Source organism: Vigna unguiculata, chromosome 10 (assembly GCF_037176805.1).
Source record: "Vigna unguiculata cultivar grain cowpea cultivar isolate G323 ecotype 2 chromosome 10, ASM3717680v1, whole genome shotgun sequence".
Lineage (NCBI taxonomy): Eukaryota > Viridiplantae > Streptophyta > Magnoliopsida > Fabales > Fabaceae > Vigna > Vigna unguiculata.
The window spans coordinates 32,075,157-32,147,245 of NC_140801.1; the positions used below are offsets into that span (position 1 = coordinate 32,075,157).

The following is a 72,089-nucleotide window of genomic DNA, read 5'->3' on the forward strand; positions in this document are numbered from 1 at the left end:
CTACTAATTCAGATGGGCTATCACACAAAATCCAAGATGTTTGTGGCCAAAAGCATTGGAAACAGAGGTGATTTTTTTAGTTGCCTTAATGTGAATCTTGAGTTATAAGGTGGTCATTCTTTGACCAAGACTTTTTTTCTATTCATTTTTTTAATATTAAAACATCATATTTTAGACCTCAAGAAGAAACAAGAAAGCCATGTGCAACTCTTGAAGCAAAAAGAGAAAAGTGAAGAAGCTGCAAAAAGACTACAGGCTGAGATACAATATACCAAGCTCAGAAGGCCGATTTTGATTTGTGCACGCCTCTGTGGTTTGTCTCGATGTGGCACGCCATATTTTTGTTAAATGTTGCAATATTCTTATGCTTCTTAATGTCACCCCATCTAATTATTGAATCCATGAGCATATACAAATAATTGGGCTAAAGATGAGCATGAACCAACTCATCCCACCAATCTGGGCTGGCTCGAGGTTTGTTTTGATGGGTTTGAGTTTTGAAATTAGACATTTTAAGGATGAGTTGGGGTTACGTTTGGAGTCATTTTAACTTAATTTGATGTATTGTTTTCTCTCACACAATATAAGTTTCTTAAACAATCATGTACTGATTTTCTTTTTTATGAGATAATATTAAATTTACAATGCAATATTTATTTTAAAAAATATAATATTACATACTTTAATTCAAGCTTTATACCTTTTAAGTTTTGGTTCAAACTAATGACTCGGTGGAACTTTCAGGTTGGGTAGGGACATAAGTAAACTTGTCTCAACTTATTCCTTGTTCACCCTTGAATTAAGTAAGAAAAAACTATTTTTTTAGTATCTTTTTAGTGGAAACCCCTTAACTTTGGAATTACGATAGTCTAGCACATTTAACACTGATCATAGGATCCCAGCCTAGGCAACCCTAATTTTTCATAATCACTTGATGTTACAGTATTAGTCATACCATATAACGTGTTATTTCATGTCTATGGAGGCCCAATATTAAATTCATATTAGTAACCCTAATATCAAATTCATCCTCAACATACTTAGCCAATGCCAATATGATATCGTTAATGAACATTTTTGATTGAAACGTGGAACCTAGCCCACAAGTCCATTATGCAATTAGTTGTTTATTTAGGAAGGTTCAGAGCAGCTATATGTGTTGTTATGTCCATATGGTTTACAACCCAAATTTGGGAACATAATGATGAAAATGTAGGACATTAAAATGATAGTCATGGACTTGGCTTCAAACATGTGTTGTTTAAAATTCAAACAATGTTTCAATGTTAAATGCTTAATTGTAAACCAAGACATATTATTAGAGTCTACCTTCAATAATTTAAATAAGTAGTATTTAAATATATTTTAAGTTTTTCAATATTTTTTTAATTTTAAAAAAGTCATAACTTTACCAGCGATTACAACTATCATTAAATTTTTTAATTTCTAGACTCATTGATTGTTGTACTTGTTATTATATATATATATATATATATATATATATATATATATATATATATATATATATATATATATATATATATATATATATATATATATATATATATATATTTTAAACCTATTAGTGGTTAAAATTGCCATTAAATTTTACAAACGTCATAAAGATTTTGAAATTTCTAAATTGCCATTAAATTTCTAATTTTTTCTAAAATTATTTTAGAGGCAATTAAAATTGACTTTAACAATCTTAGTGACGGTTGTTCCGGTAGTTATAATAATTTGATGTTATTATGATTTTGTGACGCTAAATTCTGTGATAGTTAATTAATTGACGATAGAGAAAATAGTGGCGGTTATAATCGTCACTAAATGATACAATAAACTTACACTAAAATTCAAAATTTTAGAAGTAATTATTATATTAAATGTATTTTCTTATAACTTTTATTATGTATATCATATGGAATTATAGATGTTAATCTCTTTTAGACTCTGTTCGCATGCAGCGATTATCGTAGAGCACCGATTGTCGAGGATAGATTTGAAGAATCAATTGCGTTCGTATACACAAATTTGTAGAAGATGAAATGCAAAAATTTGAAGAATGCATTACTTTTTTTACCTCATCACAACTGTGCAGATTTGAAGGGATGCACAACAACTTACAATAATATCCTTCTAAATTATATATATATATATATATATATATATATATATATATATATATATAATAATTATTAAAATTAATAATATATATTTGTAATAATAATATATAATAATAAAAAATAAAAAATAATATATATAGTAATTAATAATAATAATAATAAATAATGTATGTGTACAGTAATTAAATATAATACAAATAAAATATATAATAATTATTATTATTACTATTATTAATAGTTTTAAATAATGGTAATTATTATGAAAATAATAATAATAATAATAATAATTTAGTGTAATTTACTTTTTATTGATTTTTTTAATAAAATTTGTTAAATAATAGATTTAAAAATTTAATATTTTTAACTAATCTAAAAATTATTTTATATATTTTTCCATCAAGGACATTTTAGTAATCTTTAAAATTTTATCTATTATAACTTTTTATTTAAATCTATCAATCATTTACTAACTTTTATAAAATTTATCTTCAAATCTACTCACTTTATCCTCTAAATCCAGACAAAAAAATGTAAGCCTTTTTTTTTCAGTGTCTTAAAGTGTTGGGCCTGGCCTTTTCGGAGGCCCAAGGCCAGCCCTTCAGTAGGACCCCTAACCCCTTCATTTCTGTTCCATTTTCAGAAACCAGCTTCTGTTCCCTCTCTTCATCTCAAGTCAAGTTCTCTGCTAGGGCTCTCCATCCTCACGTCTCTGAGCTAGCAAAACTCTCCCCTTTTCCAGGTAAGCTGACCTTTAGAGCTGAGGGTTCGCTCCTTCTCCTCTTTACTCTGTTTAAAACGCGTGGGTCAAGTTAGGGTTAAGACTCTTAACTTCGTTTTGTCCTCTTTTTCCAGTTTCAACTCATTGTCATAGTTCTTGGAGCTGTTGTGCTACATAGTTAGGGTCTGGTTGTTTTTGGTGCTCAAACGAAGGTAAGGGAAGCTAGCCTCTTTTCGTTTTATAATATGTTGCTTGTTTTGTCACTGGTTTGTGTTTAAAATGATTTGGGGATGCTTGTGCTCGTGTGAAGTTGAACTGAGATGCTTGGTTGGTTTGTTTCTGGGGTTTGCATGCGTGGAACAGTGAGGGAGATCTGATATTCTCGCCCAAGCGAGCTTGTCTCGCCTAGGCGAGAATATCAGAGGCTCGCCTAAGGTTCTGCCTCGAACGCTCGCCTAGGCGACCAGTCCACGTTTTGAGCGACGCCCTGTCTCGCTCAGGCGAGGAGGTCTCGCCTGAGCGAGAGTTCGTGAAGACCCCTTGTTGCATGTCTCGCCTGGGCGAGAGCTCGCTGTTTGAGTGAGGCCCGCCCCTCGCCTGAGCGAGTTCGTGAGTGCGTGCACTGTTTTATTGACTGTTGGATGATTTGTTGCATGTATTGTCTGGAGTATTTTTCCTAAATATAATGTACGTGAATATGCTTGGGTGTTTGGATTTTATGAATGAAATTGGTATGTTTGGTATGAGTGATGGCATTGAATTGTACATGATGATGGGGTGAAATGAGAATTGGATGTATGAGATGAAAGTGGTGGTTGTGGGATGAGAGACATGAAATCTGTATGTGATAGGCGTAATTCCATGAGTCTCATGGGGAGACCTCATGGTGGTGTGTAGTGTATATATTAAGATATGGATTCAAGTAAGGATCGCATCCCGAAACTCTAAAGGGTCAGTGAGTCTCAGGTAGAGCAAACTGACCCAAGTGGTGAGAGTAGCGGGAGGCCTTAGTCTTTGGCAGGATAATGGCCTTAGATGTTTGAAGGTTAACCTTGTGCGTGGTAGGGTGAAACCCATTGGCAATGGCTCTGCAGAGCAGTAGAGGCCACCACAAGTGCAAGCGTCCAGTGAATCCGATCTTACTATATATATCCGGATAATTGAGTCATAGTGTCCTGTTTGTTTGCTATAACATGATGATCTATGCCTCCTGCGTTGCATGTTTGGGCTGTTTAAGTACTTGTTCTTTTATACCATGATGAGTTCTAAACTTCACTAGCTTACCCTTGTATTGTTTTATGTATGTTCTGTTATATTTCCTCTCTTGCGGTGATCACCTCCTGGTGGGAGCAGATGGGAGAGGTGCTGGTGGTGGATCTGGGAATAATAGCGGTGCGGCTTAGATTTCTTTGCTTGTCTTTGTGGCGTTAGAATCAGTTTCTTGGCCATGGGGCCTTTTGTAATGGTTGTTTAGGGGCAACCCCTTTTGCTAAACTGTTAACCTCATCCTATGTTTTGTTATGGGATGGTGGCATGCCTAAGTTGTTTCTTTTCAGCACCCTCGTGGATGACTGTAATTGTTACTCTTCTCATATTCCATATTCATCAGATTGCTTCTCACTATTATGATCATGTGATATTCCGTTTCTAGTTTATTCTATTTAAATGGGATGTTACATTTTTATGGTATCAGAGCCTTCGTTCCTAAGTGTCTGTGGGCTGTGTGTTTGCTTAGCTTTCGTTGTGTCTTTCTTGACATGTTAGATGAGTTTCCAATCTAACCGAGATCTGATGGTGCTTTCTGTGTGTCCAGTGATATGGCACCCCCGCGCATAGCCCCTCCACCCCCTCAGGGTGACGGACAAGATCTGGCTAGGGCGATCGAGGCCATGGCTGCGGCTTTGACTCAGCAAAGCAATGCCATGATGCAACAGCATGAGGCGGCGATGCAGCGCCAGGAAGCCTCTCTTGAGCAACAAAACTTCATGATGCAGCAGATGGAAGCTGCTAGGCAGGCTGCTGAGGACGCTCAAAGGCAGCATGTGGATGCTCTCCGCTAGTTAGGGGAGAATGCTGCTGGTGCACCGATGTATGGTCCTCATCCCCAACCTCCACCCCCTGAATGGAGTTTGGAAGACTTTTTGAAGCACCAACCCGCCAAGTTTGATGGCAAGTCGAGTCCCGATCAGGCGGACCAGTGGATGAAGGATATGGAGCGCATCTTTGATGCCAAGAGGTGCCCCGATGAGAGCAGGCTTGCTTTCACTGTCTACATGCTCACAGGGGAGGCTGAGCATTGGTGGGCCAGTATGAGGCTAGTGATGGAGGAGAGGCATGAGGATATCACATGGGAAGCCTTCAAGAGGAGGTTTCTTTCAGAGTATTTCCCTGATAGCGTGAGGTACGCTAAGGAGGTGGAGTTCCTTCAGCTGACGCAGGGGAACAAATCAGTAGCAGAGTACGCCGAGAGGTTCAAGCATCTGGGGCGTTTCTACACCATGCCGCTCGATGAGGAGTGGCGCTGCAGAAAGTTTGAGAATGGTCTCAGAGGAGACATTCGACTGATGGTGGCCCCGCTGTCCATCAAGGACTTTGCGGCCTTGGTGGAAAAGGCCAGGGTCATGGAGCGTATGAAGGTAGAGGTGGAAGCCCAGCAGCCACCACAGAGAGTTAGCGGACCATCCGGGTCCAGGCCGAGAGTTGATGAGAAGAAGAAGCCGTATGCTAGGCCTCATCCACAACCACAGGGGTCTAGAGGCTTTCCTTCCCCACCCAGCAGGATCCAGTGCCACCATTGCGGAGGACCACACGTGAAGAGTTTCTGCCCGCAGCTATCTGGGTTCCGCAGGTGCAACCACTGTGGCAGGGAGGGTCACTTTGGTAGGGATTGTCCTACTCTGAGGAGGACAGTGGCACGACCCTCACCACAGACTCCGAGTCAAAGTTCAGGCCAGACTCAGCAGAGGAGAGGAGGCAGCAGGCCTCAGGCTACAGGCAGGGTTTTTGCGATGACCGGGTCAGAGGCAGCGGGTTCAGGTAACCTTGTGATTGGTTGTTGTGTGATATCTGGCAAATCTTGTTGCGTGCTTTTTGATTCTGGGGCGACACACTCATTTGTGTCAGAGTCTTGTGTGTGGGAGTTGGGTCTGCCGGTGTGTGAGCTACCGTTTGACCTCGTGGTATCTACCCCGGCATCTGGGTTGGTTAGGACTTCCTCTGTGTGTGCTAGATGTCCAGTTGAGGTAGAGGGACGCGTATACAAAGTCAACCTCATATGTCTCCCTCTGCAAGGACTAGATGTGATCTTGGGAATGGATTGGCTCTCTGCCAACCATGTTCTCATAGACTGTCGAGAGAAGAAGCTATTGTGCTCCAACTCAGAGGAGCCCGAGTTGTTGTCTTTCCATGGGGTAATGAAGGAAATTCAGAGCGGCGCGCAGTGTTTTATGATCCTTGCCAGGATAGAGGTTGAGAAGGAGGAAAGGATCACCGTGATACCAATGGTCAGGGAATTTGAGGATGTGTTCCCCGAAGAGGTACCAGGTTTGCCTCCGAGGAGAGAAGTGGAGTTCTCCATAGACTTGGTACCAGGAGCCGGACCTGTATCGATAGCTCCTTACCGCATGGCCCCAGTAGAGTTGGTGGAGTTAAAGAAGCAGATAGAGGAATTGCTTGAGAAACAGTTTATACGGCCGAGTGCTTCGCCGTGGGGAGCGCCTGTTTTGCTTGTGAAGAAGAAGGACGGTGGCTCCAGGTTGTGTGTGGATTATAGGCAGCTGAACAAACTGACTATCAAGAATAAGTACCCCTTGCCGAGAATAGATGATTTGATGGATCAGCTTCATGGGGCGTCACTGTTCTCCAAGATTGATCTCCGGTCAGGTTATCATCAGATTTTGGTGAAGGCAGAAGACGTTGAGAAGACTGCTTTCAGATCCAGATATGGGCACTATGAGTATGTTGTCATGCCATTCGGTGTGACTAATGCTCCAGCTTTGTTCATGGACTACATGAACCGGATCTTCCGCCCATTTCTAGATAAGTTTGTCGTGGTCTTCATAGACGACATTCTCATCTACTCCAGGACGCTTGAGGAACATGCCGAGCATCTGAGGATAGTGCTTGGTATCTTGAGGGAGAAACAACTGTTTGCCAAGTTGTCAAAGTGTGACTTCTGGATGAGAGAGGTGCAGTTCTTGGGGCACGTGATATCAGCTCAGGGTATAGCTGTGGATCCAGCTAAGGTGGAGGCCGTGATACAGTGGGAATGTCCCAAGTCAGTGACGGAGATTCGGAGCTTCGTGGGCTTAGCTGGCTATTACAGGAGGTTTATAGAGGGGTTCTCTAAGATAGTAGCACCCCTGACACAGCTAACCAGGAAAGACCAACCGTTTGCATGGACTGATAGGTGTGAAGAGAGCTTCAGGGAGCTTAAGCAGAGGCTGACGAGTGCTCCAGTGTTGGTAATCCCAGATGTGAGTAAACCCTTTGAGGTTTATTGTGATGCCTCTCATCAGGGCCTTGGGTGTGTCTTCATGCAAGAGAGGAAGGTGGTGGCCTATGCTTCGAGGCAGTTGAAGGTTCATGAGAAGAACTACCCTACTCATGATCTCGAGTTGGCAGCATTGGTTTTTGCTTTGAAAATTTGGAGGCACTACCTGTATGGTGCGCAGTTCCGTGTGTTTAGTGACCACAAGAGCTTGAAGTACCTTTTTGATCAAAAAGAGCTGAATATGAGGCAGAGGCGGTGGATAGAGTTTTTGAAGGACTACGACTTTGAGCTTCTCTACCACCCAGGGAAGGCGAATGTGGTAGCAGACGCACTGAGTAGGAAGACAGTGCATGTGGCACACTTGATGATAAAAGAGATGGAGTTGCTAGAGAGCTTTAGAGACATGAAGCTACAGTTTGAGTTGGAGCCGGAATTCATTAGGTGTAGCACCTTGGTCATATCTAGTGACTTTCTGAGTTTAATCAGAGAGAGGCAAGCAAGGGATGTTAGTCTACAGAAGGTAAAAGAACTACTAGGATCGGATCAGGCAAAGGGATTTGCCTTGGGTAGGGATGGAGTGTTGAGGTTCAGAGGTAGGGTTTGTGTGCTAGAGGATGTTGAGTTGAGGAAGTTAATCCTTGAGGAGGGACACAAGAGTCGTCTTAGTCTGCACCCTGGCATGACTAAGATGTACCAAGACCTTAAGGAGAACTTTTGGTGGCAGGGCATGAAAAAGGAAGTTGCACAGTTCGTGTCGGCCTGTTTGACTTGTCAAAAGGCTAAGGTGGAGCATCAAAAACCTGGTGGAACGCTCCAGCCCTTAGATATTCCAGTGTGGAAGTGGGATAGCATAGCCATGGATTTTGTTACCCACTTGCCTTGCACCGTGAGAGGACATGATGCTATATGGGTGGTGGTGGATTGCTTGACGAAGAGTGCTCACTTTTTGGCCGTGAATCTCAGAATGTCTATGGCCAAGTTGGCCCAGCTTTACATCCGAGAGATAGTAAGACTTCATGGAATGCCTAGTAGCATAGTGTCTGACAGAGACCCTCGGTTCACTTCAAGGTTCTGGCAGACGTTACAGGAGGCTATGGGTAGCAGGCTGAGGATGAGTTCTGCTTATCATCCTCAGACGGATGGCCAGTCAGAGAGAGTGATTCAGTCCTTGGAGGACTTGCTGAGGACTTGTATCTTGGATCACCTTGGCAGTTGGGACGAGGTGTTACCGCTGGTGGAGTTTACCTATAACAACAGTTACCAAGCAAGTATAGGGATGGCGCCTTATGAGGCTTTGTATGGGAGGAGGTGTAGGACTCCCTTATGTTGGTACCAGGATGGTGAGTCAGTTTTGGTAGGACCTGAGTTGTTGCAACAAACCATAGAGAAGGTGCAGTTGGTGAGGGATAGGTTGCAAGCATCTCAGAGTCGTCAGAAAGCATATGCAGACCGAAGGAGGAGGCCCCTAGAGTTTGAGGCTGGGGATCACGTGTTCTTGAGGGTGACCCGAACCACTGGTGTGTGGAGGGTTATCCGCTCAAGGAAGCTGTCACCTAAGTTCTTGGGTCCGTACCAAATCTTGAGGAGGATAGGGCCCGTGGCTTATGAGATTGCATTACCACCTTAGTTGGCTAATCTACACCCAGTCTTCCATGTGTCGCAGCTACGGAAGTACGTGTTTGACCCATCGCATGTCTTGGAGGCAGAGGATGTGCAAGTCAGGGAAGATCTCAGAATAGTGGTACAGCCTGTGGCTATAGAGGATCGCCAAGTGAAGGAGCGCAGGGGAAGAGCCACTAGTCTTGTGAAGGTCATCTGGGACCAAAGGACAGGTGACTCGACTTGGGAGCTTGAGGAGGACATGAGGAGTTCATACCCACATCTGTTCTGGTAAGTCTAATTTTTCGAGGACGAAAAATTTTTGTTGTTGGGGAGATATTGTAAGCCTTTTTTTTTCAGTGTCTTAAAGTGTTGGGCCTGGCCTTTTCGGAGGCCCAAGGCCAGCCCTTTAGTAGGACCCCTAACCCCTTCCTTTCTGTTCCATTTTCAGAAACCAGCTTCTGTTCCCTCTCTTCATCTCAAGTCAAGTTCTCTGCTAGGGCTCTCCATCCTCACGTCTCTAAGCTAGCAAAACTCTCCCCTTTTTCCAGGTAAGCTGACCTTTAGAGCTGAGGGTTCGCTCCTTCTTCTCTTTACTCTGTTTAAAACGCGTGGGTCAAGTTAGGGTTAAGACTCTTAACTTCGTTTTGTCCTCTTTTTCCAGTTTCAACTCATTGTCATAGTTCTTGGAGCTGTTGTGCTACATAGTTAGGGTCTGGTTGTTTTTGGTGCTCAAACGAAGGTAAGGGAAGCTAGCCTCTTTTCGTTTTAGAATATGTTGCTTGTTTTGTCACTGGTTTGTGTTTAAAATGATTTGGGGATGCTTGTGCTCGTGTGAAGTTGAACTGAGATGCTTGGTTGGTTTGTTTCTGGGGTTTGCATGCATGGAACAGTGGGGGAGATCTGATATTCTCGCCCAAGCGAGAATATCAGAGGCTCGCCTAAGGTTCTGCCTCGAACGCTCGCCTAGGCGACCAGTCCACGTTTTGAGCGACGCCCTGTCTCGCTCAGGTGAGGAGGTCTCGCTTGAGCGAAAGTTCGTGAAGACCCCTTGTTGCATGTCTCGCCTGGGCGAGAGCCCGCTGTTTGAGTGAGGCCCGCCCCTCGCCTGAGCGAGTTCGTGAGTGCGTGCACTGTTTTATTGACTGTTGGATGATTTGTTGCATGTATTGTCTGGAGTATTTTTCCTAAATATAATGTACGTGAATATGCTTGGGTGTTTGGATTTTATGAATGAAATTGGTATGTTTGGTATGAGTGATGGCATTGAATTGTACATGATGATGGGGTGAAATGAGAATAGGATGTATGAGATGAAAGTGGTGGTTGTGGGATGAGAGACATGAAATCTGTATGTGATAGGCGTAATTCCATGAGTCTCATGGGGAGACCTCATGGTGGTGTGTAGTGTATATATTAAGATATGGATTCAAGTAAGGATCGCATCCCGAAACTCTAAAGGGTCAGTGAGTCTCAGGTAGAGCAAACTGACCCAAGTGGTGAGAGTAGCGGGAGGCCTTAGTCTTTGGCAGGATAATGGCCTTAGATGTTTGAAGGTTAACCTTGTGCGTGGTAGGGTGAAACCCATTGGCAATGGCTCTGCAGAGCAGTAGAGGCCACCACAAGTGCAAGCGTCCAGTGAATCCGATCTTAGTATATGTATCCGGATAATTGAGTCATAGTGTCCTGTTTGTTTGCTATAACATGATGATCTATGCCTCCTGCGTTGCATGTTTGGGCTGTTTAAGTACTTGTTCTTTTATACCATGATGAGTTCTAAACTTCACTAGCTTACCCTTGTATTGTTTTATGTATGTTCTGTTATACAAATCCACACAAATCTACACAAATCCATCTTTACACTCTCTCCCAAATCCATCTTTTCATGTGAACATAGTCTTAAGCTTTTAATCAATAATGTTAAATTAAGTACCTTTTAATAACTTCTTTTTTTATTTAAGAGCTTAATAATTCAAATATGGTGTGATTTAACTCAGTTATATAGGATAACTAATGTTGATTGTAAGAAAGCTTTGGTTAATCTCTTTTCAGCTTTTAATCAATAATGTTAAATTAAGTACCTTTTAATAAGTTAAAAAATTATAATATAACTTTTTTTTTATTTAAGACCTTAATAATTTAAATATGGTGTGATTTAACTCAACCTGCCTTATAGGCTAACTAATATTGATTGTAAGAAAGCTTTGGTTACGTTTTGATGTAGGAATACATTTTAATTATTTCCTTTTTTTTCTTTGTTTAAAATAGAAATTTATCTTTCCCATCTTTTCCTTTAATCCAGAGATATTAATAACCTTGAGGAGCAATAAAGAACCGTCCAGATAGCTCACTAAAGCCAGAGCAACAGCATGAGTGTTTTTGGAAATTCATCATGACAATGTCAATACATATAATGGATAATAAATAATGGTATATGATCAACGTTACACTCTACGTCTGGAAATTTATTGATAAACGTTATTTAATTAAAGGAAAATTAAGTTGTTTTGAGAATAGTTTAAAAAAAGTAATTTCTTGTTTTTTATTTTTTAGTTTAACAAAGTTAAGTTATCAGTTAAAATTTGGTTAAATTACCTTTTTGGTCCCTCTATTGGTCATGAAATTTCAGTTTGGTCTTCAAGTTTTTCGTTGTTTTAATTTGGTCCTCATTTTCTTAAAGATGACTCAATTGGTCCTCACCGTTAACTTTGACCAGACGGTGTTAAAGTCAATGTCACGTGTCAATTTCTAGTTTTTTTTATTTTTTTAATATTTTTTTGATTTTTTTTTGATTTTTTTAATTTTTTTTTAAGTTTTTTTCTTTTTAACATGTGTCACTTCACAGTTGTGCCACGTGTCAAAGTGACTCAATTTGATTCTTATATTTGTTTTTAGTTTCAATTTAGTCCCAATTTTTGTAAAAATGAAGCAATATTGTTCTTCCTCAAATTGACACTAAATTTACTTTTTTATAAATTTTATGGTGATATTCTTACTAAAATTAACGTTTTTTATTAAATATTTTAAATTAACTAAATTATACAATAAACATTAGACTTTGATTTTGTTTTGAAGTTGAAATTTAGTTCCTAAACTTAATTATGTCTGACAAGTTATTTGATTTTTAATCTTTACTAAGTTTGTATAATATGATACGCTTGATGCCTTTATATATGATGACAAAGTTGTTAATTTTTGAAATTAAGTTTGGGGTTTAACTTTGTTTAATAATAAAACTAAAAAAAACTTATTTAAAAATATTTCTACAAATATTTAATAAAAATGTCAATTTTATTAAGAATATCATCATAAGTTGTATACAAAGATTAAATTGAGTCTCAATCTAAGGAGGGACAATATTGCTTCATTTTTTAAAAAATTGGGACTAAATTGAAACTAAAAACAAATATAGGGACCAAATTGAGTCACTTTGACACGTGGCACAACGATGAAGTGACACGTGTCAAAAATAAAAAATAAAAAAAATTTAAAAAAAATTTAAAAAAAATCAAAAAACAAATAAAAAAAATTTAAAAAATTTAAAAAAACCAGAAATTAACATGTGACATTGACTTTAACACCATTTGGTCAAAGTCAACGGTGAGAACCAAATTAAGTCATTTTTAAAAAAAATGAGGACCAAATTGAGACAAGGAAAAAATATGAGGATCAAATTGAAATTTCATGACAAATAGAGGGACTAAAAGGGTAATTTAACCTTAAAATTTATAAATTTAAATTTTAAAAAAGATCGTTCAAAATTATTTTTAAAGTGAATTAACCCATCTCCTCTAATTATGTGGTTGCCAACTTTATCATGCCTCTCTCCTTATAATTCCCTTTTCAGTCTTTTGAGTCTTCTCGTTGCTGAAGTTCTGCCTGGACACTTAAGGCAAACTCTAATTTACGGAAGTCACTATTATATTTGGAGAAAAATGATTAAACATTTTTGAGAATTATAATTTAACCAAAATACAATGATAATTATAAAAGTTATACTTTCTGCCAATGAATCACCTATCTTTTAAGAAGATTTTAATTATATACTAATTACCTAAACAATCATTTCAAAACTAAATTTTGATTGGTTGCATGTCTATAAAGGTATTAAAAAATATTAAAAAATAATAAAAAATAATTTGTCTATAATTAATTATTTTATGATATACAGACAAAGGATACAGTAAGTAGAAATTAATAAAGTTAGATAATAAAGCTAATGACTCTAGACTGTGGTCCATTTGCTTCAGGAAGTGGAAATCAAGTATATAATCAGTTACAGAAGAAGTTTAGATTCCTAAAATTCAAGAGCAATGGAAAACAAGCCAGGATGGAGGGCAATTTCTTACATCTTAGGTCTCTGTCTAAACAAAAAATGCTCATGCATACCATTAAAATGTGCATTTGCTATGATCAAATTGAGCTAACTAAGCTTTTGTATGGTGTGGTTTTGCAGGAAATCAAATAGTTGAGAGGATTGCAACATTAGGAATGATGGGAAATTTCATGGTGTTTTTGTTGCAATTCTTCAACTTGGGTCAGGTTGCTGCAGCAAATCTTCTTGGCGCATGGACAGGAGTTAGCAATTTAATACCAATTATTGGTGCCTGTGTTGCTGATGCTTATCTAGGGAAATTCAAAACCATTGCTATTTCATCATTTGGAACACTATTGGTATATGCTCTCCTCCATTTGTAAAACACCTACCCATAAATTTGATTCTAAAGTTTCAATTTATCAGTTTAAAGGTTTTTTTTTTACTCTAAGGAATATTTTTCTCCAATGTTTGTTTGGAGTTAATGGCATGACGGTTACCATTTTCCTAAAAACATATATGCTTTGTTGGTAATCGCAATGTAAATTGGATGTATAGGTATAAACTTGTTGGTCCAAATATAAATTAAAGTAGAGCAAACTGATATAGATGATAGGGGTAAACTTCATTTCCCTATAGTTGTTCAGATAAAATGAATTTGAAATCATTCAAGGTTCTTCAAAATTAATTTTAATCTTTATATTTTATAAACAGTGATGTTAGTCGTCTTATTTTTTAATTGTAGTAAATTTTGTCTCTAATTATAGACAAATTTCAAACATAGACTAATCCTAGTTCTAGTAACATGTTAACTGACATAAAGCACAATTTTATTGTTGTTAATATCTTTTTTGTTATCTTTTATAATTCTATGTCGGTGATTGATAGGGAATGGTGGTACTAACATTAACAGCGTGGGTGCCACAACTTCATCCTCCAAGTTGCACTTCAACTGAGCACTGTGTTCCTCCGACGAGTTCACAACTTGGGTTCTTGATTTTAGGCCTTGCTTGGTTGGCTCTGGGCACAGGAGGGATTGGACCATGCACTATTCCCTTTGCCATTGATCAGTTTGACACAACTTCCTCCGAGGGAAAGAAAGGAGTGAACAGATTCTTTAATTGGTACTACATTTCACAGACAATTGTCACGTTGATCAGTCTCACTGCAATAGTTTACCTCGAGAACAAAAGCTGGGTCTTGGCTTTTGGAATACTCAGTCTTCTAATGTCATTTTCAATTATCATATTTTTTGTTGGAGCTAGCGTTTATGTTTATATACCACCAGAGGGGACCATATTTTCTGGTATTGCTCAGGTGTTTGTTGCAGCTTACAAGAAACATCACCTAAAAATTCCAGTAATAGAAGATGAGGGTCTTTACTATGATCCCCCGGTGGATGCAAAAACACTACTAAAAATGCCCTTAACGAAACAACTCAGGTAATGTGTTACTCCTCTGGTAATTAGAATAATGTTTCTTGGTACTGAAGAAGCTGTTTGATTTTTGAACAGGTGTTTAAACAAAGCTGCCCTGATAGGAGACAATGAAGTTAACGCAAGAGGTAGTGTCAAGAATCCATGGAGACTTTGCAGCATTCAGCAAGTGGAAGAAGTAAAATGTTTGATAAAAATGCTTCCAATTTGGGCTTCTGGTATTCTTTGCTTGATTCCTATAGTACAACAAGGCACCTTCCCAGTATCGCAGGCATTGAAAATGGACCGTCACCTTGGAGCACACTTCAAACTTCCTGCAGCAACGTATAACGCGGTATCCTTAATCACAATTGGCATATTCCTCCCATGCTTTGACATCTTTATCCAACCAGCATTAGCAAAAGTGACAAAAAACGAGGAGGGTCTCACGAGCCTTCAGAAGATAGTGATCGGTGGTATATGCTCGGTTCTCACAATGCTGTGTGCTGGCTTGGTGGAGTGGCGAAGAAGGGGTGTGGCAATCTCACATGGTGCACCTGATGGGGTGGCCCCCATGAATGCAATGTGGTTAGCACCACAATTTGTGTTCTTGGGATTGTGTGAGATATTTACCCTTATTGGACACTTTCAGTTCTACAGCACTGAATCACCAGAGAAAATGAAAAGCATAGGAAATTCGTTGCAGTATCTTGTGATGGCATTTTCAATTTACGTTGGCACGTTGATGGTGAATGTGGTGAACCAAGTAACTCGAAAGCGTGGTGGAATCGGTTGGCTCAACAATGACATCAACGCTGGCAGATTGGACTACTATTACTTCCTCGTAGCAGGATTTGCTGCAATGAATCTTGTCTACATCTTGCTCTGTGTTAAACGCTACCATTACAAGGTGGTCATTGTCAAAGCAGAAGTTAAAGACAGACCTTGATTGAGCGCTTTAGGTGTGTTGTAATGTAAACGGTTCTGGTCTAAAGTTCAAATGACTCTAAGGTTTGAGATATTTAGATTATGAGAAAGGTGGTGGGAGAATGAAAGTTCAAAAATAACATTTTACATCGGTTGTTTATGGTTGGGGTTAGATCCGATGTAGACGTTGTTTATAATAAATTAAACACTTTTTACCCCGGTTGTTCAATAAAAGATGCAATGTGTATCGGGATAATGAAAAAAATACATATACTACAAGAATACATCATACTCAAATCCTCATTTCTTCATGTCCTTCATGTTTCCTGTCATTATTAAAGTCGCTTGCTTTGGACCACCCAAGCGTCAACACTCTGCAAGAAGAACTCAAAGGAATCATACACTTAAACTCCAAGACAACCTTTTGGGCATGTTCAATAGTATCTTTTTTCACCAACGCATCCATGAGAACATTCAACGCTACATATCATTCTGAACACAAAAAGCTCCCCCGTTCTACAAAAAACGCATGTAGGATCTAAATTTTTTTATTTTAAATTTAATATAATTTACAAAATATATTTTAAAATATGGAAAACCCACAAACTTGGTCCTACAACCCGCGTCGCCGAAGGGTTCCAGAAATCGCAATTCAAAGTGGAGGTAGACGGCGACGGCAACAAGCTTGGAAGACTTCCCTACACCAGTGCCAAGGCACGTTGGTAGGCACTCAACATGGTTGTAGGTTGAGGTCATCAAGCCCGTTGTGGCACTGTGTGAGGTGTCACGAGCAGAGGTACTAAAGTATAATGCAAATTCTAAAACAATCTAGAACAATCTAGAAAAATTTAAGATAGAGTTATTGAAATATAATGAAACTTATAGACTATTGGAGAAAAGCTTAGGATAGAAAGAAAAGTCAAGAACATTCTACTATGTAGAAAACTCTAGAAGTATTTGCACAAGTTCTAGCTAGGAGTTTCTAGAATAATCTATGATTCTATAAATACCTATGTATCCTACCATTTGTAACATCAAGAACAACTAACACAACATCCAATACAACTACTCCAACCAGTACTTTCACACTCTACTATGTACATATTTTCTCTATCCCTTCAACTATCCCTTTAACAACCTTAAAATATTAACAGTGGTATCAGAGCTACGTTCGATCATTTATTGGACGTAGAAAAATTATTCTATTACTTCCAAAACCTTCCTTCTATACTTCCAAAAGAAGAGAGTTTTTTCTCTTAATCCATGGCTTCTAACAATGTTCACTTTTCTTCAGTCCCTCTACCAGTTTTTACTGGTGAAAATTTTGACTTTTGGAAACTCAAACTAAAGACATATTTTATCCCATAAAAATTTGTGGGATATTGTTCAATCTGGTTATACAAAACCAGATACTATTGAGACTCTATCTGAGGAGAAACAGAAAAAGCTAGAAGATTCTGAACAAAAGGATGCCCAAGCATTGTTTGTTCTTCAACAAGCTGTGGGAGAAACTATTGCCAGGAGGATCATGGACGCAGAAACTGCAAAAAGGGCATGAGATATTTTGGAAGAAGAATTTGAAGGCAATGAACAGGTACGCTCCGTTAAACTACACTATTTAAGAAGAGAACTTGAGACCATCAGAATGAAGGAATCTGAGACCATTGAAGAATACTATGGAAGAATAAAAGAAATAGTGAATAAAATGAAGTTATATGGAAAAGAAATTAAGGAAAAAAGAGTGGTAGAAAAAATTCTTATCACTCTCACAGAGAAATATGATTCCATAGTAGCTTCCATAGAAACTTCCTCGGATCCATCTTCTCTATCATAAGTAAATTAATTGGTCTCCTCGGAGCGCATGAAGCAAGATTAAATAATCGTGCTGATACAAATTCAGTCGAAAATGCCTTCCAATCAAAGCTCAAATTACAACCCAAAAGGAGAGAAGAAAGAGAAAAAAAAATATTGAAGAATATTTTAGAAGCAAAGATTTTAGAAATTTCTCTGGAAGCGAGAAAGATAAATATCCTCCATGTGGCATTTGCAATAAGTCAAGTCATGCAGAAAAAGATTGTTGGCATGTGGGAAGCCAATATGTCATTATTGCAAGAAGCCAGGTCACATGGAGAAGTATTGCCGTAATAAAAATAAGCATCAAACAAACTTTGTTGAAGAACATAATCAGAAGCAACGTTTATTCTATGCTAATCAAGAATCTCATAGTGGAGAAGGAAATTGGTACTTGGACAGTGGATGTAGCAATCACATGGCCAAAGATCAAAGCATCTTCAAAGACATTGATAAATTTGTCAATGTCAAAGCTCGACTTGGAAATGGCATCACAGTGGAGTCTCAAGGCAAAGGAACTGTCATGGTGGAGACAAAGAAAGGTACAAAATTCATCAAGGACGTTTTACTAGTTCCCAATCTTAAAGAATCTTTTAAGTATTGGCCAAATGATGGAGAATGGGTATTTTCTTCACTTTGAGAAAGATACATGCAAAATTTATGACAGTAGAAGGTTAGAAATTGGTGAAGTAAAAATGGAGAAGAGAAATAGAAGCTTTCCAATAAGCTTCAAACCTGAAACTAATGTTGCCATGAAGGCGGAAGTTGATGACTCATGCATTTGGCATAGGAGATTTGGCCACTTCAACACACATGCCTTAAAGCTCTATATTAGAAAAACATGATGAGGGATCTTCCTTACTTGAAGGAGAATAATGAATCATGCGAAGGATGTATCCTTGGCAAGCAACATCGATTACCATTCTCAACAGACAAAGCATGGAGAGCAAAAGACTTACTAGAATTGATCCACACCGATGTTTGTGGACCGATTAGGACGCCTTCACATCACAACAACAGGTACTTCATCCTCTTCATTGATGACTTCTCTAGAATGACATGGGTCTATTTCTTAAAGGCAAAGTCAAAAGTCTTCGAAATACTCAAGAAATTCAAGGCTTTTGTCGAGAAACAAAGTGGAAAATAGATATAAGTACTTAGAAGTGATCATGGAAAGGAGTACACATCTCGTGAGTTTGACAAATTCTACGAAGATGAGGGCATAGAACGACAACTTACAATCGCATATACTCTACAACAAAATGGTGTTTCGGATAGAAAGAATCGCACAGTCATAGAGATGGCGAGATCAATGTTGAAGGAGAAAGGACTACCAAATACATTCTGGGCAGAAGCAGTCTACACTGCTTTCTACCTACTCAATAGATGTCCTACTAAAATAGTTCAAGACAAAACTCCAATCGAAGCCTGGAGCGGTAAGAAACCATCAGCTAAACATCTAAGAGTATTTGGATCTGTTTGCTATATTCATGTTCCAGACCAAAAGAGACACAAACTAGAAGACAAGACCGTACGAGGCATCTTCTTGGGATATAGTACACAATCCAAAGGCTATAGAGTCTATAATCTTCAAACAAAGAAGCTAACTATCAGCAAAGACATTAAAGTAGATGAAGTGCTAATTGGAACTGGAAGAAGAACAAATTGAAAGGAAGAAAATATACATGCCCAATAATCAACCAACTACAAGCCAAGAAGATAACGATCAAGGTACCATTATAACTCCAGAATCTCCTGCAAGTCCACATCAATTCAAGATCAAGAAGAATCATCGCCTGAATCCACTTCGAGACGAATTAGATCTCTAACAGACCTCTATTGCAACTTGGCTATACTAGAGCCTAGAACCTTTCAAGAGGCCGCAAAACAAGAAGAATGGGTCAAGGCAATGAAAGAAGAGATAAAGACAATAGAGAAAAACAACACTTAGGAGGTAGCAGATTGTCCAAAAGATAAAGATATCATCGGAGTTAAGTGGGTCTTCAAGACAAAGTTAAACCCCGATGGTACCATACACAAACACAAGGCAAGGTTGGTAGCTAAGGGTTATTCACAACAACTTGGAGTAGACTACAATAAGACATTTGCTCCAGTTGCTCGACTAGACACAATAAGAACTCTAATAGCCCTTGCAACACAAAAAGGATGGAGCATATACCAATTAGATGTCAAGTCTGCATTCCTCAATGGTGTTCTTGAAGAAGAGATCTATATAGAGCAACCACCAGGATTTGTGGTTAAAGGCCAAGAAGCCAAAGTGTTGAGATTGAAGAAAGCTTTATATGGTCTGAAACAATATTTCACCAATCAAGGATTCAGGAGGAGCAAGAGTGAGCCTACACTATACATCAAGACCCAAGGTCAGCATACTCTTTTACTCTCTCTATATGTAGATGATCTTATTTATACTTGAACCAATACAAAGATGTTGATGGAGTTTAAAGAAGATATGATGAAGACCTTTGAGATGAATGATCTTGGCTTTATGAGTTATTTCCTCAGCATAGAGGTAAGTCAAAGAAATGATGGAATATTCATCTCACAAAAGAAATATATAGAAGATTTGCTGAAGAAATTTAAGATGTACGGGTGCAAACCTGTAAGCACACCACTAGTGACGAATGAAAAACTACAAAAGGTGGATGAAGCACCAGAAACCGATGCATCTCGAAACATGAGTCTAGTTGGAAGCCTACTTTATTTGACGACTACACGACCAAATATCATGTTCGCTACAAGTCTTTTATCAAGATTCATGCAAAAACCAAGCCAAATACATCTTGGCGTAGGCAAAAGAATTTTAAGATATCTACAAGGGACTAAAGAGTATGGTATATGGTACAAATCCATAGGCAATCCAACATTGATTGGTTATACTGATAGTGATTGGGCAGGGTCAGTGGACGACATGAAGAGCACCTCAGGCTATGCTTTCTCACTTGGATTAGGAATATTCTCTTGTGCGTCAAAGAAGCAAGCCACAATTGCATAATGAACCGCTGAAGCAGAATATGTGCCATCCGTTGAAGCAACAAGTTAGGCTATATGGCTTTGAAGAATACTCAAAGATATAGGAGAAAACAAAGTGGCCATACTAAATTAATTGTGACAATAAATCAACTATTGCAACGACAAAGAACCCAATGCATCATAGCCGAACAAAACATATAGCAATTAAATACCACTTCATCAGAGAAGCGGAGACAAATATGAAGATTCGACTTGAGTACTGCCCGACAGAAGATCAAATTGCATATATTTTCACAAAGGCCTTACCAAGATCAAAATTTGAACTACTACGCGCTATGCTTGGACTCACCGAATTTGCATCAAGGAGGAGTATTAAAGTATAATGCAAATTCTATAACAATCTAGAAAACTCTAAGATAGAGTTATTGAAATGTAATGAAACTTATAGACTATTGGAGAAAAGCTTAGGATAGGAAGAAAAGTCAAGAACATTCTACTATGTAGAAAACTCTAGAAGTATTTGCACAAGTTCTAGCTAGGAGTTTCTAGAATAATCTATGGGTCTATAAATATTTTTATTTATATTTGTTTTTTATAGGAGTAATTGATGGATACAGGTTTGAGTCTTAAACATGGTCTTGAATTTGATAACTTAGAAGATGCATGGAAGTTTTGGGTTAATTATGGTGGTAGTAAAGTTTTTGGAGTTAGAAAACACTACCCTAGCAAGAATAAAAAAGATGGGTGTATTACTTCTTACATATATGTTTGTTGCAAGGAAGGTATGCGAAAACCAGATAAAAGAAACTTTAAGACTAATAATCCTCGACCTGAGACAAGAACAAGATGTGCTGTAAGAATGAAAGTTAAAAGAGTTGTTGAAAGATATAGAGAAGTTGATTTTATTGATGATCATAACCACCCACTTCATCCACCAGAAATAGTTCATCTATTACCTTGTCAACGAAAAATAACAGATTGTCAAGCATATGATCTTGAAATGGCAGAACAGGTAGGGATTCAACAAAAGGCTTCATTTGATTTAATGAGTAAATATGTAGGAGGTAGAGAGAATTTGGGCTATACAAGAGAAGATGCAAAGAACTATCTGAACTCATAGAGGCGGAGAGATATGACATATGGTGAAGCTGGAATATTGTTACAATATTTCCAACAACAACTAACAGATAATCCTTCATTTTTCCATGCCTACCAAATGGATTTGGAAGAACAAATAACAAACATATTTTGGGCTGATGCAAGAATGTTATTTGATTATCATTGTTTTAGAGATGTCATTTCATTGGATACAACATATTGTACAAATGGAGATCATAGGCCTCTTGCAATTTTCTCGGGATTTAATCATTATAGAGGAGGGGTGATATTTGGGACAACCTTATTGTATGATGAGACCATTGAGTCCTTCAAATGGTTATTTCAAACATTTTTGCAATCACACAATCAAAAAAAATCCACAAACTGTTTTTACTGATCAAGACCAAGCCATGAAAAGAGCATTGAAGGAGATTATGCCTTGACAAAGCATGGTTTGTCCACATGGCATATAATGAGGAATGGAGTCAAGCATCTTGGAAATTTAATGAAGGATGGATCACATTTCTTACGAGATTTCAAGAAGTGTATGTATGATTATTAAGAAGAAATAGATTTTGAAAACTCATGGAGAGATTTATTGGTGAAATACAATGTTGAAGAAAACACATGGTTGAATTCAATATATCAGAGAAAAGAGAAATGGGCAACATGTTATATGAAGAATGCTTTTACGCTAGGCATGAAGAGCACACAACTAAGTGAAAGCATTAATTCATATATAAAGAATTGCACAAGACCTAATTTGAATATCAACCAATTTTTAAGCAAATTGAACGGATTGTTCAAGAAAAAAGATACAATGAGTTACAACATGATTATGTGATGCGCCAAAAGATACCAAGAATGATAGTACAAAGTTCATCATTAATTCGACAACTTTCACAGATATACACTACTCCTATGTTCAACTTGTTCCAATAAGAATGTGATCTTGTATCTGCAACAAACATAATTGAAAGGAATGAAACCAATGTATGTTGCAACTATGTCATAACAGTGGTGGATGAAAAAGGAGAATGGAATGTTTTATATGAGTCATACTTGGAGAATGGAGAGTGGGCAATTACTTGTAGTTGTAAAAAATTTGAACAATGGGGAATATTGTGTTGTCATTCATTAAGAATACTATTTTGTAAGGATATCAAGCTTCTCATAGAAAAATATATATTGAAGTTACTAACATACATATTATTTTATTGAACAAAAATAACGAATATCGGGACTAAATTGAACAAAAAGAAACAATACAACCACAAACTGACACGTGGCACAATTGTGACCTGACACGTGGACATTTTTTTTGAAATTTAAAAAAATTTTAAAAAAATTTTAAAATTAAAATTAAAAAAAAAACAGGAACTGACACGTGGCATGTACTATTCAAAAACTGTAACTATTTAAACACCGTTAGTGAAAATGATCAAATTGACCACAATTTGACGAAAACGAGGACTTAATTGAACACAAAACGAAAATAAAGACCAAATTGAAAAAACAACAAAAATAGGGACTAAATGTATATTTAAGTCCTTTTATAAAATTTTCTAAAAAGAACGTTTTGTACAAAATATTTTGAAAAAAAATTGGTAACAAATTTTGATAAACTATTATTCATAACAAAATGAGCAAGTATTTTTTAAGAAAAAAAATTAAAAAAAATTGATAGAAAATACGTGATTTTTAATAATAAAAACATACAAATAAAGGTCGAGTGAGACTGAGAACAAAGTTGACAGAAAAATAAATAATTGCCACTCCAACACCACTTGGTGGTAAGCCTTATTCAACCAAAAACGACAATATTGAACTTGAGCAGTTAGCGTGTTCATTCCAGAAGCAATATCTCTGCCCAAAAAACCAGGCATAATATGGATATGAGAATTCTTACCTTGTCAAGGAAAAATAAACTTTACCATGCAAATCAATGGATCTCTAATACCCTTTAACTAAGCATAATTGCGGCTTGTGTGAAAAGAGCACACATCTTTATCATGTAATATGAAACCCACCCACCATGAGAAGGGAGAGCAACATAAATTTAAATAAAATCCCATTGGCCATTGGCCAATCATTAGGGGAGCACGTGATTTCTAAATGACAGCAAAAATCAGAAATTTGCTCCAAGGCTTTAATTATAAAAAAAATAAATAAAGTAGGGTCTCCTCTCAAACGAGAAAGAAAAAATCACAGTACCACCATGAAATTTCTAAATCATCTCCCATCGCTACAAAAAGGAACATTTCTTACTTAAATGTTTGTATTTATATAATTTTATTGTATAAAATTATTATTATTTTCTTTTTTGTTATTAGTATAAATTAATATTAATTAATAAATTATATTAGTTGTTAGTATTTGTTACGGTATTGACATGCTACAAATCGTACAAGAAATAAAGTGGAAAGTTCAAGTATCATTTCCAAGAAACTTGTGAAACACTTACAACTCTTATAATTCATAACTCAATTAGACAACAAATTTCTATTTTTCTTTGAATTGGATCATGAAACACAATGATGAAGATAAATTCCTCCAGCCTTCAAAATACGCCTCTACCTGTTGACAAAAAGAAGAAGATGGGCATCTTCCTTCAATAAGGAGTTTTTACGATGATGATGACTTACGAAGAAGTATGGAAGACTTAATAATGATGCATGAAAAAATGTTGAAGACTTAAAATAATGCTTGGATGCAAGAGATATATTGAAGACTTAGGGATTTAGTTGTTTGGGTCTTGTAATCTATGTATGTTATTTAAAATAGTTAAATTAGTATGTCAAAAGTCCAAAAGCAAAACCCAAGCAGTAGACCACTAAGATAATTTTATTTATTAACAATCACTAGAATAATCGATTATTCTTAGTGATAATCGCTATCTCGGTTAAAAGTGATTTTTGAGAAAAACACTGTGATAATCAATTATCACTCTTGATAATCGATTATCACCTGCTAATAATCGATTATCCCCTACTGATAATACATTATCCTGACTAATAATAGATTATCACAATGAGAAAAATGTTTTCAGAGAAGTTTCTGTGATAATCAACTATCACTTATGATAATTGATTATTTATAGCAGTTGTAACTTAAATTATTATATTCTTAACTTATTTCTAAATAGGTTTCTATAAATAAGGTGTAGGCTTTCATTTCAATATACAGAAGTTAGAGAAGTCTCAGTATTTAAGAACTCTTTGTGGGAAGACTTTGAAAAACCTAGTGTGGGTAGAGCGATAAGTTTCATCAGGTGGGATCTTAGGTGATTGAGTGTTGTTGATGTTGCTAGGAGAAGTTAGTCATCCTTTGTGTGATTCAAAGGAGGTGTTCATCCCTTGTGGATTTAAAGGGTGGTGTCTTCATCTCTTGTGTGATTCAAGAGAAGTGTTTTCTAAACCTAAACTTTCTTATTTGTAATTGTATTTATGATTTATTTTAGTGATTGAGTTAATCTTATTTTTTGAGAGATTACCAATTGGACGTAAGGTCTTTTGATCCGAACCAATGTAAATATCTTGTGCAACAACATCACTAATTAGTGAGTTAATCTTATTTGTAGCTGTTATCATGGCCTCCTCCTAATTTGTAATTTCATCCTAAACTATTGAGATGGTTCTTTTGGTGTTGGTAGTGGTACTGCTTGACTCTCCACTTCATTCCTTGGTGGTTGAGTTGTTTGAGTTTCAACAGTTGGTGCATTCTCAGAAATTTCAGCAGTTTGGGCATCTGGTGCAGTCTTAGCAGGTGTTGCAGTCTGCTCATCCACAGGCTTATCTGGGCAATTGTTCCAGTTATGTCCAATCTGATGGCATATGCTACATTTTTTTCTTCCCATTTGTAATCTGCCATACTTTTTGGCATTACGAATGTATGGAATGGACCACATTTTGTCCTTTCATCATTATTTTCTTCATCCTCAACTGTTTAATTCTCGCTATCTGGCCCACTAAGTAATTCTTCTGAATGCTATTCATCATCAAATGACAAGTATTAGTTGTTTCCTCCGCAAATCTGAGCTCAAGAAAGATGAAGATGAAGATGAAGAAATTTCCCTAATTGCAAAATTTCCCCTAAATTGAAAAATTAACGTTAATTAGTCATATGTATAGTACACGTAACATACCCTAATACAAACCGTGCCACCTGTACAATGCTTCGTTAATGATTTAAACGACGTTACAGAAAAGGACCAAATAAAACACGAATTGCGAAAATGAGGACCCTTTTAAATATTCGGTAAAAATGAGGACCATTTTAAACATTTTGTCAAAATGAGGATCATCCGCAACAAACACTATGAAAATGAGAAACAAAAAGGTATTTAAGCCTTTAAATTTAAATAACTGAACTGTATTACTGTACTTCAAATCCATGTTTTCTAAATTGAAGTTTCAATGTTTATAATTTGGTTATTTAAATTTAAAATTATATATTTTATTTCAAATTTAGATTTTATGAAAAAAATGGTTGCACTTTTATTAAATCAAAGAAAAACAAACCAAATATATTATAGGATTTTAAGTATCTACACATAAATTTGACATTATAACGACAATTTTTAATATTTCCACGTAAATTACAATAAAAATGTTGTGAAAAATATATAAACTACAAACAAAAAAATATTTATGTTATATCAAAGATATTAAAAGATAAATAAGCCATAAATAAACATTGACTTTTGAAATATCAAAGATTCAAAATCATTTAGAAAATGAAGATGGTAATTGGTATAACTTTATGTCATAAAGTTTTCATAAACCTGAGTTATACTTTTAGAGTTTCAATAAGACATGTGACTAACTAATATCCAATTGATGTGGTCGCGTCATCTTAATGATTAATCATATCAGAATCCACAAGAATGGGAACTTCAGTTGCAAGCCACGATGCAAGACCGAAGCTAAGTGCATGAGCAATTCCAAATCTGTAAGGAAATCCAATAATAGAAACATATCGTTATTTAAATTCAGAAACATTAAAAGGATGCTCGCTAAAATATCCTATGAGAAAAAGGAATGTCACATGATCCTAAAATTTAGGTTATTTATCCACAAGAAAGAATTTACAGCTTTAAATCATTGTTAGGTTACTAAAAATGAAACATCCTTAAAGAGTAAAAATGCCAAATGACTATAGTAACACCAGTTTGGAAACATAAACATTAAGCCCCACATCAATATTCTGCTAAAGTAAAATAAAGTGTCATGTTAAGCTATATAAATATGCACTTGCATTAAACAACTCCAAATGTTCATTGACGTGAATGAAGCAGAGCATATACCTTCTAGTTATCTTATCTAGGTTTACATGTTGATCAATCAACAATATAATTTGACCAATGGTCCTAATTGATTCTTGTTGGAATCTTAAGAATCCTAACTATTACTCCGTCTCTCTGTGATGTGAGCAGAATGAAAATCAAGAATCTGATACATGATTCAAACACCTTTAACACATATAAGCAGAAGTTATATGTAATTAATAGTTAGCAAATTTTTTCACACAAAGACCAAAATACCTCTTTATGTATGAAAAGTATACAAGTATGACTCATTATGCACCAATAACTTTTATAACATAATAGAACCTAATGCAAAAACTCATGAATTGTACATAGTGCCAGAGTGCATAATGATGCCAGAAAATCACTTCCATTGAGATTTCCCGTTAAATTTTAATTTCCATAGACAGACAATTTCCTAATTCCGAGATTAAAAGTTTCAACCATGAAATGAGTGCAAAAATTATCAATTGCTAGTGGCACTCTTAAAGTTGAAGGAAATAATTGAATCAAGTAATTGTGCAATCCAACATAAAATACTTCTCAGTAGGGTTATGTTTCCTCCTAGAAAGGCACCAAACATGACTGTAGGGTTCACATGACCACCATAATGGTTTGCCCCAACAGAAACAACCACAAAAAGCCCAACTTCATGAGTCACTGATGAAGCTATGAGACCAGTTGGTGTTACAAGTCCATTATTGGTAAGCTTGCCTACCAAAATAGCAATTTAATAGCTACACACAAAATCCTCACATTGTTGAGCCTAAACAACACTAAAATGGAGCATATGACAATTGAATTAAAAAAACTAAAGCTTTATGTCATTTCGAGATTGATTGAAACCAAACCACAAACACATAATGTTTCTAGACCATATAAGAATTTCTCTTTCGCAAGTGAGATAAAATTGATGCAGAAGTTAAACGATTCAACACCTGAAGAACAATTTCAAAATGATCTGGCTCATTTCTTATGGAATATATAGAAAAACAGTTTTCACTTGGATCATAATGCAATAATTTATATTCATACATATGAAACTCCAGCTCTAGTACCTGCACCATTTGCTTATCCCTAATTCCCAATAGCTAGTGTGTATTTAAGTCCACTTTTGATGGTTTTTTCTTTGATAGCAAACTGTAGATTTCTTTCCCATTATTGACACGCTACACATATTCACAGGGTACACAGACTTAGGCAACACAAAATGAATGTGACAATAGATATAATTTGGAGTTTGTACAAACCTTTTGTACATATCCCCGAACATCTATCTTTAGCTTTTTGTATAGCTGCTGCATCAAAAGTACATAAATTAGAAAGTTACTAACTATGTAAAAAGACATTCAAACCACAAATTTAATAGTTTTCTTATATGCACCTTGTCTAGCATTCCAAGGCTCAACCATTGTCTGTTCCAGTTGACTGTAGAGAGCATCATCCATTCCTCCATCTTGGTAGTGATCAATTACAATTTCAAAATATTAGTATAAAGCTCAGCTCTGCAAAAATGTAACTTCCATAATTTAGTGGTTGGAGACTCATTTAAGCACAGATTCCATCTGTCTCCTTGTTTGCCTGTCATAAAAATACAAAAATGGTGATTTAAATTTGAAATAAGCAAGATCAAGCTTTTATAAGACAATAATAAGGAGATCAATTAATAATTGAAGCATTAATCTAAAAATATTAAGTTAACCATATTCAATGCACAATAAACTATCTAGATGAATCATACCTCTTCAACATATGCATATCCAGATCTTAAAATCTTTAAGACAACAGGAGGCAATTTTTCTATTATCAATCAAGTAAAACAATTTTTAATTACATAGAATTTTGGATTATCTAATTACCATTCTCAGAATCACTTGTAATTAGAAATGCTCCTTTTGAAGTAGTGAGATTAGTATCCATAAGCTCAATGCAAAAGTAATTGAGTATCTCCATCAACTTAGATAAATTGGATACCAACTAAAATCGACAATAACAATTAAAACCATGAAAGAAATTAAGAAAATAAAACCTCAAATGCTAAAAATGAGATTCTTCTATTGAACACACATGTCCATCAAGCTCAAGCCAGTTTCATAGCCAAAAACAACATTAATCCACATTTTCACCCCCAACAGTCAAGACATACTCATCAGACACACATAAAACAAAATCTAAAACATGAAAATTACACTCCAAAAACAAATAAGTTAATTAAATTGAAAGGATTTTACCATTAAAAAGAACAAAAATCACTTGTAATGAGCTTGTCACACTTCATTAAGGATAATACATGATAATAAGGATAATGATCAATCTTTCTTTCTTCAAGTTGGTTATCTATAACTAATACAAAACAAATGTCTTACATAAACCACCCCCTCTGAACAAACTTGCAAAATTATGCTTTTGGTACCATAGTGATTATAAAACCTTTCTATAGTAAACAATAATAAACACTAAGAATTTTCTTCAATTTTCAAGGATAGGTTCTCTGTAAACTGACTTTAAATTAAAAAAATAAAAATAAAACATGAATGGATAATAAACACACAAAAAATCAAATTGAAAAAATAAAATCAACTTATTCTGAAGTCTAGTCTTACGAAGCATTTTAGCCACTTCAAGACGCAGAACAACATGTCTGCACAACGAAATTAACATCAATATACAAATCATTGAAATAAAAATAATATTAGAAAGGTAAAGAAAATGGATTCAGGCGTGTATACCTGTATTCATAAGTGTCTTTGAAGTCCTTCTCAAAATACTGGATCTGACCCATCCTAAAATGTTAGGGTTTGCAACTTTGTTCGATTAGATCTGCTATAAGATGACACAAATATTCTCAACTAAAATAGAATAATCAAACATTAATAATGGACAGAAAAGAAGAAAATGAGTACAAAGATGAATTTCATCGAACAATTGGTGCACATAACGCAACGATGCAAAATGGCGGTCAAGAATAAAAAAAAAACCTCAGATGAAGGTCTTGTGCCACAGTTGTCGAAGTTGGAGCCCCCAATCTTGGTCCCTTGGTGTGGTCTAGAGTGAAACCGTTGTAAGGAGTGAACCCTGGTTCCGACAACCCATCGCAAACCGCAGAATGCTAGATGAAGCAAAATGGAAAACAAAAGAATTACCAGATGAAGGAGAACAACCAGAACAACCATTAATCCAAAATAATTGGAAAGGAAAATGGAAACAAAATAATCAGTAGATGAAGGAGAACAAAACCTTAACAAAAAAAAGCCAAAGAAAAAAATGGCTAAAGTTAGGGTTTTAGAAATATGAGCAAGAGAGAAAGTATTATGGTCGGTTCATTTCAGAAATCAACAGTAAAATATAGCAATTCAGTCTTCACTGAAGCTTCTTAAACAATTTTATCAATTTGAAAAAATAGCTAATCATGTCAACTACAGTATTGGCGCCATTATAGATACTCAGCGAAACTTCAGATGTTCTGTGAAACTCTAAAAATTCGAAAAAACCTAATTAAAGAACACGTGTCAAGAATTTAGGTAAGGGTATTGGGATAATATCCCTACCAGTTTGGGTTTTTATATTTATAGTAGATAGTTATTTAAAATAATTTTTTTTTCAGTTTTATTATTTTACTAATTTTAGTAACTATTTTTTTGAATTGAAATAATTATTCAAATGTAAAGATAAATAAACAACAAAACAAATAAAATGGTCAAGTAATTGAAATATGATTCATAGATAGTAAGTAAAAGTAAACTGTGTATTTAACCATAATAATAAAAAGAATAATAATAATAATAATAAATATTGTAACATCCCGTTTTAATAGTTTTTATGTTATCAAACAAAACATTAAATTATGATAATTCAAAGGCAGATGATAGTAATAGGCCGGTATAAGGTATCAATACAGTCATCCTTAAAATAACCATACATGTATTGCCTTTACATACAGCTTACACTAAGAAAGGGTTACAAAACACCCAATCACTTAAGCAAAACAAAGGGTGAAAGCTACTTCTGGAAGCGCTCAAACACTACTCAACTCCTATTCAGGAGGGGTGTATCTTCACCTGCACTTTTAGTTGCTCACGCCAATCGATAATGGCGATCATTACAAAAGAGAAAGACACACGGAACAAACATATGCAAGAAGGGTAAGCTAACTTAAATAAAGAGAAATCATGCAATTTAATAATTAAGCATCAATCAAGGTTTATCACATTTACCAGAATTGTTCAAATCGCCACAATCATAACACACAATCACAATTCTAGGCTCGATATCCAAATTATGTAAGTGACATTGGAGCTCTTGGTGGCTTTCACCTATGACGGTTCCCAAACTCTGCAGAGTTTTGGGCACAAGGGGTATTCACCCAACCACTCCCAGGGTAAGCCCCCTTCGCTTCTATGACGGATTGGGTCCATAGACTAGGACCTCCTACTACTCCTCCTGACATAATCCATTATACTCTATATGAGTCTTAATGGTTATAGGAGCATCAGGATACCACCAATATGAGTCCTCATGTCCTTACATTCACTAAAACCATCATCCTTAGAATTTCCCTTGAAATCCTAACTCCATCACATTCTCAAATAAACAAAATTCACACAATTCCATCAAATAGACTATTAATCATAAAACTCACATACAAAACATGCAATTATGACATCAGTCCACTTAGCATAGCTTCATTTAATCTAAAACAGAGAAGATAATCTAATTCTATAATGAATCTCGCTCAAGCTAGAGGATCTCGCCTGAGCTAGAGAGTTGTCTCGCTTAGGCAAGTCACTTTCGCTTGGGCGAGACTCCAAACAGAGAGCAACCCCAAAATTTGAGCGAATTCTCACTCATGCTAAGTTGTTTCGCCTAGACGAGATTGACTCTCGTTCAAGCGAAACCAGCTCACCTAGGCGAGACCTCGTGCAACATCAGGGGTGAATTTCTGGTATTTTCGCTCAAGCGAGAGCTGCTGGCCTGGGCGAAACCATCAGAATTTCAATCTGTTTTCACATGCAAACCACGCTGTTCATGCCAAACTCGAAATTTACCACACACAATTGTTCATACTCATCAATCAACACATAATTCATGCAATTCTAACCCTAATCAACGATTCCTTTGCGAAATTAGAGTGAGAGGTTAGCTTCCCTTACCTTTTTCTGATTTTTGAACTTGGTAAGACAATACCTCAACAAGGAGAGCTCAGAACCTCAATCCAACCTAAGAAAATGCAACAAAATAGAGAAGGGTTAGACCTAATTAACCAAGAAACTGAAGATGAATTATGTGGGGAGAATTAGAAGGAGCTGTAGTTGGTTTAACTTACTCTAAAGAGGGAAACGAAGGTTGCAAATTCACAGAGGGTCCAACAGGGGCTTCACTTCCAAGGCCTGAACGCAAGAGTAAGAAACTGTGACTAAGGGGAGAGAGAATTATGAAGGAGGAGTGGCTGATGGAGTATTCAGTGTGTGAGGAGAGTGTAGGGAAAAAGAGTTAGTGTTCTGTGTTTGGTAAGAAGCATGGGTCTCACAACTATTATAATAATTATAGTTCTAATTTATAATAATAGTAGTAGTAATAATAATAGTAATATAATAATAAAAATAATTGTAGTTAATAATGATAATAATAATAATAATACTTATAGTAGGTAGTAATAATGATCATAATAATTATAGTTAATAAAAAAAATTATAGTTAATAATAATAATATTATTATTATAATTAGAGCTAATAATAATAATAATAATAATAACAACAACAATAATTAAAGTTATAATTGATAATAATAACAATAATATAAAAGTAAAATAATAAATATCATAAAAATTATATTATATTGTTGTAAATGTTATTATTAATGAAATGAAGTTGTAAATTCAGTTTTAAATACAATAAATAAAATTAATATCACAATATGGTGCAGTTAATTGATTTTACAAAATAATTATAATAGTATAATTGTTATTATATTTATTTAACCATTAAAAATAATATTAATATTAATATAAATTATAAATTATAAAATTTTTAAAAGATTAAAAATCTATTTAGCAAAAATATTTAGTACAATAACATTTTTTATAATTAAAAAAAGCACTTATACTAATAACATCACTATGAATAATAATAATAATAATAATAATAATAATAATAATAATAATAATAATAATAATAATAATAATAATAATAATAACAATAATAAATAATAATAATAATAATAATAACAAACAAATGATAATAATAATAATTTTTATGCTATAAATATTAATGTCAATGCAAATATCAAGGCTAATATTGACATACTAAATAATTTATAATTATATATAAAGATACATCAACAACAAAACAATCAAGAAGGACAACTAATTGAAATATGATATCGTAGTAAATAAAACTAAGATGTGTGTCTAACTATAATAAATATAAAAATAATAATAATAATAATATCCCGTAGTGATAATAATAATAATACCATTATAATAATATTCCATAGTGATAATAATAATAATAATTTATAACAATATATAAAGGAGATTCTTCTTTTTGTGTCTACATTTCAAAATATCAAATTTACCTTTTAAATATAATAATTTATTAAATTTTTAAAAATTGACCGTTACTTTTACAAGTTTTTTATAAAATCGGATCCCTGCTTCTTCTCTTCTTCTTTATTTATCAATGGTTATTATTTCATATATGTAATTTTAATTTATATATTAAATTAATAACATTACAATATTATCACCTACTAATATAATATCACGTATATTTAAAAAATGCATACACAGGCGCGATATTGCTTGTGTCTACGCTAGTAATAATAGTAATAATAATATTACACTAACTAAATATATAAAGAGATACACATTTTTTATGTCTTTTTTTTTGTTTTTATAATTTAATCATCTCAATTATTATTTATTAAATTTAAATAATTATTCATAATAAAAAATTATTTGTCAGTTTTATCATTCTACTAATTTTAATAACTATTTTTTTTTCAATTCAAAAAATACCAAGATATAGAGATAAAATAAATAACAAAACAAATACAAAGAGCAAGTAATTGAAATATCTTGTAGTAAATAAAAGTAAAATATGTGTCTAACTATAATAATAATAATAATAATAATAATAATAATAATAATAATAATAATCTATAGCAATATATAAAGAGGATTTCCTCTTTTGTGTCCACATTTCAAAATTCCAATTTTACACATGAAAATATAATTATTTATTAAATTTTTTAAAATTGATCGTTATTTTAGAAGCTTTTTATAAAATGGTCTTTCTTTGTTTCTTCGTTTTTTCCCTATTTATCAATCGTTATTCTCTCCTCTTTTCTGATATATTTCACTTTATTTTTAATAAATATAATTTTATTTTATATATTAACTTAATAACATTACAATATAATCACTTACTAATATAATATCATGCATATTTAAAAAATGTATACACACAGGCGCGATAGCATTTGTGTTTATGCCAGTAATAATAATAATAATAATAATAATAATAATAATAATAATAATATCACTATAATAATATCGTGTAGTGATAACAATAATAATAATAATAATAATAATAATAATAATAATAATAATAATACTAATAATAATAATATTAATATTAATATTAATACAACTACATATATAAAGAGATAAACATCTTTGGTGTCCTTTTTATTTTATCAATTTTATCCTTTCAATTATTATATTTTAAATGTAAATAGTTATTTATAATAAAAAAATTTATTTTTCAGTTTTATTATTTTACTAACTTTTTAAAATTGAAATAATTGTTTAAATGTAAAGATAAATGAACAATAAAACAAATAAAAATAACAAGTAATTGAAACATGATTTCTACATAATAAGTAAAAGTAAAATGTGTATCTAACAATAATAATAAAAACAATAATAATAATAATAATAATAATGAATATTATAATAATTATAGTTCTTATTAATAATAATAATAATATTAGTAATATAATAATAATTTTTTTTTATAATTAATAATAATGATAATAATATTTATAGTTGATAGTAATAATGATTTTTAATTATAGTTGATAATAATAACTTGTGATAGATATTGACCAATAATTTTGGAGGAGCAAAAATATTTATAGTAAAAAAATTTGAACTCATCAATAATTTATTAGGAATAAAAATCTGTAGTTATTCCTTTCTGATTGTAAATAACCATCTTGTGTTCAAGAAATCCATCTTTCATCTTATTCCGAATTTTATTTTGATAATCTTCGTTGTAGAAAGTGAAATATTAAGAGTTAAATAAAATGAATTAGGCAATTAATAAAGTAAAATATCTTTAATTTGTTTGTTTTTGTCAAAGATTGAAATAATTCAATAATGGTCGACAAATCCTTCAAATTTGAATGGGTATGAACATCAACAATGAAATGTTGTAGTGAAATTTTAAACTAATCATATATTCATCAATATACCTATTTTTTTAAGTTTAAGACAAAAAAAATTATCATAATCTAATAAAAATTGAGACGTAATTACTAACAAAAATATATAATAGTAATAATATTATATATTACATATAAGAGTAATAACTTTACTACTAATAATGTTAATAATACTAATAGTAATAATATATAATAGTAACATATAATAATAATAATAACAATTATTATCATTATTATTATTATTATACTAATATTTGTTATAATTTTACTACTATTACTATAAATAATATTTATAATAATATTATTAATAATTAGAAATACTAAACTTATAAAAATATTACAAATAATATTATTATTTATAATTAATATTATAGTTAAGATCATAAATAAATGAAAAAATAAAAGAAATTGACTTTTGTAGGATTTGAACCCATGTCCTTTTGTACAAGAGTTTTAAAATGACAAAAAAACTAATTTTTATGAGACGTGTCAATAAAAGAAAATGAATAATGTAATAATTTTGATAATATCTTCTTTTCTTAATATGTAATAGAATAGAGATTTTTTTAAAAATAATTGATAAAAAATAACTCAATCAAAATCAATGTATTAATATTTTAATCATTTTTTAATATTTTTTTTAAATTTAAATTAGAGTATAGCGAGTACGAATATCTACGGGTATGAATACTATGATATTCGTACTCGCCCCGTTAACATGTGGGTATAACTGCACCTGTTACTCGCAAATATCTATTTTCAATATTCATTTCCTCTTTATTGCGAGTTTTATCCACGAATACCGGGTACAAAGTTTTTTGACATCCCTAATCTTGATCCATTCTTTCTAACTTACTCTTAGTCTATCATTTCAATTATCTTTAAACACATCACACCACTAAAAAAAATCAAAATAAATAATTAAAAAGGGATTGAAATAGTAGATTAAGTATGGATTAAAAATATAAATTAAATATCATTATCCTAAGTCATTTTAACAATTGGAAAGGTTTTGTTACCTTTTGATGCGAAGCTAACATTCTTTTTTATAAGAAATTTATATTTTCCTGTTGTCCTTGAATCCCTAAAGATATTAATAAGTTGGATAATGGTATCTTAACTACCATATTAATAACTTGAGGATCAATAATATACTTTAGATAGCTCGCTAAAACCAGAGAAACATGTCTAGTGGGTTTGGAAATTCATCGTGTGGAAATTTGTAACTGCAAGAAACGTCAATTAATTAAAGGAAAAAAAGGTTGTTTTAAGAATAATTTTAAAAAAATATTTATTATTAGTGGAAACATATGTGTAAAAATGTATTTATTACCAATGGAAACACATATACTACGTTGATCTATGTTTATTTTTTTTATAATAATGAAAAGTAATAAAATTATTATTATATATAAAATTAAAAATTAAAAAATTTTAAATTTTAAATTTTTCTTATAAATAGTTTTTATTTGTTTTGTAAGTAATTTTTTAATTTAAAAATAATAAAATTTAAAAAATATTAAATAAAAAATGTCAAATTTTAAAAAATAGTTACTTAAAAAATAAAATTGAAAAGTTAATTATTTTAATTTAATTTTTTTTTTCATTTGAAGGATAAAATTAAAAAATAAACGTGTGACACTAAAGAGAAACCCGTTATATATAGGTATATATTTTCTTATTTTTCCATTTTTTATTTAACAAAGTTAAGTTATCTATCGAAATTAATAAGTTTAATTAATCTAAAAAAGAAATTCTAAAATTCTTTTTAAAGTGAATTAACCCATTCCCTTTAATTATGTTAGACTTTAACGTGCGTCTCTCCCATCCCTCTTTTCGGTCTTTTGAGGTCTTCTCGTTCCTCGTTTGGTAAACCTAACGGAAATCATTATTATATTTGAATAAAATTGATTAAAGTTATTTAGATTTAATAAAAATACAGTGATAATAATAAAAGTTATATTTTCTGCCACCGAATCACCTACCTTTTAAGAAGATTTCACTAATTTATTACAAAAAATAGTCTTTTGACAAATATTTTGCTTACAAACGGCAATCATTATTATATTTGAATAAAATTGATTAAAGTTATTCAGATTTAATAAAAATACAGTAATAATAATAAAAGTTATACCTTCTGCCACTGAATCACCTACCTTTTAAGAAGATTTCACTAATTTATTAACAAAAATAATCTTTTGACAAATATTTTTCTTACAAATTGACAAAGTTACTAAATAAAATAAATTTTTACTTTTTTATAGAAATTAAAAGATAAAATAATAAATTTTTGGAATTTTTTTACCAAAAATAATTATTTGTCAAAGTTGATCAAACAAAATTTTTGTCAAACTATCATTTTCCAATTTATTAATCACCTAAACAATTATTTCAAAACAAAATTTTGATTGGTTGCATCTCTAAAGAATTCAAATTTTTTCAAAAATAATCTTTGACTGTCGATGATTAGAAAAGGTGATACACAGAAATCATAGCTTAAGTAAAATTAATGAAGATAGAGAATAAGATTAATGAGTGAAGATTGTGGTCAAGTTGCTTGAGGAAGTGGAAATCAAGTATAAAATCACTTACAGAAGACGTTCATTCTCAAATTCAATAGCTATGGAAAACAAGCCAGGATGGAGGGCTATTTCTTACATCTTAGGTCTCTATCTAAACAAAAAATGTGACATTTTCTATGTTCAAATGGAGCTAACTAAGCTTATGTATGGTGTGGTTTTGTAGGAAATCAAATAGTTGAGAGGATTGCAACATTAGGAATGATGGGAAATTTCATGGTGTTTTTGTTGCAATTCTTCAACTTGGGTCAGGTTGCTGCTGCAAATGTTCTTGCCACATTGGGAGGAGCTAGCAATTTAACAGCTGTTATTGCTGCCTGTGTTGCTGATGCCTATCTAGGGAAATTCAAAACCATTGCTATTTCTTCATTCGGAGCACTCATGGTATATGCTCTCCTCCGTTATCTAGAAACACCTACCACATAATAAATAACCTTATGTCAATTTATACTAAACCTAGTTCATATTTGATCAAGAATGAAATCAAACAAATTTCAGACATATACTAAACCTAGTTCTGAGCACATGTTAACTGACATAAACATAAAGCTTACTTTTATGGTTGTTAATATATTTTCTGTTATCTTTTATTATTCTATGAGTTGGCTATGATGGTGATTGTTAGGGAATGGTGATACTAACACTAACAGCTTGGGTGCCACAACTTCATCCTCCAAGTTGCACTTCAACTGAGAATTGCGTTCCTCCAACGAGTTTTCAACTTGGGTTCTTGATTTTAGGCTATGGTTGCCTGGCTCTGGGCACAGGGGGGATTGGACCATGCACTATTCCCTTTGCCATTGATCAGTTTGACACAACTTCCTCCGAAGGAAGGAAAGTAATGAACAGATTCTTTAATTGGTACTTCACTTCAGTGACAGTTATCCAGTTGTTCAGTCTAACAGCAGTAGTTTACCTCCAAAACAGAAGTTGGATCTTGAGTTTTGGAATGTTAAGTCTTCTCATGTCATTTTCAATTATCATATTTTTTGTTGGAGCTAGCATTTATGTTTATATTCCACCAGAGGGGACCATATTTTCTGGTATTGCTCAGGTATTTTTTGCAGCTTATAAGAAGCGTCGCCTCAAAATTCCAGTAATAGAAGATGAGGGTATTTACTATGATCCCCCAGTGGATGCAAAAACACTACTGAAGATGCCCTTAACCAAACAACTCAGGTAATGTGTTACTCCTCAGCTAATTATAGAATAATGTTTCTTTGTACTGAAGAAGCTGTTTGATTTTTGAACAGTTGTTTAAACAAAGCTGCCTTGATAGAAGACAATGAACTTAACAGAGGAGGTACTGTAAAAAATCCATGGAGGGTTTGCAGCATTCAGCAAGTGGAAGAAGTCAAATGTTTGATAAAAATGCTTCCAATCTGGGCTTCTGGTATTCTTTGTTTGGTTCCCGTAGTACAACAAGGCACCTTCCCAGTATCGCAGGCATTGAAAATGGACCGTCACCTTGGAGCAAACCTCAAACTTCCACCTGCAACCTTCAACGTGGTGTCCCTAATCACCATTATCATATTCCTCCCAAGCTTTGACCTCTTTCTGCAACCAATATTAGCAAAAGTGACCAAAAACGAGGAGGGTCTCACGAGCCTTCAGAAGATAGTGATCGGTGATATATGCTCAGTTCTCACAATGCTAAGCGCTGGCTTGGTGGAGTGGCGAAGAAGGGGTGTGGCAATCGCACATGGTGCAGCTGATGGGGTGGCCCCCATGAGTGCAATGTGGCTGGCACCACAATTTGTCTTCTTGGGATTGTGTGAGATACTTACCGTTGTTGGACACACCCAGTTCTACAACACCGAGTCACCAGAGAATATGAAAAGCATAGGAAATTCGTTGCAGTATCTTGTGATGGCATTTTCAATTTACGTTGGCACGTTGATGGTGAATGTGGTGAACCAAGTAACTCGAAAGTATGGTGGAATTGATTGGCTCAACGATGACATCAACGCTGGCAGATTGGACTATTATTACTTCCTCCTAGCAGGATTTGCTACTATAAATCTTGTCTACATCTTGTACTGTGTTAAACGCTACCATTACAAGGTGGTTATTCCACCTAATATTTTCTAGATTTGAGAAGTATTAATTTTTCTCTCTTTTTTTTCCTTGTTGTTACTTTTTTCTTCAACATATTAATGCTAAAGGAAGTTGTTGACGAATTCTAGAGATCATGTAATGCACTAGTACAGGTTTTGGGTTTTTAAATGGCCCTTTATCTCAGAGTTATAGCGGAATAAAAGTATATTAAAATGCGGTGACAATTTTGTAATTTTGGCGAATTTTTATGCCTCGGTTGTTCAATTAACCGAAGCATAAAGTCTTTTCTATTAGATATGAAATGATGATTTAAGCTAAAAAAGGGGGGTTGAATCGGTTGTTTAAAACTTTTTCGAAAGCTTAAAATCTCTTTTGATTGAATCAAATAGACCACAAAATTCGAATGCAAAAGTTGCATAACAATACACTTTTAATCAATCAAAAATAAAAACAGCAGATTAATCTATTCATACACCTATGAATCAGTTGATTAAAATTTCAAAACAATCGGCTAAAGTTTTGAGAAATTATGCAGAATGCAGAATTCACAAATTTTACTTAAACAACAAACTTTTACACACAAGACTTGTTTCAAACAATATTTCTAACAAGTATGCCTTATCAGATTACATAGAAACACATTGAAACACAATAAAGAATGATTTACTTGGTTTTCTTGAGATTTTAAAGTGAGTGAGATGACCGGAAGAGAGTGGCACAAATGTTTTTATACTGGTTCACTCAATCATAGAGCTACATGTAGTTTACCAAGATAACCTGAGTTTGGTTTCCACTATATTAAAATGTTTTACAAATCACACACCAACATTACACTTTTGAAGAAAGAAAAATACCAAGATTTTTTACTCACAAAAAAATATAGATTATAACCCTACAAGAATCACACTCAAAGACCTAAAATCACACTAAGTAAACAACCAAAGGCACAAGAACTACAAAACCTAATGTTGGCTCTCCCTAGCCAACCATACACGAGTTCTTCAAGCTTCCACCAGGCCAAAATGCCACTAAGATCAACCAAGATCTTCAATCTTCACCTTGCAGTTGTGTAATTTAGAGAAGAAGTTTTTTCTAGTGATGAATAATAGGTTTTCAAACTCAAAAACTCAGAATCAGACCTTTGCTCTCGAAAACACAACTTATATAGTCTCATCTTAAGTGAAATCAATCGGTTGAATTTTTCATACAATCAATTGATTTCACTTGACTTAAGTGAAATCAGTCGATTAAAGACCAATTAAAGTGGTTGAATGCATTCATACCATAAACTATATACAACAAGCCTTTTAACCTGTTAAAACCCATTTTAACATATTAAAAAGGACACACAAAGACTAAACAAACATCTAACATATGTCATCTAGCCTACGAATATGATGTAGCATGTAACCATTACATTTAACACATTATTTCCTAATTTAAAACTATAGAAACATAATATTCAAGTGGATCTTCATCAATCTTCATCAACCACATGATCTTTATGCACTTTTCTTTATCAAATCCTTGCATCAAGCTTGTTTATGCTAAACTTTTCTACCCCAATTCTAATATAATCCTTGCATCAAGCTTGTTTATGCTAAACTTTTCTACCCCAATTCTAATATAACCGAAATATAAAGTTTTCCAAAATTTTCAAAATTCACATCATTTTGAATTTTTTAAATTGAATGCAAATTTTTAAGGATTCAGTTCCCCCTGAATTGAGGCGTAAAAGGTTTTCTACTGTAGTTTCTTCGTACCCAAAGCTGATAAGTTGGTTTAATTTACAAAACTGGCATTTTTTTAATTATTTCATTTGTTAAATGGCCAGGCCATTTAACAAATGCAACATATCAAATGTCAAGCCATTCATTCATGCACAAGAATATTCATTACACTATTGATTAGATTTAAGAGATAAAATGTGATTACCAGTGAAGGCAGAGGACATCTTGGTTGTCCTTTGAATCAACCGTGAAATGCATTGACTTCAAATGAAACAATTACATGCAGATGGTGCTCTCCCGCATGCACCCTTAAGATTCTGATTCAATAAAAGGATACATGTCAAAATCATAGCAATACTCAAGGATTTTCTTGTGCACTTTTTAACACCCAAATTCCAAAGAATTTAGAATCCTCCATTCAAAACCAATTATCCAAAGACAGTAAACAAATAATCCATAGATTTCCAACGTTGATTTCGAATCCAAAAGCTGAACGACTATTATTTTACTGTTGTGGTTTAATTCAAGGCCCACACAAGCTTTTGAGATTGGTCTACAATGACAAGGTTTCATTTCTTGCCTATATTAGGATATCTTATCACAATTAAAAAAAAATTGTTAATATTTATAAAAATATAAAATTAACATATCAATGGATTGTGTCTGTATATTTATACAATAAACCCAACATAAGTTACAAGACACTAATATTAAATTCTTAAGTTATATATAATAAAAAGGGGCAACTGAATTAAAGGACTTTTCTATAAACAAATATCAATGACTTGTTTGGAGTAAGGCCAAGTTGGTTTGATTAATTCATAAGCTTTTTCCTCAGCAGCATGCAAATTTATTCCTTTTAACTCTTACAGGATAATCTACCCTATTTGACTATCACTATATGCATATGCCCTGACAATGGTTTCTGAATTCGGCTATGTATCGTTAAGATTTGTCTGTTAATTAATTTGTCTGTTAATTAATTTCTGCATAAAGGCAAAAGGGTATAAAGAAATGGGGTGTCTTGCAGTCGGCAAGAAAAGAACAAGAATAACTTTCCGTGTCCTCTTTCGTTGTCATAACTCATGACCAAACGAGGTTTTCGAGAGCCATGTATTATCTTGGCATGAAAGTGGCGTTTTATTAGCACAATCACTCATCAGTGGACACAACCTACCCTTCACCATGTGGCCATCTCCATCTTCCTCTCTGTGATCCATGTCATTATCAATGCAACTTATATTCTCTCCTTATTCACCATTTCATTAAACATCTCACAGAACCACTTTACCAGTATCTTTGTTCGTTCACCATTTCATATTTGTTAAGAGGTGAAAAAAGGTGATTGATAAAAGCATGGAAAAGTTCACAAAGAAATGGTCGATCGCCTAAAAAGCTTGTGCGGTGGATGCTTTTAGTAGTAAAAGAAATACTGCAATTCGTGCTGTGTGACTGTTACAATTACAACAGACAAGTGAAATATGCAGCAGTTCATGTGAATGCTTTTAGTAGTAAAAAGTATATTGCAATTCGTGACTGTGTGACTGTTACAATTACAACAGACAGGTGAAAAATGCAGCAGTTCATGCGCATGAGCAAGAGGCCACATATCTAACTTTCTAGTTTCTTCCTTCATTAAAATTTTGCCTTTTTTCATTATTTATGTGTGCAGGGCAAAGTGTAGATTAGACAAATATAATTAATAGAGGCTTAACTTATTTGACATCTAGCAAAAAGTAGTTGTGTTCCATTAACCTGATCCGACAAAATAATCAAGGGTCTCAATTCCGTGGCAACGATCTCACCACCCTTGTAACGCGTGGCATGTACGTGTGAACAACACTGGCTGAGTCTTTGAGTTCACTTTTTCTGTTTTTGTTACTTTGGAAGGTGATGATATTATCTAGTTAGAGGCAGAGGCAAAGAGAGTAAAGAAGAGAGAGAGGTTAACATAGCATTTATTTTGTGTATTATTATTATTAGTATAGATAGTATAGATAAAGTAAATGTAAAAATGCCTTACCTTGTCAGGTTATGACTTATTGCAGACAGAGACTGAGTCAGAAGTAGGGATGTTGAGTTGAGTTGGCAGTTAACAGTGCCATGATAATATAATGAATCAGTGATTATCACTGTCACAGTTCCAGGTAATTTTAATTTTTAACTTCACCACATATACTTTTATTTTAACTCCTCCTTCTCACACCAATAACCTCATACATAATAGGGAAAACCACCAAGTAATAACCCTAAATTATCTAATATAGAGCAAACAACCAAATCAATCTAGTGAGAAAAAAAGGCTAGTCCACACATGAAAGAAGAATTGAGAGATGGATTTGAGCACTGAATTCACTATAAATATTTCCTTCCAACACAAGCAAAGGCAACTGAACTGATTTCTGTTGTGAATTCTGATACATCAAACTGAATACACAAAATCCATTTAAATAGAAAAAAAAAAATCAGTAGATGATACTGGAAATGAATATGAAAAGACAGAAAGAAAACTAGTGAAAATGAAATAAAAGAAATCAAATCCACCACTACACAATCCTGTTGCAAGTCTTGAAATTCAAGAAGAATGTGTTGATAGAATAATAAAACGTGTTGTAAAATAATTTAATCAGCGAGCTTACCTCAGAGGATCAATAAACCTATTGATTGAGGAATTAAACATAAGCTTGAAACCCCCTTTTTGCTGCAGAGCCTCAAGCAGCAGAATCCACAGCAAAGTAGTATCAAAGATGGCAAATTTATACCAACAAATGGTCCAAACTAAGTAAAAACAACAGTGGGTAATGAGTAAAGCTTGTTTTGAGTATGTGTCATACATTCCATGCTGAGGAATGACCATAACATGGGACACTAGCCATTCATATTTACATATTGAATAAAAAAGGACAAGAGTTATGAAAAGTTCCTCGGTTGAACCAATACGGGAGGCAATGGCATTCTTGATTTTCAAAATTAAAAACTGCCAAAATTATTTGAAATATTTAAAATTGAAAGCAATCTTTTAAGTGAGGAAAATCAATTCATAGGTTATTTGAGTCAAAATAGTAATTGAGAATGCTATGGTAACCAACCAGTACATTTTAGTTTCACTATTCAACCTTCCCGTTTATAGGCCTTAGATTGGATACAAAAGATCTTTTAAGAAATCCTTGCCCTCCCACTCTAGCATTTCAAAATTGAACTGCAAAACAATTCCTAACAATTGAAACAGTAACAATTAAAAATTAGCTTCTCAACACAGAAAAACGTGACAAATAATGAACTAAGAAAAATTGCATGAGTAAATCCTACGTACCTCATCCAATATGACATCAGCAGCTATTGAGGTTTCCCACTCAGCCTTTAGAATAGGAAATAGACATTCAAATAGTGCACAAATGTATTCATCTTTTATCTCAAGAAAAAAAAAAGTCAATTAATTACAAGTTTATGACAAGCATCTAATAGAAACAAACAAACTACAACTAAGGAAAGCTAAGATATAGCTCAAAGCATTTATTTATGAAAACATGTAATTTAAAAAAAGAAGGAGAAAGCAAACCTTTTAGTTTCATACAAAAAGACTACAAGAGAAAAAAAGAAGATGAGTGTCTTTGACAACTCCAAATCACTGCAACATTCCAAAAACCAAATAACATGCTCTTCAGGATAGACCAAAAAATTTTCAGCCATTCTATTGACAATCTTCAAAACAGCAAACAAAAATCAATTCAAAATTAAAAATGCTTCAAAAAATAAAGAGAATAAATTTCACTAAGCAGGAATTCTTAAAATACTCCCTCTGAAAACTTTTGCAGTGAACTAAATATTGACAATGAAGGCAAAAATGCTCTGCAAAATCGACAAAGAAATTGAAAGGAAGTTGAAATTGAATCATTGTATACTCGGGGAGCAACAAATCCAAATCCAAACAAATAAAACCTAGATTATAGACATAAGTAACGAAATCAAACAATAAACCTAAAGATGCACTAGGGCAAGCCATAACCTCTGCCGTCTACAGCTTCGTCGTCGTCGCTCTCCTGCTTCTCAGCCAAGCCACTCTCAACGCCGCCACTCGATGCCTATGCCGCGTGAAAGGGCTTACAAAAGTCTATTCAAAATAATTCAAAATATGGATTACAAGCGAGATCAGTAGAAGTACCCTATCCGAGGAGCCGACACCTGAAAACGAAAACGAGAACGAAATGGAAATGAAGCATTAATTGAATGAGATGATTATAAACCCTAAGAAAAAAAGAATAGGGTGGCACGAGAAAAATACGAAAGTTGATAGAGGAGACGAGAGAACAGTGAACCACTGTGCCTATAAGAGAGTGAACTACCGACATCAAAATTCAAACCTTTGTGCGAGGAGCGAAAGATTGAGAAAAATGATGTTGCCAAGAGCAAAGGAGAAAGCAAAATCCGTAAGATTGTTGTTAGGAAGTGCGAAAAATATTGTGTCGTGGTCATGTGAAGTAGTTGAAGAAGAAAGATGGACAAAGTTCAAGAGATGTTAGACGAAGAATGTCTTATAATTTGAAAAATGAATCTTTAATTTGCTAAAAAATTAATTTTATTTATTATAAAATTACTTTCATATTTCTCAAAATAAAAATTATCATAAAAATAAAACACCTTTTCTTTAATTTGATAACAATACTTGTACTGTATCTAGTCAAACTCGACCAAGTAAACAGTGTGCATATCGAGACCGCCAAGTATCCAGGCTAGGCCGAGTTAGCACTTCATATCACCAACATAAGCCATCTAGGCAAGTAGTCGGTCTAGACCGACTACTCGAGCATATCTGGTAAGGTTAAAGCCCAGGCCGACTACTCCAATAAACTTAAGCGAAAATCGAAGCCCCCACATTCAATAGGTCTCAAGGGCCTGGGTTGGGGCCCAGGCCCACTCATGGCCCAAACTAGAGCCCAGGTCAAGACCCAGCCCATGAAATGGTCAAACGTCATTAATGTTCTATAAATACACGTGGACCCCATCATTTAAAGGTACGCATTCATTAATCACTGATTTGACTCTCTAAGAGCTTTGACTTACTTGAGCTTCGGAGATTCTTCTGCAGGTAACCCCTCCTGGATTCAAGTTGACATGTATCGACCGGGAAGAGGCCAACTGAAGAGATAGCGGACTACATAGTAAGGTGACGTTTGTGCCTAACCTATCTTATTTGTTCTTCTGCAGGAACAATACTTAATTTAATTATTAAAAAATAAATCATAGGTATAATTACTTTAGGATAATTTTATATAATAAAATTCACGTGAATTAATTATGGAAGGCTTTTTTTAAAAGAAAATAATCTACATGTATTTTTTAATAAATAACTTTTAAGGAACATTACATATATTTTCATACAAATAAATTGGCAAAAAATATTATTAGTAATAATTGTATACATTTTATGGAGTTTGAACTTGGAGTTTGAAAGAACACTAGACTATTTTCTAGAAGTTTAAAACTAAATCTTTGTAATTTAGCAAAGATTTTAAAAACCTATACTACTTTTTAGAGGTTTAACACTAAATCTTTGTAATTTAAGGGAGGTTTTAAAAACCTATACTATTTTTTAGAGGTTTAAGTTAAACCTTTGTAATTTAACGGAGGTTTTGAAAACCTACACTATTTTATAGAGGTTTAACACTAAACCTTTGGAATTTAACGGAGATTTTAAAAATCTCAGTTAAGTTAATCCATTGCTAGAGTTATATTAACCTTCGCTAAATAACCGCCGTTAAATGCAACTTTTTTTTGTAGTGACATATAGTCTAAAAAACATGAGAAAGAGAACTTCCTCATTCATTAACAAAATCTATGGAACTAAAAAAATGAATGAATTTTTATAATTATTAAAGAATTAGAACAATTACAATTAAAAAAAAATAACCTACGTATCTAAATAAAATTTTAAACCACTATGTCCTCTAAAGATACCAAATGCTACATTTTCATATGACACAATATGCTAAATTCAATGTGAATATTCAAAATGGCTCAAACATGGTAAAAGAAAAAGTCAGACCCATGCTTGTCTGTCCTGAAATCCCTTTACTATGTTTCTTCATTTATGAATTTAATAATGATATTTACTTTCATCTATTAGATTGATTCACATTATTTGAAACTTTCAGGAACATAATTTGATTAGATCTATAATATAAGAGATTTCAAGTTGTTAAAAATTAAAAATTTGAAGTAGAAAGCATAGTAAAACAATTGAATCATCCCACCAAGCACTTCACAATGTATTTATACAGTAAAAACATATAAAAGATTACATTTGGAGAATGAAATTGAACAATTGGGGGTTATAAGGGTAGTCGTTATCACAAAAAAAAAGTTTAATTGATAGATTCCTCCTTTATTGTTTATAATTTTTTCCAAACTAATACAGAAAAAAATTATGAAAAATTGAATTATGGGATCAGTGTCATAAAAATTATGTTGAACCATTCAGTTGAAATTGTTCAATCCAAGACTGGATTATAGCAAGTCCATACCATTTGTTGGTTCAAAAATGTTAAGAAACAATTATAACTGGGGTATAATAGTAAAGATGAATTCAATAATGATTAATGTAAGATCAATTGTGATAATTTGTTGGTTGAATTATCTGAAAGTCTTTCTGCCTTGATTCCATATTCTGAATTCGATGAATCGAGGAATCATAACATTTGGGTTGATTCTGCATACTTAAACCTGGAAAGGATAACACTAATAATAAAACCATATCCCACTGGGTAAAATTAGTTATATAGATTACATAATCAAATCAGTTCCATAAAAAATAAAGACTCTTGCATAAATATCAAACATGGATCATTCATCATTCACAAAGAACATGAATAATGTATAAATAATTTAAAAAACCAAGGATCATGTTAGATTAAATTATATTTCAAATGTCCAACTAAGTGAACTATATTAGATTATGTTTCAATGTCTTCTTCTACATTTAGATTTGGTGAAAAAATTTAGGACTTTGTTAAAAAAAAAGATGTCAATGATTTATTAAACATATTGGTAAAATTTGAAGAACCTGGTATATTAATACTTCGGGAACAAATTTGTGGAGAATCAACCAACTTCTTCTTCTTCCTCCATCTTTTGATTCATTTTTTCCATTCTCTTCAAAGACATATGCATTTTAATTTTGAGACCATTCAGAATGAATCAACAGAGTAAACATGATTTACCTCTAGTTTGAAGCTTTTGAGGAAGTTGATTTAGAATTATATTTGTTTCTGTATTGTTTTTATTCATATTTGTGTTTTTTTTCTCTGAAGAACAAATATCACAATGTTATAAAAGTACACATGATGAGATACCACAAATAACATTGAGATAGATAATTGTTACTCTTATTGTCCACCTTTTCAATAGGAATCATCATTCTGGTAATTTTTTCTTCTTCACGATTACTTTCATCCATAACACAATGGTGCTTGATAGAATGTCAATATCAAAGATATACAATAATGTTTTCTGAGTAGAAAATTGGAAGAATTTACTTTTGTGTACATTTTCCAGTAGTATTTGTTGACTATGACATTTTCATTTCTTTTTTTAAAGAACACTTATGTATTCTTATTTTCAAATATTTATGATATGAATATTTAATTATTTTTTTTATTAAATTTGAATGATATTGCACTACAATGTAGAATCATAAATAATGAACACCATCATTTTCAGAATATATACCCAAATGGAAAGTCATACTTCCATTTGTTGTTTGCAGGTAAATGAGTGGTTTCTTTGATGCAAAAGACTACAATTCCTACTTTTCTGTTCAATATATTATACACTGAAAGTACAATTTCGTTCCAAAACACATGAAAAAAATGAACTATTTTAAAACTATTTGACAAACAATATTTTTGATGAAAAAATATACCATATATTGTATATGAAAAATTTAAAAAATATGGCTACAACAACCTCACATTATATATAAGGAACTTTTTCCCATTTCAAATATGAATTTTAGTTATTTTTCAACCACAATAAATGAACAAATTTTAAACAACAGTAACTAATACATTAGTTATAACAAAAAATTAAATATAGTATCTTTAATTCAAATGAAATTAGTATAAATTAAATAAAAATTCCTTAATATATATTTTTAAAAATCACTTTAATATTTCAGTTAAATAAAAGTCAATGTTTTAAAAAGTTTAAGAGTTATCAAAGTAAATGACATATTCAATAGATGTCAAAATTAATTCAATAGGATGTTAAAACTTTTATAAAGAATTATAAACATAAAATTATTTATCACCGAATATTCAATAAGATGTCAAAATCAAATTTTCAAACAAAAGTGTTATATTTGAATAGATAAAACAATATAAAATATGTAACCCAACACAATACATACATAATTATATAAAGTAAATATCATCATAATTGTTTCATATCAATTGTCAAACATAATCTTCCCATATTTGGTCTTCCAAAATATTACAATATTGTCTAAGGTAGGATGACCACAATTTGGTAAACATTTCACATATTGTTGATTTTGTTGTCATGTCTACTTCAAAAAAATACTGGTTCCTTCGACCAATATGTTCTTAAAAACAAAGTCCTTCCACCCGCTATCAATTTGTATTAGAATAATCATAATAATTAGTATTTCATTGTTATTTATTTATTTGATATTATTTGACTTTATAAAATTTCATCGACATCTCATTCAAAGGTAAAAATTGAACAATAAAATGTCAATTCCCAAACCAAATAGATACTTTTCATCAAAATAATGTAAATTGAAATGAACATAAATAAATCTATTTGAATGAACTACTCATAATGAACACAGTTTTGAATCCTTTAAAATCCAAATAAAGTTTTCAATTTGTATCTCATTTTAATTAAATTAATTGGATAGAAGCTTACACTTTTAAGAATATGAATTATATATTCAAGATCTTACTACATGTGATCAATATATGATGAATAACTTCCGGCCACAAATGAAAAAGCTTATGAGCAATAGAATTTTATTGACACATGGCTCATTCACACAATTACCAAGTAAACTATCCAGCACATAACTCTTCACTCATATACGATGTAATTACAGAAAACATCATTGCCTCGTTATAGCCGGTTGAATTCAAATAGAAACAGCAAGAAATATATGGGAAATATATGGATGTGTAGGCAGTCGTTTTGGAGAAAATTTATATAAACTTTGAGAGAGAAACAAATTTCAATTTCGCATGTAAGTACATAACTTAGCCTATTTAAAAAGTAGTAGTAAAATTTTTAACAAAATATAATTAAATAAATTTTTATTTAAATAATAATATTAAAAAAGATAATAATATTATTAATAGTAGTAATATTTATTGTTAATTATCAATAATAAAGAATGATATTAACAATAAATAATATTATTAATTCATGGTATTAATAATACTAATTAATAATTTTATTAATCTTAATTAAATATTAAATATTTAATAAAATTAATAATTAGAGAAAAAAGGTTTAGACAATTATAAATGTTGACTAAAATTATAATATTATAATTATAATAGTATTCATAATTATATTGGTTGTAGATAAAATTTTCAGACATTTGATGTTTTATATTTTTTGTTTAATATTATGTATTCAAATGGTGTTGCCAAAAGAAAAAAAAAACAACTTTTCAATTTCTTAACACTACTGTAAGAGGTCTTTCAAAATTACTGCAAGATACTTTTCGGTGCTTGTTCCAACAATTACCTCTTCAAAGATGAAACTTTTCCATCTTTCAAGAATCTTTTATCAGCAGAGTTCACAACCATAATTATAAGCAAAGTAATGAAAAAACCACGTCCTTCCAACATGTCTTTTTTATTTATTATGACAAATGAAATCTTTGTATAATAACTTAACTTATTGTATATATTTATTGTCATTGAAAAAGCTTATTTCAAATTTAAATTACCACATTTCAATACATTTTTATAGTATTTTGCGATTTCAAATTAAAATTTTGTTACCATATATTTTCAATTTCAACTTTTTTCGTGTTATTGGCAATGTGAATCTTATTGTGAAAAATATTAAAATTTCATATATTGAATGGTTTAATTACAATTTGTACGATGTAAATTTCAAATTGAATGGATTAATTACAATATTTGTACCTAACATTTTTGCAATTTTAGAATGGGTATGTTGTTAATAAAATAACAACTACATCTGTTGTTTTATTTGTATCAGTACATCAATAATGTACATCACTCCTCCTCAAAGCTGAAAAATATTTTGGATTAATACATCAATGCAAAGTAGGAAAGTTGATATTAACATTTCAACAAAAAATAATAGAGATTTTATTTATTTCTTGTTAAACCTCAACATCGCAAAGAATAAATAAGTCATAGGCTTTCTTTAGAAAGTTGATTTCTCCTCTTTGTTGATAGTAAACTTATATGTTGTTTACCTAATATGTTCCACCACAACTTCCACCAAATAAATGATAAGTAACATAAAATGAAATGTGGTTGTTACCTAATATGTTCCCTTTTATTATTGTATTTCATCAATCAATATCATTCATATTTGTAAAACTTAATGACATTAAAACTAAAACCACATAAAATATGTTAAAGGAAGAATAACAGGCAAAATATTTGTAATTTTAATGGCATGGGTGTAGTTGGCAACATAGGTATGAATGTTATGCGGATAAAATGAAAATACAACAAAATCACATAAAATGGGAAGCCAAACATAGGCATAACAAAATCAACCTCTTTCATAAAGAATAGAAAACAATGTACTCAAATTATACAACAAATGTATGCCAAAAACCAAAAAACAACCATATGAAAACAGAGATTCTATAGGTATGAATGTTATGCGGATAAAATGAAAAGACAACAAAATCACATAAAATGTGAAGCCAAACATAGGCATAACAAAATCAACCACTACCATAAAGAATAGAAAACAATGTAGTCAAATTATACAACAAATGCATGCAAAAACCAAAAAACAACCATATGAAAATAAGATTCTAAAGATTAGAAATCAGAAATGAAAAACCAAAATAAAACTTGAAAAGGGAAAATAAAGACCTTAGGTTACAAATCAAGGTGATACCGAGAGATTTCCTCAGCAAAACCAATTGAAGACGGTAAAAAAGGAAGAGAAAAAAAGAAATCAAAATACCAGTGTTAGAAATGAGACCAACAAAGAATTGCAACAAATGCTACTAAATGCAAACTTTGCAAATGCATGAAGAGATTAAAACAAAGATTTTTGGTAAAAGGTTGACTTGGCTTAAAAGGTGTAACCGTGAACATTTGGAATGGTAGGATGCATTCTGAAACTATTGAAGGTAATAAAGTGGTAGAAGCTTTACAGAAGAAAGTAATCAATGATAAAAATCAAACCTTTTAAAATGCTTCTAATTAACAGAGACCTTTGGCCTCTTCATACTTCTCCTACTTTTTTTCAAAGATTTCTTGCACCTCAACTCAATTCAGATTTGTTTTTTTATATCTGCACTACACAAAGCCAACAATACATTAAAATCATTGAATTCAAGTGAAACTAACAAAAGAAATGAGAAAAAAAAGAGAATTATTGTAATAATAATTTGGTTTTACCTCATTCCATTAACCTTTCATCAACAACCAAACAAAATCTAAAGTGGAGAAGGTCTTTTCTTCCCATAGCCTACTTTCTTCTTATCTTTTTCATTTCATTATAATAAGAAGATAGAAGAAACACTCACGTACAAAAAACAAAACACGAGAATAATAAAAATTAAACCTTTTGAAAAAATAGAGAAGTGATCTTCATCTTTCTGTTTTAAACGTTAAGGTTTTTAAAAATCAAACCTTTTAAAGATATTTATCTTTTTCAGTGTTGATTTTGGACTTCAAGAGCTCTTTGATTTTCTCCTTCCTGGAAATTTTCTAATCTCAAAAACAAAAGTAAAGTTAAGATGTTCTAAAATTAAAAATCACATGTATCCTAAGATGTTCTGAAAAAAGTCACATATATCCAGAACAAATCACCATGAATTAAATGAAAATATTCAAAAAAAAAAACAAAGACATATTATGCAATAAAAAAAGGAAAAGAAAATGAAAGAGAGAAGAGAGGAAGGAGAAGACAGAGAATAATAAAAATTAAACCTTTTGAAAAAACAGAGAAGTAATCTTCATCTTTCTGTTTTAAACGTTAAACTTTTTAAAAATCAAACCTTTTAAAGATATTTATCTTTTTCAGTCTTGATTTTGGACTTCAAAGCTCTTTGATAGCTCTTTATTACTCTGGTTGATAGCGTGATGTTCGGTGAAGGCATCCAGGCACCAAAAGCGAACAACGTAAATCAAGAACAACAAAAACATAAAAGTAGTAAACGGTGAAGGCATAATCAAAACTTGATCTTTGGACTTGAAGACTTCTTCGATCTTCTTTGTTAGTGAAAGCATAACCCAAAAAAAATACAATCTACAAAAAAAATACAAAAAAAAAACAAAACCTGACCAAGTAGTGTTAGAATTACCAAAAAATAAACAAAACCGAGTTGGAAAATACATAAAAATAATCATCTACACACAAAAAAAAATTCAAAACCTTACGAAGTAGTGGTCGAAAAACTAAAAAATAAACAAAAATGAAGTTGGAAATTACATAAAACTAATCTATGCAAAAAAAAAACCATAACCTTACCAAGTAGTGGTCGAATAAGCCAATGGTGAGAGAAGAAGAAATGATAAAGAAATGTTAGGGTTTGAGGTGGCAGAGAGGTGGAGAGTGAGAAAGAGATGGTAGGGTTTGAGAGATGGAAAGTGAATGGTAGGGTTTGAGGCGGTAGAGAGGTGGACAGTGAGAAAGAGATGGTAGGATTTGAGAGATGGAAAGCGAAGAGACTTTTAGAAAAAAATGAGAGAGGTGGAAAGTGAGAAAGAGATGGAAGGGTTTGATACGACAGAGAGATGGAAAGTGAAGATGCATACGTGGCAAGCTGAGGAAAAGACACGTGTAAGAAATACTTAAAGAGGTAAAAAAAATTGAATTTTGAAATGGAAGATTGCTGAGAAGATTCCACGTGTAGAAACTTGCTTTTTGTGATCCTTTCAATTGTATTATAAATAGATACTTTGTCAACATCCCTGATGTAGAATTATCTTGTTCTTTTAAGAAGATTAATGAATATGGTGATGGTTGATTAAGAAAACCAAGAAAATCCTCACTGGATATTATGATAGCAGGCTATTTAGATGTGAAGGTTCCTTTCCAAGGTTTTAGAGAAGAGAAGAATGAATTGATTATAATTGAAAATCCAAAAGGAAACGCATAAAAGAGTAAAGAAAACTGAAACCAAGAGATGAAGAAACTTAAAATGATAATCAAAGGAAATGGAGTGGATGGAAGGATCATGCCACTACAAGGCTAGGCTAGAAAAGCCATGGCAACCTTGAAAGAAATCCACTCCCTAAGGAGGAATGCTCTCACAAAGGGTTGAAACATAGTGTATAAATTCCTGAAAAGGAATCTTCAACCCCTCTACAAGTGTTAGAGGTCCCCTCAAATAGAAGAGTCTAGGGGCCTCTTAGCAAAAAAACAAAGTATGAGGATTACAAAATAAATCTAGCATATTCAGGAAGGATCTCGGCCAAGCCATCTAGGTGGAAAGACTTCACGACTAAGGCTCCAAAGGATGCTTATAGAAGTCTCTAGAAGTCTTGGTGTCCAAGGCATGTGGGTTGCCCCTTCTCTAGATGCTTCTAGAAGGTCTTGCTCCTTCTCTTTCCTCCTTGATGCGCCAAGTGTCATCCTATGTGATCCTTCCGTCTCTTATTCCTAATTTTGAACAAGTCAACCCCTAAGTCAAGGCCAACATGTCAACTAAAAATAGTCAACCAAAACCAACTTCATGAAATTGAAGTTAGAGTAATGCAAAATAAAGATAAAGAAGATGGTGCCTTCCCTTTTTTCATGCTCTTAGTAATCCTTCTAGGGTTGGCATCCTTAGAATTTAATAAGGTGGTCACATCTTCATCATCCCCCCCCTCTTGGAGAGAATTTGACCACAAATTCTTAAGTCCTATATCGAAAAGAGAGAGGTCATCATCCCCCCCCTCTTGGAGAGAATTTGACCACAAATTCTTAAGTCCTATATCGAAAAGAGAGAGGTCACTTACATTGTAAGAGTTGCTTATGTTGTAACTTGAAGACAAGTCTAACTCATAAGCATTCTTATTGATCCTCTTGAGAATTTGGAAAGGTCCATCCCCTCTTAGCAGAAGTTTAGACTTTCTTTAAGTAGGAAATATTTCCTTTCTCAACTGAAGCCACACCCAATCACCTTCCTTAAAAAGGACTTCCTTCCTTCCTTTGTTTCCAACCTCTTGATACTTTTGTACCTTCTTTTCAATGGTGTCTTTGACTTGAGCATGCAAGTCTTGGATCATTTTAGCCTTCGCTTTCCCATCTAGGCAAGTTCATGCCTCATAAGTGGGAAGGGGAAGAAGATTTAGAGGAGTCAAAGGGTAAAACCCATACACTATCTCAAAGGGATAGAGGGAGGTGGTAGAGTGAACAACCCTATTGTATACAAACTCTATTTGAGGAAGAAGTTCCTCACATTCCCTAGTGTTGTGAACTATCATGCACCTTAACATTTGACCCAAAGTCCTATTCACCACCTCGGTTTGACCATCACTTTGAGGGTGACACATGGTGGAAAATAGGAGTTTGGTTCCAAGTTTTCCCCATTAGGTCCTCCAAAGTTGGCTCAAGAACTTTGTGTCTCTATCACTTACAATGGTCTTAGGTATGCCATGAAGTCTCACTACTTCCTTAAAGAAGAGATTAGCAATATGTGTTGCATCATCAACTTTGTGGCATGGAATAAAGTGGGCCATTTTAGAAAATCTATCCACTACCAAAAAGATGGAATCCATACCCTTTCTAGTCCATGGGAGTCCTAGAACAAAATCCATTGAAATGTCTACCCAAGGCATGAAAGGAATTGGTAAGGGAGTGTAGAGATCATGTGGTTTAACCTTGGACTTGGCTTTCATGCATGCTATGCGAGATTTGAAATGCCTATCAACATGTTTGTGCATGTGAGGCCAATAAATATGTTCTTTTAAGACCTCAAGAGTTTTGTTTGTCCTAAAGTGACCCATTAAGCCTCCTTCATGTGCTTCTCTTATGAGTGATGCTCTTAGAGAACCTTGGGGAATGCAAAGTGATGAACGAGCCTCAGCGAATCTTCGGTAGAAACTCCTCGTAAGGTCGTGAAGCGTCAATCATTCGATGGAAAATCCACCACACAAGCAGCGGAAGACTGAGTTCCAGTGGGGAACTCTCACTAGTTCAGATCCTAGGAGGTGAATACCTCAACTAGAAGGTGAGCTAAGACGAAAGGGGATTAAAATCTCTCTCATTCATTAAAGCTGTGTTACAATAAGGTTGGCTTGCCTTTTATAGCTGAAGGCAACCGGGAAAGGAAAACGGAAGATAAATCTAATGACAAAGCTGCCCTGAACAACATGTGAAGGTGGAATGTAGGAGGGTTTGGACGGTTCTAACAATCCCTAAGAGAGAAATGAAGAATACGGTTGATGTGTGGCTATGTGTTGATGTTGTTTGAGCTACACACAAAGAAATTCACGTCTGAACCCTGGCAGCGTGCTTCCAATGAGTTTGGGTGCACCTCTCAAAAGGAACTTCTGCCAGCTTTGTCCATGCCGAAAGAAGAATTGGGCTGCAAGTTGGATTTGCGTACAAGCCCAATTAATACTGGCGCTGTTTGAGAAAGAACTATTGAAGACGTGTTGGCTGCAGCAGGACTACCGGGGGGGGGGGGTGCCGGAAGCATTGGCGACAACGTGATTTGAAGAGATATGGGCGGCACAAGGCCCAAACAGAAGATGCTGCTAGAAATCATGATTCGCATACCTGTAGGCAGCAACATGGCTTATGATGGATTGGTGTGGAGAAGAATTGGGCCGCAGGCCCAATGCCAAATACTTCAATAATTGGCATCTTGGAAAAGTGGGCTGCATTTAGAAAAACAAACCAATTAGGACAAGTTTTATTTAATTAAAAATAAAAGAAATTAAAAGAAATGGGCCTAGCCAATGGCCCAAGCCATGAGGCCTTAGGGTGATATTCATCATCCCCTCCCTCTTTAAGAGGATTTGTCCTCAGATCTAAAAGGTTGATTAAGGCCCATAACATTAAAAGCTGGATTCCTCCCGGATCAAAAATATATCTACAGTAGTCATCAAATAAGATTTCATTAAAATTTTGGTTGCCATGCAGAGTATATTTTGCGAAGATACATGAAGATGGGCTTTTATGTTTAAAAACATTTTCAATGAAGCCCATTTCACAAATATATTGATTTTCCGATTGATTTAATTGTAACCTAAAAGGTAACTCTAAATCAAAGGTTCATTTTTGCAAATCTTTTGAGGAATATGGAATGATTGGTGAAGGTGGAAAAACAATTTTAGGGAGAACTGAGACAAAAGAATTAATGACAAATGAAAGAGAGTTTAAGAATTGGATTACTCCCTTGTTTATGCAAGAAACTGTAGGATGTTGTATCTCTACTTCTCTAAGCATGATTTCTTTTCTCTCAATCTCTTCTTTTTTTCTTTTAAACTCTTTCTCTTGTCTTACTCTCTCTTTTTCTTCAAATTTTGTTCTCTCTTTTTCCTCTTTCTCTTTTCTCTCTTTTTCCTCCTTCTCTTTTCTTTGGTGTTCATCTTCTTCTCTCAATTCTTGTTCAAATTTCTCTCTTTCTTTTTGCTCTCTTCTCTGAATTCTTAATCTTTCTTTTTCTTCTAACTCCCTCATCTCTCTTAGAAGTATTGTGAGTTTTTCCTCCTTCCTCCTTGTTATCTCAATTTTCTTTTTCTCTATCTCACGATCAAAATCAAAGGAAGGTGGTATGAATGTTCTTCTCATGCATGCTCTCAACCGACTCCAATTTTGAATGGGAGATTTTCTTCCTTTTTCCACTCTAGACTGCCTATAATCCCACCACTCTTTTGCATGTCCTACAAAACTAGAAATGCACAAAGTAAGAAAATAGTATTTACTATGTCTAAGATGGAACGAATGCACCAAATCATCTATTTCCCTTTCCCAAGATATGTATGATAATGCACTTATGTCCTCACCAAAGAAAGGGAATGCACTCTCATGTGTATGATGCATTTTATCCTCACAGTGACTACCTAAATGCAATTCACGGTACAAATGAAAACTCATCTTGCCAAACACACTTATCAAACAATTTTTTTTTCACAAAGAAACTTCAGGAATTTTAAAGAGAATATAAAGGAAAAGATTTCTAGAGATGTTCCCAGGAAAGGGAGGTGAGTCTCATGGACAGGCTTAGAAACCAAACCTTTCCTAGCCAGAAATCTCTAAATTTCTTTCACAAAAATTCTCAATAAAATTTCCCAACAAGATAGATCTTAATTGTGAAAAAGAACTTTCAAAGTGTGTGAAATCTTATGACCAAAGAAAGGTCAACTAAGTGTTTAAAGATTTGCACCTAGATATCACAGAGACGTATACCAAAAACATCAAACATGCATAACACACACATGACCTGGACATGGAAAACATAAAGAACAAGAAAACATAAAAACATGAAAACATAAACTAGACGAAAAGTTTTCCTAAGTGAAGAATCAAGTGGCACTTGGAACCCCTTGATGACCTCACACTACACGATTAAAAAGCTATTACAAACAACTAAGGAATGGAATTGCAATAATGCATTTTCCCATTCCAAAGCAAATGAACAAAAACTAAAAGAAGAAAATTACACCACAAAGTTCCATGATATCTAAACAGAAATAAAAAAATAAAATAAAAGTAGACTCAGGCTACAGTTTCTTTGCTATTCTCCCTCTCGGCCAGCTCCCAAAAATGTATCAACTGTTTGCACTCCTTCTTTAAGTCCTAGCTCACTCCTACAATTCCTCTCGAGTGGCCACTCAATTTGTTTGTCCTCACAGTTCCTCCTTCAGCTCTACCTTTAAGAGAAAGGTAATCACCTAAAAAGTTGCCAAATTAGTGAGTTTCAAGCCAAATGAACCAAGATCACTCACGGTCTTCCACATAAGAATAACAAAGCAGAAAAATCAAGAAAAACTCAAATGGAAGAATTGGACAACATCAAGTGATATAATTAAATGGACAAACTCAATTGAATAAGCAAGAAGGACAAGCAAGAAAAAGGGAAATCAACAAAGGATAGCACACAAAGGAGAACCTAAGGAATGTGTCTAGGACAAGATTAACAAAACTAAAATCAAGAAGACATAAAACAAGTTGAATCAAGAGCATATGCAAGTTGAAAATTAAGAGGACAGTAGCAAATTTGTGACTATAGTGCACTCTATTTTACTCATATCAGTGGATCAATCATTCACTTTGCAGACCAGAAGTACTTTTCATGGATTTCTCAGTATATTTCTTTTTTTTACTGGACTGCTTTCTTTTTTTTAACTCACAAAGAGCATCAACAACAACTCACAACAGTTTCAATAGGCTACTTCCAATTCAGTACTCAAACGCATATGGCAGAATTCAAGTGATTTAACTCAAAAACAATGATAAAAAGCACACTAAACAATAATGACTTCACAAGAAACTCTCGGGCAGTGCAAACAATTAGCAATATGCAGCAATCTTGAATTAACTAAACCAACAATACTGCAGCAAAGTAAACTGATAGGCCAGAGACAACAACAAATATCAATTTTGACAGCAAAAAACACAACTCAAAATGCTGTAGGTTCGGGTATAGCACACTGATTCATCAAACCAGACTTCAACATAGATCACAAAATTTGTAGCATTTTAAGTCATTTAGCAATATCAAAATTTGGACATGTGTGAACAAAGAAACCAGCTGTAGGCAATTAAAGCAAAAGCACCATAATTGGAAAGGCAAGCAATGAATCAAGCCACAACAGAGGTACTGAAAAGTAAATGAAAGCTTGATACCACTACTGCATTCAATTGAACCAGAAATAAAACAGCAAACTGAACAGGTTGAATGACAGTAATCTGATAAAATAGAAGCTGTTAAGCAAAGTCAGGCCAAACAAACTCAAAAACACCAGACACTAGGATAATCACAGATAACAAAAAAAATTGTGATATAACAATTAAAAGACACAATCAAAACATATTCAAACTGCAGGATGGGAATGAAAAATCAGATGTAAAATTCAGGTTCATTTTACAGTTGTAGCTCAAAAACATTACTAGAAACAAGAAGCATTTGACTGATGCAAACAAAGCAGCAAAGACTCAACCTATGTGTGGATCAAAACCAACTAGACTTCCACAGAAATAGTCTGAACAGAGTCAGATGTATCATGAATTCAGTGGAATAAGTATAGTTCGGTCATTACAATCATTGGCAAGCACTTGGTTCACAATCATACGAACATCAAATAGAATCAAAAATAGCAGTAGAAACAAACAAATTGGCAGAAGAAAACAAACAGAAACATGATTTTCAAATTATTTGTTCATGATCTAAGAACAAATTCAGAACTGAACATAATAGGAAACTAGACAACCGAAATCAAAAAACAATTGAGCAAATGCGAAACAAAACACAAATTAGGCACACTTCTATGGAATCACTGAACATAGAAAATGAATTACACAAAACCTAAGACAAAACGAGGATTTTAAAACATTTAAAGCTAAGTAAAAAAAAATAACAACAAACCTAGGACATGCAATCAATGCCAGAATATAGAACCTAGACATTCCAATCACGGTATTGATTCAAGGCAAATATGATCAATTTTAATGAATCAATTTTAGAAATAAATTTCAACAAAGAATCAACAGAGACACAAATCAGAGAATAAGAACGACTCAATCGCAAAAGAACAAGACTGAAATGCAAACAGTGAAGAAGAAAAACGAACAAAGATACTCATCTTTGAAGACCTCCTCGCTCCAAGCTCGAAACCGGAGCTCTGATTACCACATGATGAGTGAGCCTCAGCGAATCTTCGGCGAAAACTCCTCGCAAGGTCATGAAGCGTCAATCATTCAGTGGAAAATCCACCATACAAGCAGCGGAAGACTGAGTTCTAGTGGGGAACTCTCACTAGTTCGGATCCTAGGAGGTGAATACCTCAACTAGAAGGTGAGCTAAGACGAAAGGGGATTAAAATCTCTCTCATTCATCAAAGCTGTGTTACAATAAGGTTGGCTTGCCTTTTACAGCTGAAGGCAATCGGGAAAGGAAAACGGAAGATAAATCTAACGGCAAAGCTGTTGTGAACAACATGTGAAGGTGGAATGCGTGAGGATTTGGACGGTTCTAACAATCCCTAAGAGAGAAATGAAGAATAGGGTTGATGTGTGGCTGTGTGTTGACGTTGTTTGAGCTACACACGAAGAAATTCACGTCTGAACCCTAGCAGCGTGCTTCCAATGAGAGAAATGTGGAAAACGCGTGATGTGTGATGATGAAACCCTAATAGAGTTTGGGTGCACCGCTCAAAAGGAACTTCTGCCAGCTTTGTCCATGCCGAAAGAAGAATTGGGCTGCAAGTTGGTTTCGCGTACAAGCCCAATTAATACTGGCGCTGTTTGAGAAAGAACTATTGAAGACGTGTTGGCTGCAGCAGGACTACGGGGGGGGGGGTGCCGGAAGCATTAACGACAACGTGATTTGAAGAGAAATGGGTCGCACAAGGCCCAAACAGAAGATGCTGCTAGAAATCATGATTCGCACACGTGTAGGCAGCAACATGGCTTATGATGGATTGATGTGGAGAAGAATTGGGCTGCAGGCCCAATGCCAAATACTTCAATAATTGGCATCTTGGAAAAATGGGTTGCATTTAGAAAAACAAACCCAATTAGGACAAGTTTTATTTAATTAAATATAAAAGAAATTAAAAGAAATGGGCCTAGCCAATGGCCCAAGCCATGAGGCCTTAGGTTGATATTCATCACAAAGCCTTTTACCTTTAAAGCGATATTGATTGAAGAGATAAAAGTCTTTGCTTGCCCCTTGGTGGCATTCACTATAGATAGGGATGAAATCATCATCCTTTTAATACAATTTCTTAATATGATCAAAGCTAAGAAACTTGGTTTTAAGCATGAAAAGAATAGTGTGCTTTCTTGATAGTGCATCCGCCACTATGTTGGCCCTTCTTTATTTGTGTTTGATCACATAGGGGAATTGCTCTAGGAATTTTACCCACCTTGCATGTCTTTTGTTAAGTTTGTCTTGAGTCTTCAAAAACTTAAGAGATTCATGATCACTATGGACCACAAATTCTTTAGATAAAAGATGTGTTGCCAAGTTTTCAAGGTCCTCACAAGAGCATAGAGCTCTTTATCATAGGTAGAGGAGTTAAGATGACTTCGCTTGAGTTTTTCACTAAAGTAGGCTATTGGATGGCCCTCTTGGAGGAGCATGGCCTCAATGCCCACATTGGAGGTATCACACTCTATTTCAAAAGTTTTGGAAAAGTTGGGGAGGACTAGGAGTAGTGCTTTGATTAATTTTTCTTTTAAAGTTTCAAATGCCTTTGTTTGATCAAAACCCCACTTAAAGTCAACACCCTTCTTAACCAAATCATTTAAGGGCGTGACCTTGGTGCTAAAATTAGGCATAAATCTCCCATAAAAGTTAGCCAACCCATGAAAAGACCTTAACTCACTCACATTCCTAGGTGTGGGCCAATCATTGATGGCCATAACTTTCTCTTGATCCATATGGTCTCCATGTTTGTTAATTTTGAACCCAAGGAAAATCACATGATCTATGCCAAAGACGCATTTCTCCATGTTAGCATATAAATTGCTTCCTTAGGGTCTCTAGCACACTCCTTAAGTGTTGGAAATGGTCTTTTCTAGACACATTATAGATGAGTATGTCATCAAAATAGACCACAACAAATTTGCCCAAGTAGGGTCTAAGCACACGATGCATGAGTCTCATGAAAGTGCTTGGTGCATTAGTCAAGCCAAAAGGCATGACTAGCCATTCATACAACCCAAACTTGGACTCCTCGGGATTGGTTTTATAGGCTGCCCTATTAGGCAAAGATGATCCTTGGAGGAAGTCAATTTGATGTTCTATGCCTCTTAGAGGTGGAAGTCCTTTTGGGGGATCTTGAAAAAAATCCTTGAATTCATCTAAGATTATGGACAAGTCTTGAGGACACTTAGGAAGAGAATTTTGAAAGGATGGAGAAGACTCACTTGGATAAGCAAGAAAATTTGTTTTTAGGAAAGCATTACATTTTTAACTCCTTTAAAGGAGATCAAGCTCTTCTTAGCATCCTTGGTGTGCACCTTTAGTTGCGCCTTCTCTTCCTTTCTTTTCTCAAACATTTGTTTTTGGTCATCACTCACTTCCTTGGGAGATAGAGGTAATAATGTAATCTTCTTGCCTTGGAAGTTAAAAGAGAATTTATTGGTATGACCATCATGAAAAGCTTTTTTGTCAAATTGAAATGGCCTCCTAAGAAGTATATGAGTTGCTTCCATGGGAACTAAGTCACATAATACCTCATCTTTGTAATTCCTAATGGAGAAGGTTGTGAGAACTTGTTTATCAACACTTATCTCACCATTCTCACTAAGCCAAGATAACTTATAGGGCTCGACGTGAGGGATGGTTTCCAAGCCAAACTTCTCCACTACCCTTGTGCTAGCCACATTGACACAACTTCCTCCATCAATAATGAGGGAACAAGACTTTTTGTTGATAAGGCACCTTGTATGTAAAATGTTTTCTCTTTGAGATTCAAATTCTTTTGGGACTTGGCCCAACATGCGCCTCACAACTAAACGACCTCCTTCATGAGGTTTGATTTCATCCTCACTTGAAGGAGAAGAAGTATAGGAAGAACTACTTTTGGGGAATAAGGGGGGAAGGTTCACTTTCAAATTCTCCTTTAGAGTTCAAGAACATGTTTCTCCTAGAAGGACAATTTGCGGCTATGTGTCCAAAGCCTAAACATTTGAAACATTTGATAGAACTAGTTCTTGTCTCTTGAGGAGAATTTGGCTTGTCATGCATGGTCCTAGTCGGATTTGTTTTAGGTGTGGGGTCTTGGGAGAATTTGGAAGGTGTTTTGAATTCCTTTTTCTCTCTACCCTTCCAAGGCTTAGAGTAGTAGTCATTGTAAGAAGTACTCTTCTTGGCCTCTTGCTTTCTTTTCAATTGGTTTTCAACTTTTAAGGCCAAGTGAAAAACTTTTCAATTGTGAGAGGTGTGTAGAGAGGCAAAACCTGAGAGCAACCACGTTCCAGTGGTGTAGGGCTGCCTAGTCCGTGAACAAAGCAAGAACAAAGCCAAATGGAATGTCAATTCTAGCAACACCCGAGACTTAGGTTGGTCACACAAGCACTTCCCAAGTGTTTATAGGTTACTCTCCCACCCCAAAGCAAGGCCACACTCTAGCATTATCCAAGGAGAATGCAATATCTTTCAATAAAAGAGAAAACCTTATCAAAACCTTTTCAAGAGATTTGGACAACACCTTAACGAAAACAAGGAAGGATACAACTAAGATAAAACTTAAAAGCCTAAGGACAAGCAATAAAAGCACTCAATAACAAGAAAGTTAAACTCTAATGAAAGGAGAAAATTGAGACAAAACTTCAACAAGACAAACAAGAAAAGCACATGAAAATGACTCTATTGGAAAGCACTTAAATCATGCATCACCATTTCTCACTCAATCATATACCAAGAAAGACAATAACCCTTGAAAATAATTTGGGACTAATAAGCCAATATCACCCACATTCAATTTAAGAAACTAGTAGCATAACTTTTAGTGAAATTTGCATTTTGGTTCACCAAAGAGTAATTTTGGTCTTGGCTTTTGGAAACCAACTATTCAAAATTTTCTTTCTTCTTCAAAACTAGTTTCCCAAAGGTGTTTAAGGCAAAAATGAGGCGTCTTGGACACTTAGCCCCTTCTTTTGAGGTCACAATCCATTCCAAGGTACATACACCTAGCAAGATATATGGTTCATGTAATATTTCAAGCACTTAGAATACAATAAAAGAAAACTTCAAGTAGCATATGACTCAAAGTAAATCTCATTAACACTTTTCAAGACACTTTTAGCAAGGTGATTCTTAAGTAAAGCTCTTAGCCAACCAAACATTTAGCAACAAAAAAAACATATGTTCTCACTTCAACAATCAACAAAGAGTAGATAAAAGTAAAGGTTTCAGATACTTGAACCTTGATTGAAGTGGAAATATGTGTTCACCAAGTTGCTACAATTCACAAAACCGAGAGTCTCCCCCAAGATATTAAAACACACGGAACAAGGTTAGCAAATGAAAACACCATATTCAATACAACCTAAGCTCTAGATACCCAATGATGTAGGATTATCTTGTTCTTTTTAGAAGATTAATGAATATGGTGATGGTTGATTAAGAAAACCAAGGAAATCCCCACTGGACATTAAGATAGCAAGCTATCTAGATATGAAAGTTCATTTCCAAGGTTCTACAAAAGAGAAGAATGGATTGATTATAATTGAAAATCCAAAAGGAAACGCATAAAAGAGTAAAGAAAACCGAAACCAAGAGATGAAGAAACTTAAAATGATAAGCAAAGGAAATGGAGTGGATGAAAGGATCATGCCACTACAAGGCTAGGCTAGAAAAGTCATGGCAACCTTGAAGATGAGTGGTGTATGTGTCACTTGCCAAGGCAAGATAAGACTTGAAAGAAATCCACTCCCTAAGAAGGAATGCTCTCACAAATTGTTGAAACACAGTATATAAATTCCTAAAAATGAATCTTCAACCCCTCTACAAGTGTTAGAGGTCCCCTTAAATAGAAGAGTCTAGGGGCTTCTTAGAAAAAAAACAAAGTATGAGGATTACAAAAAAATCTAGCATGTTCTAGAAGGTAGGTCAACATAGGTGTACATGGACGTGTCTAAGAAGGATTCTTGGCCAAGCCGTCTAGGTGGGAAGACTTCACGGCCAAGGCTCCAAAGGATGCTTCTAGAAGTCTCTAGAAGTCTTGGTGTCCAAGGCATGTGGGTCGTCCCCTCTCTAGATGCTTTTAGAAGGTCTTACTCCTTCTCTTTCCTCCTTAATGTGCCAAGTTTCATCCTATGTGGTCCTTCCCTCTCTTATTCCTACAAAAGCAAATAAGTGACATTAGCATGTTGGTTTAAGGTTAAGCTAATCTTGAGTCAACAAGTCAACCCCTAAGTCAAGGTCAACAAGTCAACTAAAAATAGTCAACCAAAACCAACTTCGTGAAATTGAAGCTATAGTAATGCAAAATAAAGATAAAGAGGATGATGCCTTCCCTTTTGTCATGCTCTTAGTGATCCTCCTAGGGTTGGCATCCTTAGAACTTGATGAGGTGGTCACATCTTCATCAATCCCCCACATCCACATCTTGTGAAGCTTCTGCTGCCACCACATCCGTAATTACCCTTAAGTGATTTGTTTTTTAATTTTTAGGTATTATAGTGAGAATAACTTTGCCATTGATTTGGTTTTACATGTCGTCACCCATAATTTTTGTTTTTGTTCTTTGTTTAGTGGTATACATTGGACATTTACGAATTCACTGCAAAAGCTTGAAAATTTTCAAGTTCACTACACAACAGATGTCCACATCTGATTCGATTATTTTGTTTACGGTAATCGACATCCGTAGGGTTTTTTTTTTTGAATTTTTTGTGTATTAGGGATGTTACATTCAGTTAGATATTTTGGCTTACTAACGTCAACATTCAGACCTTGTTTTTTGTGTGAAACAAATGTCGACATCCAGTTTAGAATTTTGGCTTATAAATGTCAACATCCATAACTTATTTTTTTTATTTATAATGTAAAACAGATGTGGACATCAAATTTACTATTTTGGCTTGTCGATGTCAACATCCGTAACTTAATTTTTGGATTTATTTTGTGGAACAGACGTGGATATCAGATTTACAATTTTGGCCGACAGGTATAGACTTTCTTTTTGATAATTTGTGTTCACGGAAAATATAATAATAAACAATACTGACATTTGGAGTACCGAAGAAGATATTAGAAGTGCAGATAAAAGACCCCAAAGAAAAAGGTTATACCCCTACGGCTAGGGATGTCAAAATGGGTCGGCCCGACGGGCCGACCCGCTAGCCCGTCAGTAAATACATGGGCCGGGTCCAGAAATTCATCCCGTCAACCCGAGACAGCCCGGCCCGTCAAGCCCGCTGGCCCGTCGGGCCAACCTGCGGGCTAAAACGGACCGGCCCGCGGGCCGTATCACTTAATAAAAAAAAAAGCACGTGCACATTTTTTCAGTATCCCTCCCTCACACACACTCTGCGCCGAGACACCTCACACACTCTGCGATTGCGTCTCTTCTTCTCGACTCTTCTCTGCGCTCACTTCTCCTCCACCCACGGCGTTCTGGTTCCATTTCAACTTCGTAGCGTTCTGGTTCCATTGCATGGCTGTTTGTGTTGTGATAATTTTCTTGTTTAATAGATCATTGTTGTTGTATTCTTAATTGCAGGAGAATTTCTTTTGGTAATATAAAATTGGGACATTATTCAGTCAACTAAATTTGAAATGAAAAAAATTAAAATCTGATTGGGCCACAAATTATACAGATGAGAAAAAATTGGCGGGCCGGCCCGCCAGCCCGTCAGCCCGCGGGCCGGGCTCAGAAACGCAACCCGTTTTACCATGTCGGGCCAGCCCGACCCGACCCGTTTAATACGGGCCAAAAACGGGCCGGGCCAAAACGGGCCGGACTGGCCCGTTTTGACACCCCTACCTACGGCCTACGATTACTAATTGCATATCTACTAAAGGAAAAGACTTAAACACTCTTCACCATTGGCCCCATACCACACTATCACTCTCACCCCTTCCACTGCCACCATCGTCTCATTTTTAGTGCAAAGGAAGAATAAGAGAGGGAGAGTGCGACACAAGACGAAAAGAGGAAATGAAAAAAAAAAAAAAAAACTAATTTTGAAAAAAAAAAAGTTTCAAAACATATTTCATATTAATATTCTTGAAAACTTATTTCAAAAGACATTTTATAAGCATTGCAAAGTTTTATACAAAAATCACATTTCGGAAAATTTTTTCGAAACACATTTTATACGTTCCAACAATTCTATTTTGACAATCACTTTCGCAAAATTTCGTTCCAAGAGTTTTATTTCAAAAATATTGTTTTGAAAATTCAAAAAAGATTATTCCAGAAAGCTTCCGAAATATGTAATTTACGTCACTTTTCTGAGGGTAAAATGACCATTTCAAATGTTTAAAGGGTGTGCAAAGAAATTGAGAGAGTAGAAGAAGTAAAAGTCAAAAGAAAAGAAAAACAGTAGGTTTAAAACATGGGTTGGACAGTATTATTTCCTTTTTATTAACTTATTCTCTCTTTTCTTTTATTTATTTTTGTTACCTATTGTTTCTATTATTTATTTTTCATCATATATTTTTGAAAAGGAATTTTCTATTTCTTTAATTTATATTTGAAAATTTTTTATTTCATTTTTTTATTTACTATTTTTTAGATTAATTGAACTTCTATGTTTTTTAATTTTTCAAAACAAATTTTATTAAGATATATGAACCAAAAATATATTTAATATCCATTGTAAATGTATATGAATTATTTCAATATAGTACATATTTGTAAAAGTCAAAAGAAAAACAGTAGGTTTAAAACATGGGTTTAAGACTTCTCTCTTTTCTTTTATATTTTTGTTAACTAACTGTTCTATTGTTTATTTTTCATCATATATTTTTGAAATGGAATTTTGCTACTTTTTCTAATTTATTATTGAAAACTTTTTATTTCTTTTTTTTATTTACTATTTTTGAGATTAATTGAACTTCTATGATTTTGAAATTTTTGAAAACAAATTTTATTGAGATATATTAATAAAGATAAATTTAATATCCATTGTAAATTTATATGAATTATTTCAATATAGTACATATTTGTTAATTTCTTTGAATTATTTGTTTTATTTAGTATTTTTTGCGTTTATGTTGAAAACAAATTTTACTGAGATAGATGAATCAAATATACATTTAATATCCATTGTAAATTTATGTGAATTATTTCAATATAGTACATATTTGTTAATTTCTTTGAATTATTTGTTTTATTTAGTATTTTTTGTGTTTATGTTGGAGAATATATTTAACAAAATTAGTTAATAAACTTAGTGGTAGTTGATAAGTTAGTTATTAGCTCTTAAGCGTCTAACTTATGAATTATGAGATGATTAACTATTTAATGACATAAGAGTGTTTAATAAATGTAAATTACATAAAACAATATTACCATATAAGTTTTATATGTAAATAAATTTTATTATTTTAAAACAAATAATTATGTTATCATGCAATTATAATTTAATTTTTTGAAAGAAAGTAATAAATTCTTATTAAAATTTTTAATGTTTTAATTCATTTTTTGAAATATTTATATGTTTTTTTTGTATTGAAGTAAGTCTAAACTAAATTATTTCTGTAAGGTCCTCTTTATTTTCTGTCCTTATTTTAAAAGTCCACCCTAAATCAGTTGGGCCTAAAGGCTGGTCCATAGGGTGCCAAAGACCCTAAAGCAGCCAAAACACTCTCATTCAGCTCTCACTTTGCCAACAACCACCTTACACTCTCCTTGAACTATTTTCAGAAGCTTTGCAAGGGTTTAAGTGAGCTCCCCTATTTTTTCTCTTCGTTGAACGATTCCCTCCAAGTAAGTTGATCTCTCTACTTTCCCTTCTTTTCTTCAAGCTTTAGTTCCACACTAGTCTTTGTCATAGCTCATTTTCGTTCATCCCTTATTATTTTCAGTTTCATTGTTTGCTTCTGCTTTAGGTGCTAGTCCGCTAAGGATTTCATTCGCTTGAGTTAGCATTTTCTAGGTAAGGGAAGCTAAGGTTTATGTTTTTAAAGTTATTTTACCGATTTTTGGTCTATTTGTATGCCTGTGATGCTTGAATGAGGCTGTTGGTCGAATAAAAATGTATGGTTCCTACTTCACACATTTCGTAAAATGATGTGGCGTTACTCTTTTTTCTACACTGCACACCTTTCGTAAAATGAAGGTTCCTACTTCATTAACCGTTGGATCGAGCTGAAATTTTAACAGCAGATCCTTAACACATAATTTTTTACTTTGAGCGGTCGGATCTTGAATCAGAGCTCTGTAGTGAAAGCAATTTTTATCGCAAGGTCACTGTAGTTTGGTTGTTGACAACACTGCACACTTTTCGTAAAATGAAGGTTCCTACTCCGTTAACCGTTGGATCGAGCTGATATTTAACAACTGATCCTTAACACATATTTCTTGACTTTGACCAGTCCAATCTTGAATCGGAGCTCTATAGTGAGAGCCGTTTTTATCGCAAGATCACTATAGTTTGGTTGTTGAAAGAATTGACCTTTGTTGCTTGTTTGGTGCATAACTTTCTTTATAGTTATTCAATTAAGTTGGTTCTTGTTTCACTTGGTTCTTGATTCAATCATATTTAATTTGAATATAAATATAAAATTTTTGGAGCTTTACATAAGCTGCAATTTTATTTCTAAAATCCCAAAATCGTTTGCATAATGTGTTGTTAAGTTGGATTGCTATGTTAAAGCATGAGATGAGTAAATATGCATGAGCATAATGGTTTATGGGTTGTGAATGATGAGTTTGACATGATCTTGGCGTGTAATGAGTATGGGATGGTTGGTTATAAAAGTGACATGGAATTAGTATGAGCAATAATGTTATGGTCAGGACGTAATTCCACGATAGTTTCATGGTGGTGCCTCATTGGTCAGGGCGTAATTTCATGAGTCTCTAGGTGAGATCTCATGGTGGTGCCTCATTTGGTCAGGACGTAATTCCATGACCCTTGTTAGTGGGAGTTCATGGTAGTGCCTCATTTATATAATTTAGTAAGGATTCAAGGTAAGGATTGCATCCTGACACTCTAAAGAGTCAGTTAGTCTCACATAGAGCGTACTAATTCGAGTGATGAAACATTGTAACAATTAGCTCGGTAGAGCAGTAAAGGCCACCACAAGTGCAAGCATCCGCTGAATCCGACTAATTATATGTATCCGGATAAGTCGTGTCTTGAGTCTTAGTGTATTGTTTACAAGTTATAATATGATTGATTGACATATGCATCTTGGACTATGAAATTGTATGTAACTGTATGATAAATCATTTTCTACTCTGGCTTACCCTTTGCTTGTTTGATTGTTATGTGTGTGATCTTCTCTCTTTGCGATGATCATCAATTTATTGATGTGAGCAGATGCGAGAAATTCTCGTGGTCAATAGGGAAATGGTGATTCCGCTGCATAGCCTTTCTGGGTTGGGTTCCAACTTTCTTTTAGGGCCAT

At 33.8% G+C, this 72,089-nt stretch overlaps 2 protein-coding genes, 1 long non-coding RNA gene and 1 pseudogene across 17 annotated transcripts; 2 read left to right on the top strand and 2 right to left on the bottom strand.

Annotated features, from left to right (window-relative positions):
- The first annotated feature begins 13,397 nt into the window (after nucleotides 1–13,397).
- LOC114165064 (protein NRT1/ PTR FAMILY 2.13-like) lies at nucleotides 13,398–15,837 on the top strand. The gene is made up of 3 exons (XM_028049717.2): nucleotides 13,398–13,609; nucleotides 14,139–14,692; nucleotides 14,765–15,837. Exons 1-3 carry the CDS (start codon nucleotides 13,427–13,429, stop codon nucleotides 15,612–15,614), a joined length of 1,587 nt encoding a protein of 528 aa, XP_027905518.2. The 5' UTR covers nucleotides 13,398–13,426; the 3' UTR covers nucleotides 15,615–15,837.
- Nucleotides 15,838–37,890: 22,053 nt separating this feature from the next.
- Nucleotides 37,891–39,953, top strand: LOC114166878 (protein NRT1/ PTR FAMILY 2.13-like). Its single transcript, XM_028051757.2, has 4 exons — nucleotides 37,891–37,948; nucleotides 38,029–38,246; nucleotides 38,488–39,041; nucleotides 39,116–39,953. Exons 1-4 carry the CDS (start codon nucleotides 37,906–37,908, stop codon nucleotides 39,951–39,953), a joined length of 1,653 nt encoding a protein of 550 aa, XP_027907558.1. The 5' UTR covers nucleotides 37,891–37,905.
- A 680-nt stretch (nucleotides 39,954–40,633) lies between these two features.
- LOC114166879 (uncharacterized) lies at nucleotides 40,634–46,160 on the bottom strand. 15 transcript variants are annotated; one of them, XR_003600033.2, is made up of 5 exons: nucleotides 46,012–46,160; nucleotides 45,813–45,832; nucleotides 44,964–45,732; nucleotides 43,406–44,863; nucleotides 40,634–41,967 (listed from the first exon to the last, which is right to left on the bottom strand). It is a non-coding gene; the product is annotated as an uncharacterized LOC114166879 (long non-coding RNA). The 15 variants fall into 15 exon arrangements; XR_003600039.2 differs by having other exon boundaries at nucleotides 44,964–45,499; nucleotides 45,657–45,832; XR_003600040.2 differs by having other exon boundaries at nucleotides 44,964–45,008; nucleotides 45,210–45,832.
- A 17,349-nt stretch (nucleotides 46,161–63,509) lies between these two features.
- LOC146882395 (uncharacterized) lies at nucleotides 63,510–67,139 on the bottom strand (annotated as a pseudogene).
- Nucleotides 67,140–72,089: the final 4,950 nt, after the last annotated feature.

Excerpts from the sequence above, each read along its gene's own strand:
- LOC114165064 (XM_028049717.2), top strand. The coding sequence starts at position 13,427 with ATGATGGGAAATTTCATGGTGTTTTTGTTGCAATTCTTCAACTTGGGT. Across the intron at positions 13,610-14,138 it reads CATCATTTGGAACACTATTG|GGAATGGTGGTACTAACATT; the intron begins GTATATGCTCTC and ends GGTGATTGATAG. Across the intron at positions 14,693-14,764 it reads CCCTTAACGAAACAACTCAG|GTGTTTAAACAAAGCTGCCC; the intron begins GTAATGTGTTAC and ends ATTTTTGAACAG.
- LOC114166878 (XM_028051757.2), top strand. The coding sequence starts at position 37,906 with ATGGAAAACAAGCCAGGATGGAGGGCTATTTCTTACATCTTAG. Across the intron at positions 37,949-38,028 it reads GGCTATTTCTTACATCTTAG|GAAATCAAATAGTTGAGAGG; the intron begins GTCTCTATCTAA and ends GTGGTTTTGTAG. Across the intron at positions 39,042-39,115 it reads CCCTTAACCAAACAACTCAG|TTGTTTAAACAAAGCTGCCT; the intron begins GTAATGTGTTAC and ends ATTTTTGAACAG.